Source organism: Oryza brachyantha, chromosome 10 (genome assembly GCF_000231095.2).
Source record: "Oryza brachyantha chromosome 10, ObraRS2, whole genome shotgun sequence".
In the NCBI taxonomy this organism is placed as follows: Eukaryota; Viridiplantae; Streptophyta; class Magnoliopsida; order Poales; family Poaceae; genus Oryza; species Oryza brachyantha.
This window is the reverse complement of record NC_023172.2, coordinates 5,736,065-5,808,153: the sequence shown is the minus strand read 5'-3', so window position 1 is coordinate 5,808,153 and position 72,089 is coordinate 5,736,065. Positions and strand designations below refer to the sequence as shown.

The window sequence follows — 72,089 nt, the reverse complement described above, 5'->3', positions numbered from 1 at the left end:
AAGAATCAATTTGAGGGAACTTCTGAACAACTTGATGTCCAGATTCATCCCTACAAGCTTTTTTTTTTGAACAGAGGAAGTCTGGTTTAGGTTTATGTTGGTGGTTTTATCTTAACATTCCAAGAATAAATTAGCATCATTAATCCCCGTATTTGAAGATATATTCTTGTAAAGATGAACAGTAATAAGCATATCATGACATGCATAATACTTACCGCTTTCTGCCTGGCTTCACGGAGAGCCGCTTCCTTCTCTTTTTGTAGTTGAGCATCAACCTCATCAAATAGCTTTTTGATACCTTCCTCAACTCGCCGTTTTATTTCATATTTTCCATCCTCAGAGTTCAGATGGTCCTCAACATTTTTTCTTATAGCTTCTTCAACTCTTCGAGCAAGCTCCTCTTCCAGTAGCTTCAGTTCAGCTTCCTTTTGGCGCCTGCTGAGAAAAACACAATGTTATGGGGATTGGTACACCCTAGCAAAACTGATATCCCATGTGAGAATGAACAGATAGAATTAATGAATTAAGGACCCATATATCAACAGAAAAGTACATACCACATAATCAATCTAGACTAGCGCAATTATGTAATAGGATTTCTGGTTGAATAGGTGAATTCAAGTAAAAATTGATATGCAATGTCTCAATAAACACAAGCATAATTATAACAGTGGAATTGAGCAGAAAAGCCTAAAGGAAAACTCAGCATAACAACACCCAATTTGGAAAAGATAGAAATGCCTATTTTTCATGTGAAAGAGAGAAAACTCAGCATAGTTATGTCATAGGATTTATGTCAAGAGACTGCAGTACACAACCATAACATGGCTTTGCAGTTTTGAATCATCTAAATTTTGACCTTTTTGTATGAGTCTGCTCACAATAAACACAAAAGTTCCTTCAACCTGGAAAGGGAGCATTATGGGCTTATGTTAGTATTTACTTGAAAGTATTATTCATATTAAAGTCATTGATTAATGTATAAAGCAGGTAAATTCTAAGTGTGAAAATTCCCAAAGGTAGATTGCAAATGTTCTATAAAAATATAGATATCTATCAATTAATATATGACAACAAAAAAAATGGCATACTCCACTTTCAGAACATGCAGGTACCTAGTTTTTACACTTTCTGTTCATGTTCTAGTAATATGAGGAATTGGCATTGACTATGTTGTTGAAAAATCATTTAGAAGCATAACAAAAGGTGGCCTGAGTGTATGCATTCCTACCACTATATTTAAGGAACCAATTGCAATTTTCCAATAAAAACTTAACGTATGCACATGTCAGCCGTTTGCATTTGACCTCAAGTTGGATTTCCTTTGTATCTTTGCTTATGGTGGGACTAGTGAAATTCAACTGCCCATCGATCAAATCCGACACAGCCACAGAGGTTGTTGGAAGATGAGTCTATTTCCCATTAAACACCACTAACATTTATCTTGTTTTATATTACTATCAATCAGCACAGTGAACAAATGGAAATCAATGAAACACTTGAGCAATAGATTTTTCAGTATTGCAATGAACATGCACCAATTATTTGGTTTTTGAAATGCACGAAATTAGTCCAGCTATCATTCACCTCTTTATTCAACTTTCTCAGTCATATGCACCAACCTGTAACTAAATTTCTGAAGATAGCCTGATCCAGCAAACAACTATGTACATAGAATTGTAAAATTCAGACTGTTTATAGTTGTGCTACATTTTTTTAGATTTGAATGTCTCACCTATCATTTGTTAGTTCAATTTGCTACTCTTCTCTAATTTTAATTTGACATGTTCTGAAGTACTATTCCAGACTCATTGCCAGCTATCTTATGCATATTCAGCGGTTACTATAGTTCTGCTACATTTTCTCTATTTATTTTGTATTACTTCTTATGTTCACATTCTGCTATGTATAGTTTTGGATCAAACAATGACTTCATTTGTTTCTATTGCTAGTCTTGTCATGAAAAAGAAAGATAAAAAGCCCCAAATATAATAATTCCGTGTAGGCACAGTGCAAGAATCTAACTCCAATGAGGTCCGATTCTATGTTGAATTTTCGTTTAGTCATTTAGCTGCTGATCAGCCATCCCATGTAATAATTCGGTGTATTCCACCAGCATGTTTACAAAGATGTAAGGTATTATCCATCTAGCATTTAATTAATACATTATGAATAAAATGCTTTGAAATATATTTCACCACACCTCAATCTGCATGCGTTACAAAGATGTCAGGTTTGATGCATTTAGTAGTTAACCTCTGGACAATGTGTGTGTGACCAAAGATCATCTCATTCAACAATAATAACCAAATAAAGTCACAAACGGGATGGAAATCTGTTTGCACGGAACGCCTGATCATTGGCTGCTGTGCTCAAAAGGTAATGGAAGCAACGAAGACAGTAATATATATAGCGTATGTAACAATGGTTGTTGAACTGCTAGCTTTAGGCCAGCTGAAAAATCAGGCTGCTGGTGCTTAATTTAGGGATTGAATGGTTTAATCAGGCATTAGCGTGGAAAACAACCAATTAAATCAGTTAGCTTGCCAATTTGGTTCATGAAAAAAATACAAGTTGGATGTGCAGATTCGTTTGAGTGGAGAGAGAAAAGTAAAATGGAACTAAAAATCTTTCCTGGAGAGGTGGATAAGATATTAGGTGGCAGTCCTTGTAGGTAAAACCCATACAGATTCACTTGATTACTGTGCTAAACTCCTCCAGTACGTATGCTCACCTGATTATGCGGCTATAGCAACTGACTTCTATACACTGGGCAAAATAGATGAGTATGTACTAATTTCACTATTTTTTCCCTGTAACTAGCTGGAACATATGCATGACAGACAGAACTGCTTCAGAAAAATTCAACATATTAAAATTTAGAATGAAACAACACATTTCCACTATACGAATTGAATAAAAAAATGTGTTTCTTAAACTATGGATAATAGATATAAGTACCAGTGTTTCTCTAGGTTATATAGATACCAGTGCTGAAACCATCGATATATAGATACAAGTACAGTGTTGCACTGAATGACAGGCTAGTCCCACCCGTCTAAGCTGCCAAGGCTGGCTAGACGGCTGCCTAGGTAGCAAAAGCACAAGATACAAGAAAATATGGCCTATATTGTGTGTTTCAACTGGTATGTTTATTGAATTGCGAAGTCCACTGATGTTTTGATGAGTTCAGAATTTCACAGGTTGTTGTTCGTTTTTGGTTCGTGAATAAATATGACCAAATCAAGTATAGACGTACACTCTACAAAAGAAAATTGAAATTGATGATACTGCTTGGAAAGCAATACGATATATTATGGAGCTGCATTCATACAAAATAGAAAATCTGCATATAAACCAAGAAAACATAAATTACCTTTTCTTTTCTTCTTCCTCTTTTTGCTTCTCAATTAAATTGTTCTGCTCTGACACATGACTTGGGCTGCAGGAGTCATTTACAATGGAACTTGTACTGCTTCGACTTCTCTGTCTTCTTTGCCGCCTTGGTGATGGAGGACTCCTACGTCTCCTAGGAGTTGGGGACTGGCTTTTCTCCCATCTTGGAGAAGGAGACCGGCTTTTTCTCCTAACGAAAGGGAAATTGAATTGGAAAGAATATACAAGAACACACAAAATAAGATGCTGGATATTTCTAGTGTTGAAATAATAACTACAATAGAATAATTGACATGATGGCATGCATGCATAAAAAAACTGATTCATATGGCCTGTTACTATATAGCATGGATGCAAAAACACTTTTACTGTGCAGCATGCCCATGTATAAACAGTTAAGTGAGATAGATAGCACTAAAGAATGTAAAGAATAAAACTTAAATGTAACAAAGATACAAAAATTAAATATTTGAATTATATAAAATGCCAATTGGATGTCATGTGGGGACTTCAGTATAATCGGCGCAGCAGGCAACAGGGACAGACCGACAAGCATGACATGGATATTTGGTTTAGTTAGAGTTTGTTAGGAAATCTGTTAGGATTCTATCTCTTAATCTATTAGGATTCTATCTCTTAGATTTGCTATAAATTGTAAGCCGGATCAGTTAGAATTAATCAATCAAGAATTCAGTTATTTTCTGTGTTTGTTCCTGCCTCATCCGTGCGGCTCCGAACACGGCTCCTCTGTGCCGGCGAGGTCCAGGTCCTCCAGGACCACGCCCAACAAACTGCGTTCAAGTATTACCTTTGCCGAAATCCTCCATCCAATCTCCCAGCCCGTGACACACTAACATATGAGTAATTCCAAACTGAATGTTTGCCAAACAAGATAGGATTTAATTGCCAACCAACTAAAGCGAATATCAAAAGATCAAGATTAGCTTATCGCAGATGACAGATGAAATGCTTTGCAAAAGAAGAAAGTCATTCAACAGTTAAAAATGATGTTAAGAGAACACTACCAACCATCAATAAGCACAAATCTTTGATCCCCCTACCTCCAGCAGTAATAACAACAAAGATCTTTTGATTACTAGCTGAATATGCATCAGTCCTATTCCACATTATCATAGTAGCTATGATCAATGTCTCCTTCAGTGTCATGGACATTTGATATGCCAGCAATCATAATATCTGCCTACATGTTTCTGCCAGTACAGACTGTACAAGTCCTAGTTAAGATCTGGATAGAGTCGCATGTTAAGTGCTCAAATTTATAAATAATCATTGTGAAAAAGAAATCAACCAGTACCAAATAACAAAATAAATTTCACTTGAAACATGTTAAATCCAAATTATAGATTGCATCTGTTGAAGTGTTCATGATATTTTCTCAAGTGAAACAGAACTACATTCTGGAATTCTGGATATTACGTGCCAGGTTCGAGCAACTATCAAGGAAGAAAATATAGCTGATTTCAGTCAAGGAGTGATTTAGCCCTAAATATAACAGATGTCAGCATATAGCTCTGCTAACTTAGTTACAAACATGAAGCACTCCACATTATACGGCAATTTTGTTCTTACCTTCTCAAAAGCATGACTCTTCAACGCCAAAAATAAAATCAAAAGATTAATCACAAAAAAGATATTGTGATCACAAAAATCAAACATATGTTTTACCTAAGTTAGAGTTTGGTTGAAACAGAAACACCATAGATTGACACTTGTGGAGCTGATACTAGTTATAGAGTTGAGCATACACTTGCAGTGCACAACATGTTCATCTACCATTTCTAGGACAGCATCCTGCTACAAGACGACTATTTAACTCCTTTACAACCAACTACTGAACAAATCTTATATAATATGAATACAGTGAAAGCTAAGCAGAATTTGACACACAAGCAACCTTCTATTGTTATGGGAATTGGACAAGCAAGCCTAGGCCCCACCAATCTGGCCCAAAGGGAGGCACACTGGAATAGATTTAGCCCATTATCGACTTCCTTTATTTAGATAAGGCTCTTAAGAGTCAAGTCACCTTATATATATAAGCATCAGGTTGCTTCTCTATTCAGGCAAGCAATGAATCAAAATTAGTCAAGTTCTCCTTCCCAATCTATAGTTTCTTCTCATACCTTCTAAGCCCACACCACCCCACCATCTTCCTGGCGGTGTTTATCCCCAATGAATCGTAGACCATAAGATCTAATTCACATGATATCTTTGCTTTAAACAATGTGGATTGCTATTCCATGGACAACTAAAACAGATCTGCTAGTCATGCTAACAAGAAAGAAAAGATCCGGTAGTCATTCTAGTACATAGACTGCAAAAAGAGTTTCTTCCACAAGCCTCATAGTCAAGATTGTGAGTGAGGAATCCTAATTTCCAATATGTTTTCTCATATAGCAATCTCCCTACAAGCAGCAGCATAATTTCAGTCGGTTAATTAATGTTCATTTCTCTCTTCCTCTGTCAGAAGTGTGCATTTCCCCTTTTTACCAGTCTTCCATCCGTGCACATTTTTGTTTGCCATTACTCCGTAGTCAAAGTCAGTTGACCACTAATTTTGATCCAGAAAGACCATCATGCCCTTGTAGATGTTCCAAAATATTGTAGCACTTGAATTTTAACAAATACCATAAAATTGCCAATAATAGATTCTCATAAAAACATAAATTGGGAATTATAATAATATTATTATTATTATTTATAAATGCACTGTTGTAATGATCTGGCTCTTAAGTTTACTGAAATAATTTATGCCACAGAATTATATGTAGTCAATTACTAAGTATTTGGTCTAATATTTATAGCTATGCTATATTTATATGTGCATCAAAAAAGATATTTATATGTGCATGAAAAAAGATTTTTTTTCTTTAAACATCACATTTTTAAGCTACATGTGGAAACATTCAATCTAAATGAAAATTATTCTACCATAAAGTTTTCATATCATCTTAAAACCTAAAAAGATAAATTGCAGTTTTTAGGTTTTCTAGTATCATAAGGATATAATGGTCATTCAGAGACCAATTTGTTGGTTAACCGAAGCTGGCCAATGATAAGTGGTAAAGAAAAATGAATGTGCAAATTTGATGCAAAAAGTAAGTTTCCCCTTTATATTAGCATGCATTCTTGGATTAATTTATTTATTCCATCCCCAAAATTGAAAAAAATATCGGCATCGACCCCAAAATGTGGTAGGCATCTCACGACGAATTTCAATCCCAAAATCGGATACCGTGCCAAAAGACCAGACAGAAACATGCGAAGACAACCACAAATTGGATCTGCAAGAACATAGCCAACGTTTTGGGTGCTGGGGGATTGATAGGGGGGGTTGGGGACGCGTACCGAGAGAAGGTGTATGGGGAGCGGCTCCGATCTCGTCGACTCCGCCGGCTCCCGTACCGCGGGGAAGGGGATCGACGTCGGCGGTGTGACGACGGCGACCGGGACAGGCGCGGCATCCAGCTTCGCGTGGCTGCCGGAGCCAGCAAAGACGACGGCCCCGCCGGTCTGACTTGGTCGCCTTGCTGGGGCTGGGACTGGGAGGAGTGGACACTGGGGAGGGGATTGATGGGCAGCGACGGTGAGTGGAGAGCCCGGAGAGGGGATGGATGGCGGCGGCGCTAGACGGGTGGCGTCTGGATAGATGCAGCACTGCAGCAGCAGCAGCAGCAGCATCATATGGTGGGAGAGAATATGTAAGTGTATGCATTTTTTGAGAAATATTATTATTTTTATGAAAAATCACAAAATTGTGGTCACCTATGAAAATTCGCAAAATTAGAGACCTATTGAACGGGGAATGGGGATGGTCGATAGGGACCTGTCGACAGGCTGCTATTCGGCAGAAGGGCCTATCGAACAGGGGAAGGACGTCTGGACTCACCACCTGCCACTGCATGCCCTGTCGACCAACGGCTGTTTGACAGCCCGCGCCCATGAGCCTGTCGATCTCTAGATGTTCGATAGGCTGTTGTAATTAGATAAGTTATTTGAAATATGACGAACCGAAGACCAAGGAAAGGAAGAAGAATGCACCAAAATGCAGGTGCTGCACCAAACGCTGGTGGCTGTTTCTTGTTGTAAGTGAATGCAACGAAAAGACCCGGAACCCGATGTCAGTCAGAAAAGTAGGCAATCGAAATTATGGTATTGTTAACGACAGATTTCGGCAAATAGTCGTTATGGATCAAAACACGGTTAAAGACCAAATCGGATAAGAAGGTGTGAATTGGCTGGAGGCAGGAATCTCGAAGCAGCAGAGTTGTAGCCGATAGAGTCTGGATCGGACAAGAGCTGGAGTCCGATTGGGGTCACAGGTTAGAGATAGATTCGGTTTTAATTGTGTGACCGTGTAGGTTAATTAGGTTTTATCTTAGATTTCGGTTGAGATTCTTATATCTAATTAGAGTCTGAACTCTGTAAGTTAGTTAGTAACGGATTATTATCCGGCTAGGTTAGTTAATACCCGGAGCTATAAATATAAGTGCCCGGGCTCCTTGTAGGATATCTTCAGGTCAATCTAATTTGGCGCATCGCCTCAAAACCCTCGACTTGCTTGAGCTCTTGGCGCGGGGTTTGTCAGCTTCGCAATGTAAGTTCCTGCTCGTCAATACCCATCGATCAACTAGAAAAGGACTATCTCGGTTAAGTTCGATCTCCTGCCTAGTTGATCGACGGGCTGAGTTCTATTATTGCTTTAATTTGTTTTAGCTTGAAGTAGCAGTTCTCGATCAAGTCCTTATGGGCTCTTCTGTTCGATCTGTTAGCATTGTTTCGGTTAACCTGATTCTGTCTCGATTTGGTCTGATCAATCTGGTTTGTCGGATTTGTGTTATCAGATTAGATCAGGGGCTCACGAGGGCTTATTGCTGGGGTTCTAGCCAACATTATCTTAAGTAATCTGTTGATTGGTTCATTGAGCTCATCGGTTTTCATATTTCTATGATTATATCATACTAGTTACGTATTATCCCGGTTAGGTCTGGTCTACGCATATTTGGTACGATATGCTGATAGAGATCTGTTTGATCGACCAAGTCCAATGAGTTGGTTGACAAATTACGCTGGATTGTTATCTTATTGATCGTGTGCTACAGTAATCAGTCGATGCTATGCATAATTGTATCTAGATTTGTATTTTTTCGATTAGGTTCGATCATCTAGGTCTGATATGAGAATGAATGTTGTCACATGTTATTGTTCTACGCTGATGAACTAGTATAGCATCTCGTTTATGTTTGATTCCATATGAAGCCTCGTATTGGCTGGCAATGTTATGGGCGATAAGTACTGAAGTGGTCCGATCGGCTAATTAATCTTAAGATTGTCCCGGTTGGATCCGATCTTTTAAGATTAATTGGCTAGTTGGCCTATTTAGTGTTTATCCTATCTCTGACTCAGCCGGTTGGGCATGTTTAAGTTTACTATCGTGAAATTCCTGTAAAGCCGATCACCTAGTCTATCGACTGAGGTCCTAGGACGGTATCGGCTATCCGGCCGATAGCAATTCCAGGGTTAACTATTTAACATGCTTTATCTTGTCAGCTACAGGATTGGCTGGCATGCCTAGTATTTCTGATAATTAGGTCCTGCACTGCAGTAGTCTAAGATTAATTCACAGGCCAACGTGTGTGTCCATTGATGGTCATTTTCAACATCAATAGGTATTCGATAGGGTACTGCCCTGTCGAACAATGGAAGGATGACAGGGACCTGTCGAACTGCCCTTGTTCGACAGGCCTTGTCGACGTCGCTTGGGTACCCAGTCAAACTCTAGCCATTCGATATGTGCCCTATCGACCTACAGCAGTTCGATAGACTGCTAATTTTGAGATTTCCCTAAGACCGTCTCCAATTTTGCGATTTTCCATAAAAATAATAATATTTCTGAAAAATTTCAATTTTACAGTATACCAAATTTTTAGTGTAAAATTTAGTACGTCTTGTGAACGACCGTAAAATTACTCATAACAAATAGTATAGTCTTTAGCATGACGTTGGTTTTTGCTAATTTACCGTTGGTTTGTTTATTGCACGGAGCTCGCCTGAATAATATTTCGGTGTGGTAATTTTGTATTTTTAGTGACGGATTTACGATACCGATTCAAACTAAATTCATAATTGCATCTTTTTATTTTTATTGTCATTAGGGGCTCAAAAACAAAATGGTAGGGGCTGAAATAAAAAACATCGTTGCACATTCAAATTCAAAACCACTTGGTACACCAACCCGTGTACTCATAATTTAATATCTCACGGAATAAATCTATGTACATCAATCGAATGGCCTACATCGACTCTACATGACTCACTGTCTTACATGGATAATTTTTTTCTATATATCAGAAGTTTCCTACAAAATATAAATATATACAATTTTTAAGTATATAGCTCCTATGGTTATGATATATATATATACGCAAGTGTCGAAGATATGAGCCTAGAGGTATCCCTTGTATGTGTGTGGTGCGTGGATCCGTGAGCCCATGTATCAAGTCCCTAAAGGGGGTCGGGCCCCAAGAGTTCGCGTGCCCCCAGAGGATCGGGCCCAAAAGGCTACCGGACGGCCGAGCGCCGGAGGGGTCGGGCCGCCCTAGACCCCTTGACATAGGGTCGCGTCTGCGGGGCCCACCATGCATGCAGCGCGGCATGCTCTAAACGCCCAACCACCGTATTTATGGCGATGGGACGGTGCCTGGTGCATGCCACGTCGCATTCAATACGGGTGCAGGCGCACATCTCGCTGCATTAAATGCGGTTGTAGGCACACCTCCATCTACGTCCCTCCACGAGAAAAAGTAAGGGGAGGCAGGCTATCCTTGACCGCGCAGTGACATCCCAGTCACCGCAGGGATGGCCTGTCTCCCTCGTGTCGCCGTCGCATTAAATGCGACGGACAACCACACGAGAGGAGAAGTGACTTCCCCTTCGAACTGCTAGGTCTAAGGGATGCCCTCTCCTCTATCGCTGGTCAATGGGACCCAATGGTGGCAGTACGAGGACATATGGACTAATAGAAGCCCCCGCAGCAGTCCCAAGGAGAATGAAAAATTGTACGTCGCAGGTGGGAAAATTCGTGGCATCCGTGGTGTCCCCTTAGAGTATAAAAGGAGTCTCTGGCTAATGGAAAGAAAACAACACCAGACAAGTGCAACATTCCCACCTAAGCTTGTAACATTTACTCTCGTACTTTACAAGCGACAGGAGTAAGGTATTATGTCTCATAGCAGCATGAACCTGTATAATTCTTCTGCGTCCTTCGAGGGGCCCAAGCCCCCTCGAATCTCTCTGTTTTACGCTCATTTTTGTTGACAAGGCTTTCAGGCCCTACCTCGCATCCCTGGGCCAAACTCAAAAGAGGTCCCACGGTCCCCCGCTCAACAAGTTTACGCTCCGACAGCTAGATTTATGAATAATTGTTTATCACCCTTATATACCCTACTGCACCAAGAAGTTAACAGGTTAATGAAACAACCCCTAGACCTCCGACCGTGACTAGGCGGAGGCGCGACTATCGCGAAAACAGTCGATGCCACCACAAATTTGAATTTAAAATTTTTGAATTCAAAATCCAAGGTTACCGTGACTTTTGAAGTGAAAACCACACAGTTTATAGTCAAAACCGCGCATTTTTAACCGAAAACCACGACAAAGCATGATCCAAAGGTAGAAAATTGAGAAAATCTAAAAAAACTAGAGAATTATACGAAAAATTAGAAAATAGTATATTGTTATAATTCTGACATTTAGGACATGGTTTTGGGGTAAAAAATGTCAGCGTGAACTTTACTAAATTTATGACATTGCAATAAATATATACATGACAACAGTCAGAAAAACCATAAATAAACTAGTGTTCATAAACCATAGGATAAATAGAGTGTCTATGATATAGTCCATAGTACCGGATAAAGCAATTGTTCAAATCTAGTAGTTTCCATTATACAATACCTAATATTATCCATAATAATATCACCAAATTTTGTACAGCATGTGCATAATATGATTGGCCTTGCAATGAACGGTGCAATTTTCTATTTTTGGTTGGCATTTTTCACTAATGATTTTTAAATAGTCGGGAAATACAATTTTTCATATATTTCTCACGCAAAAGTGCACTATAAATCAACCTCTACCACATATATGTTTTCACTAAATTTTCTAAAAATTTATGAATTTGCCCCAAATTTGTTGGACATACCGTGATTGTGTCGTTACCGTCCCCTAGCAGAGGTCATGGTTACCACGATGGAGTTATTTTCCGCCACAAGGAGATAGCACCGTCCCCCACTAGGTGGCAATTACTAACACGTTTGCCTCTTAGTCTCGCACACGTTTGCCTCTTAGTCTCGCTCAGCTTACAACTCAATGGTACGTGTTTAACAAATGTGCAACTAGCTCAGTACTTCTAATAAATGTGTGTTGTTTAGTATTATTAATAAATGTGCAACTACTTCATAATTTTAGTTGTCTTTCTTATTTGTGCAACAGGCGGAATTTGTTGAGCACGTTCAGGTGGAGTCCGGCATCATACTGCAAAGACTAGAGGCGAGACCTACAGTCGTCAGGCTTGACGATGTGCCGGGCGTTCTTCGCTACTTCCGTGCCCATGTTGCCGCACTGCTACGCCGTGTCTCATTTCAAAGCACGGGAGATGTGGTGCAGCCGTCGGCCCATAGGGCATCACCACCACTACCCGACGTAATAGCGTGGATCCCAGTGGTCCATCCACGTCACGTGGTGGGTACGAAGCGCCCCAGACATCTCACAGTCATCCTTCCCTTTAGCACACCCCAGCACCGGAGTACATCGGGGGGTCAGCTGGATCAGGGGTACCTACGTCGAGCACGACACATTCACATTCGTAGGTATTACAAACTCCGCCATCTGTTCACCCTACCCAGGGAGCATTTGGGTCGGCACACTTCCCTTACATGCCAACAGGAGACAACAAGGGCACACACAACATACATGTAAGTCATTTTAAACAATAACACACTTTAGGGTCTAATTATATGTACCATTACTAAGTACGCATTTTTTGTTTCTCCCTCTTATGCCAACAGACGATGAGTATGGTTCGGCGTCGATGCATCACGAAATGCCTGCTTACTCCCCTTGCACTGCATTCATTGAGGACTTCTTTTCCCCCGAGCCTCCTAAAGGGGAACCGGGGATGGATTACTGGCACGCAGGACCTCCGGTAATACAGCCGATGCAGGAGACGGAGGCCGTTCATTCACCCAAGACGACACCACAATAAGCAACAAGATATAGGCGCCCCCCTGATAATTTCACATATCCCACTGAGCAGATTAGGCAGAGGAAGAAGGGGACCTAGCAAGCGTGTGAAGTGCACTGATAGTCCTTGACTTATCTATTTCTATTCAATTTTGAGATATGTATGAAACACTTTATTATTAACTTAGTAAGTATCAGTACTATTTCATAATCTTTTCTTCTTTTATGCTCATTTCTGCATCCGTTGCAATGTCTTCTATTTCGTAAGCTTTTTCTTCTTTTATGCTCATTTCTGCATCTGTTGCAATGTCTTCGATCCTCTCCTCTTTCTTATATGTCCTTACCAAATAAATTGCGATAAAGCCATAAAAACCAAAATTATATACAAACAATGAAACTAAATAATTCAAATATACCAACAAATAAATAATACTACAATAATATTTTACATATTATTAAAAAAAGTAGGCGAGATGGCCAGTCGAACTGCTGGTGTTCGATAGGCGGCTGTGGAGGACCTGTCGAACACCTATCTAGGGCCTGTCAAACATGGGTAGTTTAACAGGGGTCCTGTCAAACGGGGCAGTTCGACAGGCCGTGTCAAACTCGTAGCCGTCTGATCTCCTTCCCAGTCGACTACTAACCGTTCGATATGGGGCCTATCGAACTACGGCTGTACGACAGAGAGCTAAATTTGTGATTTTCCACGGACGGCCTTTAATTTTGCGATTTTTATTAAAATGATATTATTTCTCAAAAAATTTCGATCACAAGGAGCGTGTGTACTATGCTAGAATGACTAACGACGTTTTAATAGCCCATTAATTCTTTCAAATGACATAGGGGAGATTATCAGTCTTTTTTGCAGCTGCGAGACTATAAAACTGTTGTCGCCAAAACAAAGATATCGGAGGAACTCGATGCGAACACTCGGATAGTACAGGAAACAAAGAATGCGAGAGAGATTTGTGCTGCGATCTGCACGCAGCGTTTTCTGTTTTTGCTCCTCTGATTATATCAATTAGCTAGGGTACACTAAAACATTGGCTATCAAACTTGCACGACTTGTGAGCCACAGCACGCACTAATAGCGTCATCACACAACCCACGAACTGTCGCCGGTTTGACAACACAAAACAAACATGGAACTCAGCCCTGGCACGAACGTAGCAACCGCAGGGCATAATATAAAGAATATAACATCCAGACAAGCAAAGACCATCGGAATTGAGAATGGCAGTGCAAAAAATTATTTAAGATAGCACATGAAACTTCACTTGGTAACATATTCAACTCAGGAAAAAACGAGAAACATATGAGTTCACAAAAACTCACTCAACCAAAGCACTGCTCCGATGGTAATGGACCCGGGAGCGACCCCTGCTCGAAGAACTGCAACCCGAAGACAACCACGATGGCGGCGGCGGCTAGGTAAGACACGCCCTCCGCTGCGCCGAGGAGTCCGAACTGACCAGCCGGGAGGCCCGAGCCGGTGCGCACCTTCGTTGTCAACGACCACCCGATCAGTGCCGCCACCACGAGGTAGCTCACACCTTCCGCCGCACCGAGCGCGCCGCTGGGGCCCGGTGGGAGGCCGCAACCCGTCGTCTTGAGCGTGAAGAGGGACCAGGCAACGATCGCGCCAGATCCCAGCCCGGCTGCACCGGCGGCGAGTTCGAGGGCGCTATTGCTATCGCTGTTCTGCTGGGCATTGCACGTGGTCGTGAGTTGTTTGCTTCGGCGTCGGAGAACGGCCACGCCGCTGTGGCCGGAGAGGTTGGGAGTTGAGATCGTGGAGGTGGCTGGGACAGTTGCTGGGAAGAGGTGGTGGAGAGTTACGGATGCCATGCCGCTGGAATGGTTGCGAGCAGATTTGGTGGATAGGGTTATCCTCTCTGGTTTTCTTTGGTTGGAAGACTGCTATATGAACTGGGCAGCATTCTTATCGTCTCAAATACTGCAGCACTACTTCTAGAATTTAAAATTATATTGTAACAATTATAATATTTTGTCACCTAACTTCAACCAATCACAACCATTACCTATTTAATTTTTTTAAATAAGTAAATCCTCGTGATGCTCTGTTGAAATGTTGAATTCCTAGACCGCTAATTAACAACAAAGACAACGGAATAGTCTGCACGCCAACATAGAACTGCCAAAAACACTACCGAATCAGTGCAAATTCAAGAAAACCTGTCATTGATTGGCAAAAAGGGCACCTACGCGATCAAGGTAGGTAACAACTGACACAAATATGTCCCTATTTATACCGTGTCTTATAAATAAGTATCACAAAAACATTCACAAACTATTTGTGCTCAGTTTTACACGATTCATCACAAATAATAACCTTAGTTGTGCCAGATTTTTAAAAAAGGTAAAAACCCGACATGTGAGCACATAAAGAGATCGGTAAAAAATGGCGGGTACTGCAGAAATTGGCACAAATAGTAATCTCATTTGTGCCCGTTATAGAAAAGTCTTTACTACTTACAAGGGAGTAAAGTCCGTCCATCCGTCTTCCCAAACCACGTCTTCCCTAGGGCTGGATAATGAGCCAGCTCGGTTCGGCTCGACTCGGTTCAGCTCGTTAAGATAACGAGCTGTCTTGGCTCGGCTCGTTATAAAGCTCGAGCTGGCTCATTAGGCTTGTCAGCCCTGCATAAAAAGTTAACCTAAATATTATACAAGAAAATTTTCATTTCAAACATGCAAATCATATGAAATTTTATTTAAATATTAAAGTTTGAATCAACAAATCACATGGTGAACCTATGAAGTAATGAACACATATATTCCAGGGTGAAATCAATGAACACCGGTGAATCTTGTGTCTTTGGTCTAGCTCGTTAGGCTCACAAGTAGCTCACGAGCCAGCTCGAGCTGGCTCGTTATCTCTAACGAGCTAAAATGCTAGCTCGACTCGTTAGAAAAATGGAATAAGCCGAGTCAAGCCGAGCCGAGTTGGTCATGAGTCGAGCGAGCTAACGAGCCATGAGCTTTCTGTCCACCCCTAGTCATCGCATATAAAACAAACACAGTCGTTGAAAAAAGAAACAGAAAAATATAACACATAGTAGAAAAAAAAGAACGCATGTACTCGCGAAAAAAAGTAACAGTATAAAATCTTTACTGCTTCCTCCATCCCAAAATAAGTTCATTTTTAGTTTTTGGTACGATCTTTGACTTTTCGTCTTATTTAAATTTTTTCGCGATTAACATTTTTATTTTTGTTAGATGATAAAACATAAATAACGCTTTACGTGTGGCTATTTTTTAGTTTATTTATAAATTTTTAAATAAGACTGATAGTCAAACGCTCAACACATAAACTAATAAATAAAGTCCTTTTGTTTTGGGAGGGAGGTAGTACCTTAAAACACGTTTTCGCATAAAAAATCAAACAGAGAAAAGATCGCAGTGTTGGAAAAAAAACAGAAAAAGAACACACATCCTGGAAACAAACGGAAAAAAGAAAGAAAAAAAATGCATACATGCAACCACCGAGGCCCAAGCCACCGCTGAGACGCTGACACCCTTGTCCACGCCGCCGCGCACCACCCATTAGGGGTGAAACCGGGTCGGGTACGGTCGGATAGCATCTTTCTCATATCCTAACCCATATTTTCTTTTCGAGATCGGGTCGAATACGGATATCGTCGAATACGAATACGAAGACGGATAATATCGGGCAGAAATACGGAACGGATACGTGCTAAGACGGATACGAGTGATCTCGGTTACGAATACTTATTCGAATATCAAATCAAAACAACAACTATATATATCTCATATATAATAGCTATTCAACTATTCCATAAATCTTAAATACAACTATATCATGGAAGTAACAATTAGCATTAGCAAAGCTTGTAAGAAAATATAATTGATTCATTAAATTATATCATTAGTATGTTAGTATATATGAACAAGAAGTATAAATAAAGTTAATGTATATGTATATAGAACACTTAGAATAATGTTTTCTTGTTACTGGGCTTTAATTGTATATAAATGCAACATAGGTTTTTGGTGGGCTATAACTATCCGGGTCATATCCGGATATTTATCCGGGTAATACCCGTTTTTTTGTCGGCTAACCCTTATCCGTCGGATACCACGTTCCCGAACCAATATTTGTATCCGAGAAAAAATACCCGAACCCAACCCGAAATCCGTATTATCTTTTGGATACCCGATTTGGTGACCCGAATTTATCCCGAATTAATTCGGGCGGGCAGTCGGATGGGTAATATCCGACCCGTTTTCACCCTACCACCCATGCCTCCCGCAAACGTTGCCTCCGGTTGCCGCGTGTTTCTCTGTTTGACCGTGAAAATTAGTTTATCTTAGCCTTTTTGTGTTTATATGTGTAATTATTTTAGAGGCTTGCTTTTGTTGGTTAGTTTAGTATGCTATGAATAAAGTTTGTTGCTTTAAAATAACTAATATATCATTTTTAATTGTAACTCTGTTGCAAAACACACATATATATATATAACTAGTATCGAAAAAATAGATAGCGAGTTATTTGTGTCGAGTATAGATATGAACGAGTAGAAATATTACCTGCTGTAGTGCTAGGTATAGATTTGTGACTGTTGTTTCTAATATTCGACACATATGTCATGGCCTACTTAGCTTCACTATGCTCTTGGGAAACAAGGGTGAGGCGCTAGTAATCACTGTACTCCACTGTTCCTCCCTCTCTTCGATGCGGCAATCTTGCACAGCATATGTTAAATCCTGGTATAGGACATGCCGGGGTACACATTATGATAATAATCCTCTTACAAAATACTTAACATATCGGTCAAACAAATGGAATAGAACTAAACAAAACTAATTCTCATGGCAACTATTGAGAAACATTCCTGAGTGAACAAACAACCTTATCCTTCTAAAGGGATTTCTCTAAATCCTAACCAACTTCTAGGTAAAATGGGAGAATTGACAAGTTTGACTAGAACGACTGCTCTCGACCGGTCACATAGACAAATGTAATATAAATGCATAGGAGTACAGTGGAATGACTCAGGGTTATATTGCATAAAAACATTTATTTACCAAGGCAAACATTGATAATTACTATTTAATATTAAACCAAACACTGACTAATGTTACACCACACTGCACCAAACCAAACCAATCACTAATATCTTACTAACCCACACAGTATTAACATCACCCATCTATACTAGCAAACTACTAACCATGTTCATTTATCATAAAAGAGTAAGACTAATCACGGTGGCACGGTTGTACAAACAATTTTACGCTAATCATAGGTGTATAAATTTATCCACAAGATAGCATAATATATATATTCGTATACTAGTATGCCACCACGCTATCCCAATGAGAGGCTATGACATAACCGTCTGCATAACCTACTTCTAACTATTCACACCACATTGAGATTGGACTTCCTTCATGGGTAGACCCATAGCAGGACACCTTGCACCATTGTATATCTACCAGCCAATCAACCCTTCCTTGGGCCAACCCAACTCCATGCCGCCTACCCTCGCCTTGGTGCCAAGAAAAGGAGAAAGCTATACTTCTTGTCCAGCTATATCCCACATTGGCTTGCGATAAGTGCAAATTTCATGCAAGGGTTTCCTCATGAACTGTTCCTTGACTACCATGGGCATGACTAACAAAATTATACACCCATAGCCACATTTTAGTTGATTTAGTAAAATACTATACCATCAACTTGTCACGCCCTGAGTTTTATCCCAAGCCTAAATTCGTAAAAGAAATCCGTAAATAATAATTAGCTTAATTAACTCAGGAAAAATCCCTCTAAAGGAATTAATTTAATTAAATCGAGGTTCGCAAATCGATTAACGGGATTTAAACTTCAATTGCAGACTATAAAATTCGGCCAAGCAAATTAATTTAAAACTTGGCAAAAGTGGGGCTGTTCCTTTTTTCCCTCCTTTTTCTTTCTTTTTCCTTTCCTTCCCAAATTGGGCCGAAGTCCAATTTGCCTCCCCTTCCTTTTTCTTTTTCCCCTCTTCCTTCCCGGGCCGGCCCAGCCGAGCCGGTCTTCTCCCCGCTCGGCCGGCCCAGCCAAGCCGGCCACTCCCCTCCGCGCGCGCGCCCTCCTCCCTCCTTCTTGGGCCGCCGCCTCGGCCCAGCGCGCCGCGCCGCGTCCGCGCCCGGGCCCCGCCTGTTAGCGACCGAGCCCGGGCGCCGGCCGAGTCCGCCTCCGCCCCGACTCCTTCGGACGCCGCGCCGCCACCGCAACGGCCGCCGCCGAGTCTGCCGCGTCGCCGACTCGGTCTCCAACTACCTCGCCGCCCTAGCCGTGCCACCCCCTATAAAATCCCCTCCTGGGCGCCGCGCTGCCGCTGTTTTCCCCTCCGCCACCGAGCCGCCGCCGTGCCCCACCGTTCGCCGCCGGCGTGCGATCTCGCCCTCTGCCGCCCGTCGTTGCCGTCCAGCCGCACCGTCGCCTCCGCCTCGACGTCGCCGGCCCTCCTCCGGCCTTCATCGCCGCTGGTGGGCACCCCGCGCCCTTCGTCGCCCCTCCGTCCCCTTCGCTGCCGCACCTGCCCGTCTCGGCGCCGCGTCCGTTTCCTCGCGTCATCGTCGTTCGCCACCGCGGAGCTGCGCCATCACACGTTCCCGGTCCTCGCCGACTCGCCACCACCGTCGCCGTCACCGGTGAGCATCCCCACCTCACTCTCCTCCTCTCCCTCGTCCACGCCATCACCGCCGGGCCACCGCACCGTCTCTAGGCATCGTGCGCCGCCTCCTCGCCGTCGCCACGTCTCCGCCCGTCGTCGCCGTCGCCATGCGGTCGCCGTGCCGCCGCTGTCGACGATCACCGTGCCGGCGCCCGCCTCCACCTCCCGTGCACCGTCGCCATCGCCCCGACACCATGCACCGCCGCCCATCGCCTTGCGCCGGCCGCCGCCATCGCCGTCATTGCCCTCCGGTCGCCGGCCGATGCCGTCGCCGTCATCGCCCTCACGCCGTCGGTCCTCTCCGTCGCCGCTCGCTCGCTGTCGGCGCTGTCTTCCCATCCCAGCCGAGGCCGCCTCCCCCTCCTCCTCTGCTTTGGGCCGTTGACGAGTGGGTCCCGCTCATCAGCCGTCGGCCGCCCCTCTCGCCCCTCTCTCCTCCCCGCGGGTCCCGCGCGTCAGCCAGTCCCCTCCCTCTCTCCTCCCGGGCCCAGCTGTCAGCCCCTCCTCTCCTCTCTCCCTCACCGACAGGTGGACCCCACCTGTCAGCCGTCAGCGCCTCCTCTCTCCTCCGCTGACGTCAGCAGCCCCATTAATTGCGTAATAATTGATTTAGGACTTTTCTGTTTAGTTTAAAAACACAAATAATCTTCTAAAATTCATAGCTAATTCATCTAGTCTCCGTTTAGGTCCATTCAAGTTTCATTAAATCAAGAAAAATGCCAAGAATCCATTAAAAATAGTTTCTTTCTCTGTTTCAGTAGTTTTATAGCATGTTTTGCTTGTTTTCCCTTGTTTGTCGTAGGTTTTGACCCCGTCGCAACGCCGTTCGTTCCCGAAGTTGTCGCCGAAGTTCCTCGTGGGTCTAAGCAAGGCAAGTGGCACCCTCCTTTGAACATATTGATCCCATGATTATAAAATCCCCGCTTTACATTCAAACATGCATTGTTTTATGCAAATCTATTTATTTTATTTATCTATTAGACAATTACCAATATATCCGTTGATTCCCACTCATTATTATTATAATCCCAGGGTTAATTTGACTAGAATTAGGATTAGGCAATGCTTAGCCATGCTTAGTTCAACGAGCTCACCAATTATTATTTAATTATTGATTAGACTTTGATAGACCTTTACTGGTTTTGATCATGGTTAATTTCCCGATGTGGATTAATTATAACTAAAATATTGCTTATGGTGGGCTATGGGTGCATGGTTTTGAGAGTCGCACCCATGACAATTAAGGAGCGGTTCTCAGGAAACCCTGAAAGTCTTACACGTACTAACCACAAGCCAGAATGGGCAACGGTGAGACTCGTAATCTAGCTTGTCCCTATTCGACGTACCAAGGCAAGGGTGAGCGTGATGGAGTATGGACGGGCAATCGTGGTGTAACGAAACCCTCTGCTATTTCTGGATTCACCAAGGCACAAGAGCGGACTGCCCGACTTGGTGTAAAGGAGTGGGTGAAAGCTGAAGTGCGGTGTGATTGTCTAGGGAGGGTTAGGTGAAAGGTCTTATCATGGTTTCTGTACTGAGGTATCGTGGTGATACGTTGGGGCATGGTAACATGCTTGGGAGCCATGTCTTGTGGGTAAAGTTGTACACCTCTGTAGAGTAAAACTATTCGAATAGCCGTGCCCGCGGTTATTGGACGAACTGACAGATTCACTGGGATTAGTTGAACCCCTTTAATAATTTTATCAATCTTGGAACTGGTTTGACCCTGCGCAACGTGGTGTAACGTTGGCAGTGGTTTGGGTCTGTCGCAACGTGGTTTAACGTTGGACAGATGGTTGACCCTGTTGTAGTGTGGTGTAACGCTGGATAGTGGTTTGGGCCTGTTGCAACGTGGTGTAACATTGGATAGTGGATGTTTATTTTTAAATGTTTACTTTACTTTTATTCGGTCTATTTTATTTACCGTTTTGCTAAATCTGCTGCTTTTCTGCAAAGTTAACCTTAGGCTATTCCTTGTATCCTATTGCATTCATTATTTCCCTCTCTTGGGTGATACTTGTTGAGTACGGTGGTTTGTACTCAGCCTTGCTTAATTTTTCCCCCACCAGAGCAAGTGCCAGAGCCTAAGTCAGAAGGTTGTTTCAGAGGTTGAAGTGAGGTTCAGTCCGCCCTCGAGAATGCTTGTGGTGTGGAGCCGTCATCGCCAGCTGAAGCTGAAGATTAGATGGTCTAGTCTTGTTTTTCTTTTCCGCTGCAATTTGATAGATAATTGTTTTTATTTGTTTTTAAGTCGTGGAACTGTGTATTGATTTGTCACAGTGTGTACTCGGGCTGATGCCTGGACCGAGATTTAATACATGCTATTGTTCAGGAATTTGGTGTAAATTTCTGGGCGTGACACAACTACTTTCATTTATGATCTCAAGGTTCCGTAAGTTATGAATGAGTAGAATATTGTTCCCACACAATTACATGACTCAAATTAAACTAAGAAAGGCTAAGTATATAATTATTTAGCATATAATTTTACTCAAAGTGATAACACAAAGGGAATACAACAGTATGGATCAACAGTGTAAGCGTAGGATTCATCTATAATGCATATAATTGCAAAGCAATGCATAAATATCTGATAAAGGCAAAAATAATTTAAAACATGGTACAACATGAACAATGAGGAAAGTATGATTTGCCTCGAGGCTCTGATGGATCATGCCCTTTATAACATTGTTCTAAAAAATATTTTTGTAACAAATGTGGTTAATTCTTCCATTAAATATTTCTTTCAAAAGAACATTAGTGTATAACACTAGTACCGATCCCCCCATCTATGATGGCATGTCACCCAACTGGGCTTTGCGGGCTATCACAATAGAGTAACCTCAATTGGGCCAAAATAAACACCATCGTACATCTACTCATACAGATTAAACAAGGTTGTATATATGAGTGCCCATCACCAATGGTACTCATCTGTGTTGGGTCTTCATCTAGGCCCGATTGAGGTTATGTCCATAACCTTTGTGATGATCCTTGTTCTCAGCCCGATTGAGATAACTATCATCTGTGACAACCAAATACTCGATTGAGATAACTTCTTGTTGGAAATATAGTCACATTTCGACATATTTTAATTCAAAATAATAAGACAACATGCATGAAATTCGTGGAAAATAATCTAATGAACAGTAATAGAGAAACAAGCAGCATGCTTAACATATAATAAGCATAAAACATCAGATGATCATCATGTAGCAATCATACCATTGCTAATAGGCATGTTGATTCTAAGAACAGAAAGAACAAGAGAGCGACGGTATACCCTAAAAATGATCCTCTGCTAGTGTTTGAGGCAGTACTACATCCGTCGATGTTGTTTTTGTTCCCGTTGCTTTTGTTGACCACACTGTCGCCGTGGTTGTGCTCGTCTTCACCGTCGCCGTGCGCACCACCATTGCCGCCGCCATCGGAAGACATGACGAGGATGTGCAGCGAGCAGTCGTGCGAGTACACTCCCCAAAAACCTTAGCACCTGCCTACCCCGCGCAGGTACTTTGGCGAGCGAGGTTCCGGAGGCCCTACTCGTCTGTCACGCCCAGAAATTTACACCAATTTCTGAACAATAGCATGCATTAATCTCGGTCCAGGAATCAGCCCGAGTACACACTATGACAAATTAATACACAGTTCCATGACTTAAAAACAAATAAAAACAATTAACTATCGAAATGAAGCAAAAAAAGAAAACAAACTAAATCATCTAATCTTCAGCTTCAGCTGGCGATGACGGCTCCACACCACAGACATTCTTGACGGCGGACTGAACCTCACTTCAAACTTGCGGACGACCTTCTGACTCAGGCTCTGGCACTTTCTCTGGTGGGGAAAAATTAAGCAAGGCTGAGTACAACCCACCGTACTCAACAAGTAACACCCAAGAGAGGAGAATAATGACTGCAATAGGGTAACAAGGATAGGCTAAGGTTAAATTGCACAAAACTGCATTTATTTAGCAAAGCAGTAAATAAAACAGAGTAATAGAGTAAAGTAAACATTTAAAATAAACATCAACTGTCCAACGTTACGCCACGTTGCAACATGCCCAGACTACTGTCGAACGTTACACCACGTAGCGACAGGGTCAACTCTCTGCCCAACGTTACACCACGTTGCGACAGACCCAAACCACTACCAACATTACACCACGTTGACAGGGTCAAACCAGTTCCAAGTTAATCAAGTTATTAAAAGGTTCACTAATCCCAGTGAGTCTGTAAGTTCGCCCCATAACCGCGGGCACGTCTATTCGAATAGTTTTACTCTGTAGAGGTGTACAACTTTACCCACAAGACACAGCTCCACTACACTTGAACGTGCGTCGGTGTATCACAACGATACCACGGAAAGGAAACTGTGATAGGACCCGTCACATAACCCTCCCTATTTAATCGCACCGCACTTCAGGTTTCACCCCTTCCTTTACACCAAGTCGGGCAGTCCCCTCTTGTGCCTTGGTAGATCCGGAAGCAGCAGAGGCTTTCGTTATACCACGATTGCCCGTCCATACTCCATCACGCCTACCCTTGCCTTGGTACATCAAATAGTTCGAAGTTATGCTCCAAATCCCATCTTACCCATTTCAGCCTGTGGTTAGTACAAGTAAGACTTCCAGGGTTTCCCGAGAACTGGTCCTTAATTGCCGTGAGCGCGACTCTCAAAACCATGCAACCACAGCCCACCATAAGCAATGTTTTAGTTGTATTTAATCCACAATGGGAGATTAATCATGATCATTAAAGATCTATCAAGTCTAACAGTAATTAATGATAATTGGTGAACTGGTTGAACTAAGCATGGTTAAGCATTGCCTAATCCTAATTCTAGTCAAATTAACCCTGGGATAACAATAACAATAAATGAGAAATCAACGGATAAAAAGGTAAGTGCCCAATAGATAAATAAAGTAAATACATTTATATACAATGCATGTTTGAATGTAAAGCATGGATTTTATAATCATGGGATCAATATGTTCAAAGAAGGGTGCCACTTGCCTTGCTCTGGCCCTTGGGGTACTTCGGTGATGACTTCGATAACGAACGGCTCTTCGGCAAGCGAAAAACCTATGACAAACAGAGCAAAACGAGCAAAACATGCTATAAAACTACTGAAACAGGGAAATAAGCTCTTTTTGATGGATTCTTGGCATTTTTCTAGATTTAATGAAACTTGAATGCACTAAAACGGAGACTAGATGAATTAGTTATGAAGTTTAGAAGTTTATCTGTGTTTTTAACTAAATAGAAAAGTCCTAAATCAATTATTGTGCAATTAATTAGAGGCGATGATGTCAGCACAGAGGAGAGAGGAGGAGGCTGACATCCAGGGCCCACATGGCAGTGAGACAAGGGAAAAAGAGGGGGCTAACACGTGGGGTCCAGTGCTTGGGTAAGAGAAGAGAGGAGGAGGCTGACAACCTAGCCCCACGGGTCTGACGGGACAAGCCCACAAGGCGGTGAGAGAGGGATAGAGTTTTAGCAGGGCCCACATGGAAGAGAGGAGAGGGGGTATGGCTTGTGTGGTCCACCCGTCAGAGGAGAGAGAGGGGAGGGGAGGACTGACGGGCTGGGCCCACTTGACAGAGGGAGAGAGCAGAGGATGGAGGGGACAGCGCAGGCGCTCGGCCGAACGGCGCAGCAGGCGGCGGGGCGGTGGCACGAGCGACGGCCAGCGACGGGTGCGCGGTGGCAGCGGACGGCGGCGACGACCGACGGTGACCGGTGAGGGGCGACACTAAGGAGAGGCGTGGAGGCGATGCAGCAGGCAATGGGAGGCGGTGGGTGGCGACGCACGACGGCGACGGTGAACGGCGCGTGCACAGAGGGAAGGCGGTGCAGGCGAGGGCGTCGGCGCGACGGCTCGGGCGTGTGGAAGAAAGGCGGCGACGGCGCGTGGGTGAGGGGAATTTATAGGGAGAGGTGGCGCCGACTAGGATGGACAGCGGGTGGAGACCAGGTCGGCCACGGCGATGGATCCGGTGGTGGCCATTGCGGACGCGGCGTTTGCAGCGGCGGGTGGTGTCCGGCTAGTTCCGGCGTGGGGAGGAGAGGCGGACTTCAGAGCGGCGCGTGCGGGGAGATGGTCTGGGATGGGCAGCTGCGGCCCAGGCGGGAGGGAGAGGGGAGTGCGCGGGGAGAGGCCGGCTCGGCTAGGCCAACCGAGAGGAAGAAGGAGGCTGGGCTGGCCTGGGAGGAGGGGGAAGGAAAAAGAAAAGGAAGAAGGGAAAGAAAAGAGAAACGAGGGAGGAAAATGAGACTTCGGCCCGATTTGAGAAGGAAGGGAAAAATAAAGAAAAAGGAGGAAAAAAGGAAAGCCCAACTTTTCCCAAGTTTTAAATTAAATTTTTGGGCAAAATTTTATACTCTTCAATGTAAGTTTAAATCCAGTTAATAATTTGCGAACCTCGGTTTAATTAAATTAGTTTCTTTAGAGGGATTTTTCGTGAGTTATTAAGCCATTTATTGTTTAAAAATTTATTTTACGAAATTAGGCTTAGGATAAAACTCCGGGTGTGACATCGTCGCGAACACTTTGCGCGCAAGTGAACGAGACCGGGGAAATACGAAGACCAGCGCAAGAACTCGTGAACCACGGAGGAGCAAAAGAATGGAGTTGTGTTCTCTGGTGGCCTTGGGAGGAAGAAGAAGAGAATATGGAAACTGATCTCGCGTCCCCTTGATTCCATTACGTGATTGCCATGCAATCAGATCGCAATCAAATCACGTAATTATTGCCGCAGACATAGTCATTGCAAAAGGAAAGCGACGGGCGTAGCAGCCGGCCGAGCCAATGCCGATGCCGCGCCGCGCCACGATCCAACCCGTCCCGGACCAGCCGGCCGACCGACTCAGCTCGGTGCGCGCGCGCGTGTGACGGTCTTCCTACCATTTCAAGCAGTCAACAAAGAGTCTCCACTAACTCTCTATTTAAGTTGAGATTCTCCACATCAATTCTCCAAGGCAGTATTATTGTCTCTACCATTCATTGTGGGCTAATGGGATTTTAATTAAACCTAATTTGGGCCTAGCCCATTTAATCAACAATCCCCACCAAATTTCATAGCCCACAAGAAATGTTCTCAAGACCTTTATTGTTGGTTATACCAGTGTTTCGGTGAAGACTGTTAAGTTAAACTTTCACCTAGGTAAAGAGCTACACCAGACCACAACTAAACAATGGATTATGCCTTGGATTGTCAGTCTTGTGTGATCAGGTTTCACTCAAAACCTTTACTGATACTAGGCTGTCGTCTGCATCCCCTTTTGTTTGGAGCATATAGGTCCAACTCCAGGCCCTTTCATGAGTATCTAGAGGTTTCCCAAGTCTCATAGACTGTGGCTACCAGTCAAACTCATATAGGTGTGTTCCTTCTAAGATGTTCTGTAGGTCAACATCTCCACTTATGAGAAAAGCCACTCGGATCACATTAAGACATAAGTCATCCTACCATACAGAGTAGAAGAGCAGTGCATCATGGAAATGAGCCCATTTAAGGGTCTCTTCTCTCAGTTATACAACAGCTTGTCTTACCATCCAAATTCATGGGATCTCCGATCACAATGGATAGGTTTCCACTATTGTGCAACTTTAGGTGGGTCTCAAGCCCATTTCCCTCGATGCATTGTCTATCACATTACATGATAGTCCCTTGGTAAACTGTTCTGCTAGATTTTTAGCTGTCTGGACGTAGTCAAGTGCTATCACTCGAGAGTTTTTCTGTTTCCTAACAAATTTAAGTCTTCTCTTTACATACCTAGATGACTTCATGTTGTCCTTTGAACTATTGACCTTAATAATCACTGTTTGATTTTCACAGTTCATTAGAATTGCTGGTACATGTTTTTCAACCACCGGCAAATCCATCAGGAGCTTATGAAGCCACTCGGCCTCAACTGTCGCAGTATCTAGTGCTGTGAGTTCTACTTCCATTGTTGACCTCGTTAAAATGATCTGCTTGCAAGACTTGCAGGAAACAGCACCATCTCCAAGTGTGAACACATATCCAGTTGTGGCCTTTATCTCATCAGCATCAGATATCCAGTTAGAATCAATATATCCTTCTAGTACCTTTGGGTACCCAGTATAGTGAATTCCAAAACTCATTGTCCCCTTTAGATAGCGCATGACTCTTTCTAGAGCCCGCCAGTGATCATCTCCCGGATTTGAAACAAGCCGGCTCAGTTTGCCAACAACAAATGAGATATCAGGCCTCGTTGCACTAGCTAAGAACATCAATGAGCTAATAATTTGGGAGTATCTCAATTGATCCCTTGCTATCCTTCGATTTTTCCTTAATAGCACGCTAGGATCATAAGGAGTAGGAGCTGGCTTGTAGTCACTATATCCAAAGCGACTCAAGACCTTATCCACATAGTGAGATTGCACAAGTGTAATCCCACCCTCAACTCCTCTCAGTAGCTTGATGTTAAGAATAACATCGGTCACTCCCAAGTCCTTCATTTCAAAGCTTTTGGACAGAAAGTCCTTAACCTTCTCAATCACATTGAAGCTGGTTCCAAAGATCAATTTGTCATCGATATATAGACACAAGATTACCCCCTCCCCCACCATAGCGATAGTACACACATTTGCCAGCTTCGTTCACAACAAAGCCAGCAGATGTAAGTGTCGTGTCAAACTTCTCATGCCATTGCTTAGGTGCTTGCTTAAGGCCATACAAGGATTTCAACAACTTACACACCATTCCATCCTGACCTTCTGGTGCATATCCATCTGGTTGATCCATATAGATCTTCTCCTCTAGCTCTTCATTTAGGAAAGCTGTCTTAACATCCATCTGATGGATGAGAAGACCATGAGAGGCTGCCAGAGCAAACAATACCCTAATCATGGTCAAGCTAGCAACTGGTGAGTAAGTGTGAAAGAAGTTCTCGCCTTCCTTCTGGGTATAACCCTTCGCCACAAGCCTTGCCTTGTACTTTTCAATTGTACCATCAGGCCTAAGCTTTTTCTTGAAAATCCATTTGCATCCAACAGGCTTGCACCCATATGGACGCTCAACGAATTCCCAAGTACCATTAGACATAATAGAGTCCATCTCACTGCGTACCGCTTCATTCCAATAGTCAGCGTCAGGAGATGAATATGCCTCTTCTGTGGTTCTTGGAGTATCATCTATGAGATATACAATGCAGTCATCTCCAAAAGATTTTGCAATCCTTTGTCTCTTACTCTTTTGAGTATCTACAGTGTTACTCTACTCAGGATTTCCCTCAACAGTTTGATCATCATGTTCTATCGATTCAAAGTGCTCATGGGATGTAAAATGTTCTTGACTAGAAGTGCTAGGTGTACTCTTCATGGGAAATTCATTCTCAAAAAATGTGGCGTCTCTAGACTCGAGGATTGAACCTTCTCGCATGTCAGGTACACTAGAGTTTACTATTAAGAATCTATAACCCACACTGTGGATAGCATAACCAAGGAACACACAATCAACGGTTTTTGGACAAAGTTTTTGCTTTTTGACTATAGGTACATTCACCTTTGCCAAATAGCCACATGTGCATAGGTAAGAGATATTTAACTTCTTACTTTCCCATTCCTCGAATGGTGTTACTTCCTTATGCTTCACGGGAATTTTATTCAGGACATGATAAGCAGTCAAAATTGCCTCACCCCACCATTCTTTAGATAGTCCCATGGTATCTAACATGGAATTCACCATCTTAGTTAGAGTGTGATTCTTTCTTTTGGCTACCTCGTTTGACTGGGGTGAATAGGGAGGCGTCCTCTCATGAATAATTCCAAGCTCTTCGAAAAAGAATGCAAACTCATTAGAAAAATACTTTCCACCCCTCTCAGACCTCAACCGTTTAATTTTTCTTTCAAGTTGGTTTTCTACCTCAGCCTTATAAATCTTAAAGTAGTGCAATGCTTCATCTTTTTATTTTAACAAATGCACATAGCAAAAAATAGTGCAATCATCTATTAGTGTCATGAAGTATTTCTTTCCACCTTTAGTCAATACATTGTTCATCTCACACAAATCTGAATGAACAAGTTCTAGAGGTACCAAATTCCTCGCCTTTGCTGCCTTGTGAGGCTTGCGAGGTTGTTTCGACTGAACACAAGTATGACACTTAGAACCTTTGGCTAAAGTGAATTTTGGAATTAAACTCATGTTGGCAAAGCACATTACAAAACCAAAATTCACATGACAGAGTCATGAATGCCATACAATAGACTCATAATTCTCACAAATATGTTTCACAACTTTATTGTTACACATATCATCCAAAGAGAAGCGGAACAAGCCTCTGCTGTCATAGCCTTTACCAATAAAAGTTCCATACCTTGAAACAACACATTTATTGGACTCAAACACAAGTCTAAAACCATCTCTACACAGTAGAGAGCCACTAACTAGATTCTTCTTTATTGAAGGGACATGCTGGATGTTCTTGAATTGCACGGTCTTTCCCGAAGTAAACTTCAGATCGATCGTACCAACACCATGAAAAGCCGCAAGTGACCCATTTCCCATTAACAAGGAGAAACCTCTCCCGACCTGTTAAGAAGAAAATAGAGAAATGTCATCACACACATTTATATTAGCACCAGTATCAATCCACCAATCAGGCGAATGAAAAACAGAGAAAATAGTAGGTAAAAGATTACCATACCCCGATGTTCCTCTGCCCTCGCTAATGACCATATTGGGAGCCTTCTTGTCCTTGCGATCAGGACAATTCTTGGCCCAATGCCCAGGTTTACCGCATACAAAGCAGTCACACTTGGCCTTTTCCTTTCATTTCTTCTTAAAGGCAGTAGTAGGATTTGGTTTAACTTTAGGCTTGACTTTCTTCTTGTTGTTGTTGAATGCATGAGAGTTCTTCTTTTACACCAAATTGGCGCTAGAACCTATCAAACCTGGAGTTTTATCCTAAGCATAATTCGTAAAAAGAAATTCGTAAATAATAATTGACTTATTTAACTCAGGAAAAATCCCTCTAAAGGAATTAATTTAATTAAATCGAAGCTCGCAAATCATTAACAGGAGTTAAACTCAAATTGAAGAGTATAAAATTTTGTCCAAAAATTTAATTTAAATTCGGCAAAAGTGGGCTTTCCTTTTCCTCCTCCTTTTTCATTCTTTTTCCCTTCCTTCTCAAATTGGGCCGAAGTCCAATTTCCCTCCCTTTCTTTTTCTTCTTTCCTTCTTTTCTCCTCCTTCCTCTCCCTCCCCTCCTCCCGGGCCGGCCCAGCCGAGCCAGCCTAGCCTCCTTCCTCCTCTCGGCCGGCCCAGCTAAGCCGGCCTCTCTCCGCGCGTCCTCCGCTTCCTGCCTAGGCCGCCGGCCCAGCTCGTCCACCTCGCCCCGGCCCAGCTTCACCCGTGCCGTGCCTGTGAAGTCCGGCCTGCCTCGCCCGCACCGGCCGAGGCCGAGTCCGAGCCGGACACCGCCCGCTGCCGCAACCGCCGTGCCCGCAACAGTCGCCGCCGGATCCGTCACCGGGGCCGACTCGGTCCCTAACCAGCGTCCGCCCTTGCCGGCGCTACCTCCCCCTATAAGTTCCCCTATCCCGCGCGCAGCCGCTGCCTTTCTACCACACACCCAAGCCTCCACCACGACCAAGCCACGCCGCCGCAATCGATCTCACCGCCGGTCGCCGGTCGTCGCCGCCTAGCCGCATCACCACCTCCGCCTTGACCTTGCCGGCCCTCCGCCAGCTTCGCCGCTGCCGGTGGGCACCCCCAGCGCCCTCGCCTCCTCTTCCTCCCCTTCGCCACCGCACCCACCCTCGCCGCCCGTACGTCGCCGTCCGTACTCTGGTCATCGTCGTCACCCCTCCGCTCACCGTCACCCGTCCCGCCTCCTCGCCGACTCGCCACCACCTCTACCACCGCCGGTGAGTGCTCCCCACCCCTCTCCGTCCTCCTTATTCTTCTTCAGCTGCCGCCGGCCCGTGTGCGGACGCTGGGCGCCATGGGCCGCCGGTCGTCGCCGGTGGACCGCCGCCTGATGTCGTCGCCGCCACGCCGACGTGGTGACGTGCCCGCCTCCCCGCGCGATCGCCTCCTGTTCCCGTGCGCCGTCGCTGGCATCCCCGTCACGCCGCCATTGTGTGCCGCGTTCGCCGCCGTCCCGGTCGTGCGCCATGCACCGTCGCCATCGCTGGTCGCCGGTCGTCGTCGTCGTGCCGTGCGCCGTCGTCGTGTGCTACCGCTGCCTCCAGCCGTCGTCGCCCGCCGCCGGCCGAGCGCCTCCCTCCCTGCTCCCCTGTTCTCTCTCTCTGACCGACAGGACCCACCCGTCGGCCTCCCTCTCTCCCTCGTCTCCCCATGGCCCCACCTGGCAGCCGCCCACCGGCCACCTTCCCTCTCCTCTCTCCCCGGGCCCCATCTGTCATCCACCCACCTCCCCTCTCTCCCACCGACAGGTGGCCCCCACCTGTCGGTGCCACCCCTCCTCTCTCCTCGCTGAAGTCATCGCCTCAGTTAATTACGCAATAAGTAATTTAGGACTTTTCTGTTTAGTTAAAAAACCCGGAAAACTTCTAAAATTCATAACTAATTCATCGGGTCTCCGTTTAAGTCCATTAAAATTTCATTAAATTCATAAAATTGTCAAGAAACCATTAAAAATACTTTCTTTTACTGTTTCAGTAGAGTTTGTGCTTGTTTTATTTATTTTTGTGCTGTGTCGCTTAGATTCGGACCCCGCCGAAGTTCCCTAAGGACCAGAGCAAGGCAAGTGGCACTCATCTTTGATCATATTGAACCGATTATTGCAAATTCCTCGCTTTATTTATTCAAATATGCATTGTTTTAATCAAAGTATCTATTGTATTTATTTTACGGGTGACCTACTATTGCTATGCCGTTGTTTATCCAACTTTATTCATGCTATACCAGGGGTAACTTGATTAGAGTTAGGCCTAGGTTAATGCTTAGCCATGCTTAGAACAAGTAGATCATGTTTAGTACTGTATAGCTGTTAATAATGATTCATTACCCGGTTCGGGTTGATGCCAACTAAAATATTGCTAATGGTGGGCTGTGAGTGCAAGGTTTTGAGAGTCACATCCATGGCAATTAAGGACCGGTTCCCCTGGAAGTAATCTAGTGCTAACCACATGCCGAAATGGGTAAGGTGGGATTTGAAGCATGGCTTCGAACTATTTGACATACCAAGGCAAGGGTAGGTGTGATGGAGTATGGACGGGTAATCGTGGTGTAACAAAAGCCTCTGCTTCTTCTGGATCTACCAAGGCACAAGAGGGGACTGCCTGACTTGGTGTAAAGGAGGGGTGAAACCTGAAGTGCTGCGCGATTAAATAGGGAGTGTTATGTGATGGGTCCTATCACGGTCTCCTTTTCGGTATACCATGGTGGTGTGTCAGCGCACGTTCAAGTGCAGTGGAGTCGTGTCTTGTGGGTATAGTACTACACCTCTGATCAGAGTATAGTCTATTTGAATAGCCGTGCCCACGGTTACGGGTGGACTCCCAGCTTCACGGTGATTATTGAACCTTTAATGACTTGGGTAAACGGGCTTTCACTTGGGACTACTGCAAGGTGGTGAAGCGTTGAGTAGTGGTTGGGTCTGTCGCAACGTGGTGTAACGTTGGACAGTGTTGTGGTATTTTACAACTGTTATTTATTTATTTACTCTTTTACTTAATTACCTTTATTCAGTTTAATGTCTGTTATTTTCTTAAATGCTGCTTTATTGCAACTAACCCTAGCCTATCCTTGTTGATCCTTATGCACCATTTATTACCCCCAATTTTCCATGCTACTTGTTGAGTACGGTGGTTTGTACTCAGCCTTGCTCAATTTTCCCCTTCAGAGTTAGAAGTTGAGTCCGATGGAGGTGACTCTCAGGAGTAAGCTGTTCCGTCATCAAAGCATTGCGTGTGGACTAGAGTTGTACCCGCTGGAGCTGGTCTACGTTATCTTTCCGTTGTATTTCTTGTTAGAATAAGTGTTATTTTCAGTTGTTTCTAAGAACGATGGTTATGTAATCAACATTGTATTTTTGTGTACCCTGGCTGGTCCTTGACAGGTATTTTAATACACAATTAAGTTCAGAAATTCGTGTGAGAAATTTCTGGGTGTGACAGAACCTCCCTCTACCTTTTTGTCTATGCTGTCCTTTGCCCTTGCCTTCTCCTCAACGCCCAAAGAGCCAATGCGATCACTAACACTAGACTCCTGTCTCTTGTGTTTTAGAGAAGTAGCAAAATCCGACCAAGAAGGTGGTACTTTGGCAATAATGCCATCAGCCACAAACTTGTCAGGCAACTCACAACGGTTGTTCTCAAGTTCCTTTGCTAGTATCTGAATCTGATGAGCTTGTTCTACTACAGAACGGTCATAGACCATTTTGTAATCATAGAAATGCTCCATGATATACAGCTCGCCGCTAGCATTGGAAACCATGAACTTGGCCTCATGTGCATCCCACATCTCCTTCCCTGAAGGCATGTGCGTATACACGTCCACTATGTTGTTAGCCAACACACTAATCAGTGGCCCACAAAACAGGCAATCCACCGACTCAAATTTGGCCTGCTCCTCAGGTGTGAGAGGCCTTTCGGTCAGTTTTCCCCGTGAGACAAAGAAGCATTGCATGACTGTCAACCACAACAGTGCACATGCCTTCCATCTCTTATAGTTTGAACCATCAAAAGCATGCGGTTTTAATGCAGCAGCAAAACCAACTACAAAAAGGACCTATAAGGTTTTTGGATTGTTGGAAATATGGTCACATTTCGGCATATTTTAATCCAAAATAATAAGACAACATCCATGACATCCGTGGGAAATAATCTAATGAACAGTAATAGAGAAACTAGCAGCGTGCTTAACATATAATAAGCATAAACCATCAGATGATCATCATGTAGCAATGACACCATTGCTAATAGGCATGTTGATTCTAAGAATACAAAGAACAAGAGAGCGACAGTATACCCTGAAAATGGTCCTCCACTGGTGTTTGAGGCAGTACTGCTTGCGTCAATGTTGTTTCCGTTCCTGTTGCTGTTGTTGTCCGCACCGTCACCGTGGTTGTGCGCGCCGTCGTCATCGTCCTCGCTGTGCGCGCCACCATTGCCGTCGCCGTAGGAAGACATGACGAGGATGTGCAGCGACTAGCTGTGCGAGTGCACTCCTCAAAGTCCTTAGCACCTGCCTACCCCATGTAGGTACTCTAGCGAGCGATGTTCTGAAGGTCTTGCTCGTCCCGAACACTCGTGCGCGCAAGTGAACAGGACCAGGAAAAATACAAAGAACAGCGCAAGAACTTGTGAACTATGGAGGAGCAAAAGAATGGAGTTGTGTTCTCTAGTGGCCTTGGGAGGAAGAAGAAGAGAATATGGAAACCGATCCCGCGTCCCCTTGATTCCGTTACGTGATTCCCGCGCAATCAGATCGTGTAATTATTGCTGCGGACATTACGGGAGACAATCACATGATTCGAATATCCTTTCCTTAAATCCTAGCTGTTGCAAAAGGAAGGCGGCGGGCACTATGGCTGGCCGAGCCGACGGACCGGACTAGACCGGCAGGCTCAGCTCGGCGGCGCGCGTGTGACGGTCTTCCTACCATTTCAACCAGTCAACAAAGACTCTCCACTAACTCTCTATTTAAGTTGAGATTCTCCACATCAATTCTCCAAGGTGGTATTATCGTCTCTACCATTCATTGTGGGTTAATGATATTTTAATTAAACTTAATTTAGGCCTAGCCCATTTAATCAACACTTGTCACATATGTGACCTCTGTGTACTGACGAGGGCCCTTCCCGACACTGATGTGGCTGTCTGCCCGATATAGATGACCTATCCCATGCTAGTGTGTGTCATAATCTTACTTTATGGCATAACATGTTTGCTAAGATTGTACACGTGAGCCCAACTAATGATGAGGGTATTTTTAGATGGAATCTTTATAAAAATGGTCAATTTTATGTATGTTCAATAATGGTCGCATAGAGTGTAACAAGTTGATTTGGAAATTGAAGCCCCTCAAAATTAAAATGTTTTTTGGTACTTATTTGAAGAGTTCTTTAACTAAAGATAATTTAGCAAATATGAATTGGAATGGGAGTTTAAAGTATTGTTTTTGTATGCACGAGAATATATCCAACTTTTCTTTGATTGTCTTTTTTCTAATTTCGTTTGGATAATTTTTCATATCTCTTTTAAATTAATTTGCAAACGTGTCATTATAATTTTGCAAAATTAGAGATATGCCATTCGTATTTCAATGACATATGGGGCCCGCATGAGTCAATGACATGTGGGTCAGGATGGCATATTTTCAATTTTGCAAAATTATAATGGCATCCTTGCAATTTTCCCTTTAAATTAAGGCCATTTCTTAAGTATTTCGAATATGTTTGGGAATTGGTTGTGTGGGGATTATTTGGAATCAAAATAATTATGTTAGTGGGAATATCTGCTTTATTTTAGATTCTTTGTGAAACACAACAAATGATATAGTTTTTGATAAAGCCAGAAGTAATCATATTTTTAGCTAATCTTCATATGAACCCATTGGTTTTGGGTCATGCTAGAACGACATGATGACAACAAGAATTCAAGAAACATATTCTCTTGGTGCATGCAGATGTTCAAATACTTTAGCCATGCAAATTTTCATCAGATTTGAGATGAAATTTTATTAATAGGTTGTCCTATCAATAATGTACCTCATATCGAAATGCTGTTTGTTTGGTTAATTTGTGTTGACGCTGAAAATGACAATCAACAGTCACACACGTAGGCCTGGGAATCAATCTTAAACCATTCCAGTGCAGGACCTAATTCTTAGAAATACTGGGCGTGCCAGTCAGTTTGATCCTGTAACTGACAAGATAATCATGGAAAACAATTAACCCCGAAATTGCTATCAGCTGGATAGCCAATACCTTCCTAGGACCCTAGCCGATATACTAGACGATCGGATTTACAGGAATTTTATGATATTAATTATGAATATGCCTAATCGGCTAAGTCACAAGCAGGATAAATAGAAGATAAGTCAACCAGCGAGCTAATCTTAAAAGATAGGACTCAACCGAGACAGTCTTAAGATTAATCGGCCGACCGGACTACTCCAACATTTATCATCCGCTAAATTGTTAGCCGATGTAAGACTAAACATGGAATTTATATAGTAAACTGGAATGCTACACTAATTACTCGCATAAAATAATATCAACCAATGACATGTATGCCCATACCAGATCTAGAAGATCGAACCTAATCGAGACAGTACAAATCTAAGTATAACCACGCATGACGTCAGATAAATATTATAACACATGAATAATAAGATAACAAAGCAGCGTAATTCACCAACTAATCTATTAAACTCAACCGATCGGATAAATCTCCATAGACAGATTGCACCAAATACATAGATTAGACCTAACCGAGACAGTATGCTACCCGGCATGATATAACCACAGAAACATGAAGACCAGCAAGATTAATAAACCGATCAAGGAACTACTCAAGATAACGTTGGCTAGAACTCCAGCAGTAGGCCCTCGCAAACCCTCAATCCAATCTGATAACATGAACCAAGCAAACCTAATTGATCGGATCGAACCGAAACAGAATTAGATCAGTAAGGCTCACGCGAGCAGATTAGACAGAAGAACTTACGAGAACTTGATCGAGAACTACCATTACCTCAAACCAAAACAGATTAAAGTAATTATAGAACTCAGCCCACCGATCAACTAGACAGAAGATCTGATAAATCCGAGACAGTTCTTTCTTAATTGATCGACGGGTTTTGACAAAGTCAAAATTACATTGCGAAGCTGACAAAGCCCGCGCTGAAAGCTCAAGCAAGTTGAAGGTTTGAGGTGATGCGGCAAGTTGAATTGATCGAGCGATATCTTACAAAAACCCTGTGCACTTCTATTTATAGTCCCGGGAAATAACTAACCGGACAAGAATCCGCTATTACCTAACTTTACATCATTTGGACTATAATGAAACAACAGAATCCTAAACAAACTCCGGAATAAAACCTAATTAAACTACACGGACTCATGGTTAAACACCGAATCTATCTCCAAGTCTTGGGCCCAACCAGACTCTTACTCTTGTCCGATTCGAACTCTATCGGCTGCAACCTCTTTGCATCCAGCTTCCTGTTTCCAGCCGATCCAAGCTTCCCTATCCGATTCGGTCCTTAACCATGTTTCAATCAATAACGTTGTTTTGCCAAAATCTAGCGTTAACAATTTGTTATTCTTTCCATCGTTATGAACTCAGGTTGCTACTTTTTGTAGGTTGTCCTATTAATAATCATGACCTTTGGTTGTGTTGACGCTGAAAATAACAATCAACGGTCACACACGTAGGCCTGGGAATCAATCTTAGGCCACTCCAGTGCAGGACCTAATTCTTAGAAATACTGGGCGTGCCAGTCAGTTTGATCCTGTAACTGACAAGATATAACATGGAAAATAGTTAACCCCGAAACCGCTATCGGCCAGATAGCCGATATCGCTCCACGACCCTAGCCGATAGACTAGACGATCGACTTTACAGGAATTTTATGATAACAATTAGAAAACATGCCCAATCAGCTGAATCAGAAGCAGGATAAACACTAAATAGGCCAAGCAGCCGATTAATCTTAAAAGATCGGACCTAACCAAGACAGTGTTAAGATTAATTCGCCGATCGAACACGTGAATTCACCAGCCGATACAGAACTAAATGTGAAAATATACGTATACTGCAACGCTATACTAATCATCAACATAAAACAATAACAACCAATGACACGCATGCTTATACTAGATCTAGAAGATCGAACCCAATCGAGACAGTATAGATCTAAGCATAACCACGCATAGCATCAGGTGAATATTGTAGCATGCGAGTAACGAGATAGCAAAACAGCGTAATCCATCGACCGATCCATTAAACCCAGCCGATCGGACATATTTCTATGGACAGATCACACCAGACATCCATAGATCAGACCTAACCGAGACAGTATGCAGTCTAACACGATATAACCATAGGACTATGAAGATCAATAAGGCTAACAAACCACTCAATAGACTACTTGACATAATGCCGGCTAGAACTCTGGCAATAAGCTCTCGCAAACCCCCAATCGAACCCAATAACATCAACCGGGCAAACCCAATTGATCGGACCGAACCAAGACAGAATCGGGTCAGCAAGACTCATGTGAGCAGATCAGACAGAAGAACTCGCGAGGACCAGATCGAGAACTACCACTACCTTAAGCTAAAACAGATTAAAGTAATAGTAAAACTCAGCCCGCTGATCAACCGAGCAGAAGATCGGACTTAACCGAGACAGTTCTGTCTTAGTTGATCGACGGGTTTTGACGAACTGGAACTTACATTGCGAAGCTGACAAACCCCGCGCTGAAAGCTCAAGCAAGTCAAAGATTTGAGGTGGTACGCCAAGTTAGATTGATCTAGAGATAATTTACAAGGACCCCGAGAACCTATATTTATAGCCCCGGGAAATAACTAATCACATAAGAATCCACTACTACCTAACTTTACATTATTCGGACTCTAATTACATAACAGAATCCTAAACAAACTTCAAGATAAATCCTAATTAATTTACACAGACTCATAGTTAAGCACCGGATCTTCCTCCAAACTTTGGGCCCAATCTGACTCCCATCCTTGTCCAATTCGAACTCTAATGGCTGCAATCTCTTTGCATCCAGCTTCCTGTCTCCAGCCAATCCAATCGTTCTTATCCGATTTGGCTTTTAACCATGTTTCAATCAATAACGGTGATTTGCCAAAATCTGGCGTTAACAGGTTGCAACTTCTTATATCATCTTTAAAGTCATGGCCGGATGTTATTCATCCATTATTTAAATTTTTTTTAGGAATTTCAACGAGATCGTCTGACGTAGACAAACTAGCTAGCTCCCTATCCAATGATTTATACTGCTTGCTGCATGCATGTATACGATGGTGACCAACTTGTGACTTACTTAGCTCAATCGGGATTCAATTCTTTCACTATTTTATACTCCCTCCGTCCCTAAATGTTTATGGCTATTGATTTTTTAATACACGTTTGACTATTCATCTTATTCAAAAAATTTATATAATTATTAATTATTTTTATATCATTTTATTTATTATTAGATATACTTTTATGTGTATATATAGCTTTACATATTTAAAAAAAATTAAATAAAATGAACGGTCAAACATGTGTAAAAAAATTAACAGCGTCAAACATTTAGGGACGGAGGTAGTATGTCTTAGCTTCAAACGATCAACCTTTCTACACCTACAGCTAGCTAGCGCAGAGCCTGTAAACTTTGTATTGTCTTACAAATGATCATACCGTAGCTACTTCTAGAATTAAAGTTTAGAAGTTGACCTCCTCTATTTTGTCCTCGTATCATATCCCATTGACATGAGTTGTGCATACAAGATCTCATTCCATGTGTCGGGCACGCCCGGCAGACACCAATGGCTGCAGTCCTCCGGCGCGTCCAACGGCGTACCAGGTTCCCGGTGCCGGGATGGGTGGCCATCCCTCCTCAGTTCGGTCATGTATGTTATGTTCAAGAACTGGGCTCTCATTCCTCGCTGCCTTCTCATGCCATCGACGGCATTCGAAATCATGGCGTTGATCCACGGGTACTCCTCGTTGAATTGGTCGATGATGGTCACTGGATCTCGCTGGTCAGCACACGAGCCATTTGTGTTCCACGTGCCATTGCTGCTATTTTTAACCTTAATTACTTTTAGTACTAATGTAAAGTGACCTCTGTACAGAATCTATAAACATGCAATTGCACGACGATTAATTAATAGGAACGTACTTCATCGATCACTAATATTATTGATGATGGAAACATTATATAGTATAAAATCGAGAAAGTAATAAATGCTGACTCCATCCGTCCTAAAATACAAGAGTAAATTTTACAAAACTGCACCTACTTTAACCAAATTATCTTAAAACTACAGGTTTCATATTTTTTTATAACAAAACTATAGATTTAGTTAAGACTAAATTTCTCAAAGAAATTACACACTTAAGGTTTAGTGCTGAAGCTATCCATGAAAGGTTTTAGAGTTTAACCATTCTTAGAGAGTCAGGTTTAACATTATGAGTTCGTTGCGATATAATAGCTTAGTTAGTTAGACAGTGAAGTTTATAAAGAGGGCATACCTCAATATGACAAGGGGTGTATCATTATAAGCTAGATCAATATTAATTGAAGAGCATCTCAATGAAAATATCGGTACTTTACTCCCCAAAACTCTACAATGGGTCCATCCAAAAAGGATATTGTGCATAAAGTTTACACCCTCCAAAAGAAACCCAAAAGTAAATATGCTATTTTGGGAACACATATGTTTGCACCAAATCTGGATATGATAAAGCTGATTTTAGGCATATATACATATTGTAAATAGACTTGCAAATTGTTGTACATATGTTTTCTAGCCTAATTCCCATAATTTATTTTAGGGATCAATTTTAGATATCTCTTTGATATGCTCTAATCCCCTTCCTATATGCTATTTCTCCCTAATCTAAATTCCCATGTTCCGTACGATGTGACTCTATCTAGCTATCCTTACAGAGGTGGCTAACTTGCGATAGTCTTAAGTCATTACAACGGTATCAAAGCTCTATGTGGCCGTGCCAACAGGCAACGGGAATTGAGAACTGAGAACGGTATTAGCAAGAAGATAGCGGCCATCCCAACCAACTTGGGAAAGCTAGATCTTTTGGAGGCGAAACTAGAGAACATGATTCACCCACTTGTGATTGGGTGTCAGGAGGCTGGTTCAACATTGTTTGTCAATGGTCTAGCTAGAACAACACCAAGTGGTGACAATTTCTATGATAGTGGAGGATACCCATAGAGGATAAACATATCGAGGAGGCAGCGGTAGGCATGGGGATGACGATGCCTGCCATTACGTCATCACTCAATGGCCTACAAGTGGCCTTCCCATGGAGAGGTATGAACCACAAACCACATTTGACGACACCGATTGTGCACCATGGTCCATCTCCCCTACTATAGAAGATAGGGAAGCCTCCTATCCAGCCAGTAGCTACCATGCTAATAATGCCACTCCAGTCCGTGGTAGTGAGACCATATATGGGGAGACATAGGTACAATAAGGGTGGCATTCTCCTTCCTTAGGGCATGTATAAAGGTGCCTATTAGCTGACTCTCTCAATCGCCACGTAAGTAAATTTGGTGACATGGAGGAAAGAGAGAGAAGGGGAGAGAAAAGACGTTATCATGTATGACAATGACTTAGAGTCAACTCTTAGCCTTTATTAAAGGAAACTTTCTTGCATGAGAATGTATAAAAAGGAACTAGCTTAATAAAAACTATTTTATTGCATTAATAAAGAGACCATACCTGACTCTACCTTTATATGTATCATTTTAAAATAGACTCTTGTTACTGACGTGGCTTGAGATAGTGCCCACAATGGGCTCTACTGTTTGTTTTGAGAGAATGGGCTCTACTGTTGAATATGCCCTTATGCTCCCGATATGTCTCTATAAATCAGTTGAGTGGTTATGGAAAGGATGACGGCTACATATGTAATGATCAATACATTATCATGTTGATTCAATCCGACTGATATGGTATGAGCCCCCGATCCACCACTTGTGCGCCCTTGTGCGTGCACCCTCTATGTCGCCCATCAATCACCACCATGACGATCCGCCTACTCCCCACCACCGCCCTTGCTACTTCTCTGCACCCATGCAAGCTCCCATTGACGCCTCACACAATAATCCGTCGGCTCCCTCCTAGAGCCCACCTTGGACTACCTCCAGCCAGGCGACTTGCCCTCGGCTGGGCCGACATCAACACCCCTCGCTATGCTCGAGCAGTCGTCACTCGCTGGACCGCTCTCCCTGGCTGCCTCCACTAGGCCGGCCTCGCTTTTGCCATGGATGGCCTCTCCTATGCCAAGAGCCCCAATTGGGCCGCCCACCCCAACCTGTTCGGCTAGACCGACCTTTCCGCATGTGCCTCCCAGCACCATGTCTTCCCAATTGGCTCGTCTAGACCGGCCTCCCTACGACCGCACCCCCATGCCATTGGCCCGATGACAATTGTCCCTTGGCATCCCTGCTCGCCATATTCCCAGCATCATGGTGCCACCTTCACACCTTGGTGTCTCCCCTGTTATTGACTCGTCGTGCCCTGAGCATGTTAAAGCCGGTTCTAACTTGTATCCTACCTCAAAAAGTCCTTGTATGGGCTCAAAGCTAGCATCTCGTGCATGGTAAAGTTAGTACGCCACCTTCATGTTATTCGTTAGCTTCACCGAGCCCAAGTCTGACACATCCTAGTTCATCCTTCGCCTTTACTTGCTCCTCTATGTGGACGACATTGTTATCATGGTCTCCTTAGCCAAGCTACTCCAATGGACCATCTCCACTCTGCAGTCGAGTTCTCCATGGAGGACCTTGGGGCCCTACACCACTTCCTCAGCATGTTAGTGTCAGTAGGCAGAAGTCCCATACTAGTCTACCAGCGACAACAATTCATTGATATCCTCGAGCATGCCAGCATGTAGGGGTGGACCACCCATTGGGTAGGGTGGGTTGTGCCAAAAAAGATCGCCGTTGTTGTCATTCGTGTGCTCCATGTGCCCACGTCTTCCTAGCATGCCAACAATGACACCTAAGCAAGATGATGCGAGAAGAGTTCATGGAGATTTCTGTTATGATAAGAAGAATCCAACATGAGGTTGCTTCTAGGATCCATGGAAAGCGGCTCAATCGCGGGGAGCGGCAATTGCGGTTGTTTGTTCTTACGACAACCAGGGCCGGCCCTAGGAGGGTCGGGCAATGCGGCCATTCTGAGCACCCAAATCATAGGACCCTGCCTAATTTTTTAGGTAAATTATACAATGTTTTTATATAAATATTATTTCTAAATATAATGTAAATATTTATAAATAATTCATATATATATGTATATCTTTATTAAATATTATTTCTCTATATTTATTTTTGCACCGGCCCCTCAAGAGTGAGGACCCACCTTGCCGACAACAGCAGCGGTGAATTCGCATGCTGAATTTGCTCGCTCCGCATAGAGCGAAGCGGCGGAAGGGATGCGGTTTCTGGTGGCAACCCGGCCAACGCTAGGAAATCCGGAGAATAGGCAGGTACGTAGTCCATCTTGTCTAGACTTCAGCTTGCTGGTCTGGTGGATCATGCCTCTGTGGGCTGTCTGTTAGGGAAATAGGGGCGTGGATCATGCTTCTGGATAATGGGCTAGCTGGATGGGCCTAAAATGGCAGCACAACAGTGTCACGCCCGGAGTTTCGTCCTAAGCCTAAACCGTAAAAAGAAATCCGTAAATAACAATTGGCTTAATTAACTCAGGAAGAATCCCTCTAAAAGGAATTAATTCAATTAAATCGGGGTTCCAAATCAATTAACCGGATTTAAATTCAAATTGCAGAAGTATAAAATTTGGCCAAACAAATTAATTTAAAACTCGGCAAAAGTGGGGTTTTCCTTTTTCCCTCCTTTTTCCTTTCCTTTTCCCTTCCTTCTCAAATTGGGCCGAAGTCCAATTTGCCTCCCTCTTTTTTTTCTTTTTTTCTTTTCTTTTCTTCCTTCCCGGGCCGGCCCGGCCGAGCCGGCCCACTTCCTCTCGGCCAGCCCAGCCGACCGGCTCCGGCCTCCTCCGCCCGCGCGCGCCCCGCCTGGGCCGCTGCTCCGGCCCAACTCGCCGCGCCCGCGCCCGCGAGTCCGCGCCGCCTCCCTCCTCCCCTCACGCCACTGACAGGTGGGGCCCACCTGTCAGCGACCAGGTTTCGCCAGCGCCCGCGCCCGCGCAGCGCCGCGCCAGCCGAGTCCGCCCCACCCCGACTTCTCCGCGCCGCTGCCCCGCCGCAACCCCCGCCGCCGCAACTCCCGCCGCCGAGTTCGCCGCGTCGTCGACTCGGTCTCCACCGGCCGCTCCGCCCTAGCCGGCACCGCCACCTATAAAATCCCCGCGCCGCCGCCCCGCCGCCACTTCTCCCCTTTCCGCCCGAAGCTTCCCTCCGTCGCCGCCAGCCGCCGATCTCCTCGTCGGCCGTCGGACGTCGCCGCCCACCCGCGTCACCACCGCCGCCCCTACCTCTCTGATCTCCCGCCGGCCTCTGTCGCTGCCGGTGTGCACCTGAGCGTCGTCGCCGCCCCTTCGTCCCTCCCGCCGCCGTGCCCATCGTCTCGACGCCGTCGGTCGATCTCGCCACCAAACGTCGCAAGTCGCCGCTCGTCCGCGTCTCCACCTCCGCCTCTTCCTCGCCGACGTGCTGTCGCCTTCCGTCGCCGCTGGTGAGCTCTCCTCTCCTCTCGCCCTCTTTCTTCCCTCTTCGCCGCCGCTGCAGACCTCCCCGTGCCGTCGGCAAGCGCCAGGAGCCACGCACCGCCGCCGCCGGGTCGCCGCCCAACATCGTCGCCGTCACGCCGTTGTTTTGCCGCCCCCGCTTTCCCGCACCGCCGCCCTGCTACATCCCCCCTGCTCTTCCTCCGTGCGCGCGCCGCCCCGCCGACGCCGCTGTCGCCGCGATGCGCCGTCACCGCCTCCCCGCCCTACACGCGGTAGCCGCCACCTCTAAATTCCCCTCTCCCTCGCGCCGCCGACGCTGCTCCGCCGCCGAGTCTGCCGCGCCACCGTCGCCCAGCGCCGATCGATCTCGTCGCATCGGCCATCGTCGCCGCGCCACCCCGGTGAGCCCGCTCTCCTCCCTTCCTCTGTTTCTTCGTGCCACCGCGAGTGCGCCCCGCAGCTCGTCGTCGGCCAACGTCCTCCGCCGCCACCGGATCCCACCGACTCGTCGTCGCCGTTCTCGTCGCCTGTGAGCCACCGCCATCCTTTTCCCCTCTTTCTGCCCCTGCGGGCACCACTGCCAAGCTGACGCAGCCGCCACGCGCGTGCGCGCTCTTGTTGTTGTCGCAGTCCCTTCGCCGTCACTACCCTCTCCGTCACCACCGTCCATCCCGGTGTCGTCTCCCTCGCCTCACCATCGCCGACGCGACCCCGCCGTTGCCAGGGTGCACTCGCGTTCGCCGTCTCGTCGATGTCTCCGCCCCGCGCCGTCGGCGGATGTCCTCCCCTCCGCGCCGCCCATCAGTCGTCGCCCTCCGTGCGCCGCCGCCCGCTGGTCGCCGCCCACCGTGCGCCACCGTCGCCGTCTAGTCGCTGCCACCGGGGCCCGTTGCCGCCAACGCCGGCTGCCGCCCACCACCGCCCACTCCCCGCGCCGTCGGCCGAGCTCTCCACCCCTCTCCTCTGCTCTACCTCCCCTCTGGCTGGCAGGGCCCACTAACCAGCCACCACCTCTCTCCGCCAGGTGGGGCCCGCTCCATCAGCTCCCTCCATCTCCCTCTTTCTCTCTCCCCCTGGGCCCCCTTGTCAGCCCCTCTCCTCCTCTTGTCTCACTGTCCAGTGGGACCCGGATGTCAGCACTCCCTTCCTCTCTCCTCGCTGACGTCAGCAGCCCCATTAATTGCGCAATAATTGATTTAGGACTTTTCTGTTTAGCTAAAAACCCAGAAAACTTCTAAAATTCATAAGTAATTCATCTAGTCTCCGTTTAGGTCCATTCAAATTTCATTAAATCCAGAAAAATGCCAAGAATCTATTAAAAATAGTTTCTTTCTCTGTTTCAGTAGTTTTATAGTCTGTTTTGCTTGTTTTGTCTTGTTTGTCGTAGGTTTTGACCCCGTCGCAGCGCCGTTTGTTCTCAAAGTCGTCGCCGAAGTTCCTCGTGGGTCTAAGCAAGGCAAGTGGCACCCTTCTTTGATCATATTGAACCTATGTTTATAAAATTCCTCGCTTTACATTCAAACATGCATTGTATTCAAATGTATTTACTTTATTTATCTATTGGGCATTTACCAATATATCCGTTGATTCCCATTCATTATTATTGTCTTCCCAGGGTTAATTTGACTAGAATTAGGGTTAGTCAATGCTTAGCCATGCTTAGTTCAACTAGCTCACCAATTCTTATTTGAGTATCGATTAAACTTTGATAGACCTTTAATGGTTGTAATCATTATTAATTTTCCCGTTGAGGATTAATGACAACTAAAATACTGCTTATGGTGGGCTGTGGGTGCATGGTTTTGAGAGTCGTGCCCATGGCAGTTAAGGACCGGTTCTCAGAAAACCCTGAAGGTCTTACACGTACTAACCACAAGCCAGAATGGGCAACGGTGAGACTCGTAATCTAGCTTGTCCCTATTCGACGTACCCAGGCAAGGGTAGGCGTGATGGAGTATGGACGGGCAATCGTGGTGTAACGAAAGCCTCTGCTGCTTCCGGATCTACCAAGGCACAAGAGGGGACTGCCCGACTTGGTGTAAAGGAGGGGGTGAAACCTGAAGTGTGGTACGATTGTCTAGGGAGGGTTAGGTGAAAGGTCTTATCATGATTTCCGTACTGAGGTATCGTGGTGATACGTTGGGGCATGGTAACATGCTTGGGAGCCATGTCTTGTGGGTAAAGTTGTACACCTCTGCAGAGTAAAACTATTCGAATAGCCGTGCCCGCGGTTATTGGGCGAACTGACAGACTCACTGGGATTAGTTGAACCTCTTTAATAATTTTATTAATCTTGGAACTGGTTTGACCCTGCGCAATGTGGTGTAACGTTGGCAGTGGTTTGGGTCTGTCGCAACGTGGTTTAACGTTGGGCAGAGGGTTGACCCTGTCGCTACGTGGTGTAACGTTCGACAGTGGTTTGGGTCTGTTGCAACGTGGTGTAACGTTGGACAGTGGATGATTATTTTAAATGTTACTTTACTTTTATTTCAGTCTATTTTATTTACTGTTTTGCTAAATTACTGCAGCTTTGTGTAATTTAACCTTAGCCTATCTTTGATACCCTATTGCATTCATTATTCTCATCTCTTGGGTGTTACTTGTTGAGTACGGTGGTTTGTACTCAGCCTTGCTTAATTTTTCCCACACCAGAGCAAGTGCCAGAGTTCCAGTCAGAAGGTTGTTCCCAAGGTTGAAGTGAGGTTCAGTCTGCCGTTGAGAATGCCTGTGGTGTGGAGCCGTCATCGCCAGCTGAAGCTGAAGATTAGATGGTCTAGTCTTGTTTTCCTTTTCCGCTGTATTTCGATAGATAATTGTTTTTATTTGTTTATAAGTCGTGGAACTGTGTATTAATTTGTCATAGTGTGTACTCGGGCTGATTCCTGGACCGAAATTTAATACATGCTATTGTTCAGAAATTTGGTGTAAATTTCTGGGCGTGACAAACAGTCCTTCCATTTGCCTTTGCACGACGTGGAATTGTTTCGGCTTACGGGCCAGATTGCCTGTCAGGCATAAAGTATGGTGCACACGTGTTCTTTCTCTCCAAGCTTTTTAGATGGGTTCCACAATATTTCAGAAGACTGCGTGGCTACACAAAATAATCTTAGATCTATTTTTGTTGAAAATAATAATACAGAATGTCGGGATGTAAAACGTTTAAGCGGTATGTTATATTTTGTTTATAGGAAGTTATCTCTGTCTCAAATCCATGTTGCACCTAAAGGACAAATTACTTACAAGGAGCGGTGTAGTGCCATTAGAATTTGGGCATCTAGCCCCAAGTGCATCTCAGTAGCAGTCAAGAAAATGTCTCGCCGTCGGTTGGTTATGCTGTATAGCTTAGATGATTGGAGAGTCAGGTTTAGATAGAGTCCTTTATATCTCTATGTAACAACAGATGTATCGTCATTCGAAATTAAGCAATGAATCAATATTAGTGTATTCCCCTTCCCCATGTGTTCTTTCTCCCCGATCTAAATTGCACTCTTGCCTAGCATCCGACTTTGTCCGGCTAACCTATCGGCGGTGGTTGTCCTATTAACCATGACAAGTATTGTCTTTTTAGGTTACCAAACTGTAATTAAATCCTTAGAAATTAATGTTAAAGATATAGTTTCTTAGATGCAATGCTTTAAATTGGTAGTGCTATAAAAATTTTGATGTTAAATCTGTAGTTTTGTGATAGGCACCCTTAAACTTCTAGTTTTATGATAGTTTGATCTAATGATGTTTGTAATTTTGTAATGTATACTCAAAATATAATAACATAATATAGGATTAGACACTATCTAACTGTACTAGTTTGAACAAGGGGTCTATCTAGATTTGTTGTACCAAATGATGTCTAATTGCGTATTTAGCGTGGTAATGGGTTATGATCGATGGGTCCTTTTAACACTTTATTCAACCTTTATATATTTTTAACTTAAAAATCAATTAAATTTTAGTCCATCCATTTTTAAACCGAACCCTTGTGTTTTGTAGGTTAATACGAAGGGCCCATTACGAACCCTATGTCTACTAGGTTGTCATGTTTTGTATGGAGTATCAATTACATTGGTGATATAGCTTCCATCATTTACGAACGTAGTCTATGTTATTTTAGCTATATTATTTTTCAGTTTTTATGCGCACGTTTTTAGAAATCTTAAACGGTGTATTCTTTTTCCAAAAATGTTTCTACAGATCATCTCATCCTTGTAGAGTAGTTTCTTAATTTTATATTAGTTAATTTCATCATTTATATTATTGAATAACTTTAAAAAAATCAAATATTTTTTATGTTTCATCAGAGAAGAAGAGAACCAAAATTCTCATTTTAGAATACGAACTTGTGTGCGTGCGAACTAAGGCATCACACGACTCATGCCTCGTTATGCATGCAAACTAACGGCAAATTACAAGAGAAATGTTTATTTGCAAATAACCCATTTATTTAGTTGCATGTAGCCTTCTAATCGACATCCAAACTAGCAAGATGAGCTACGAATTGCAATTTTACCTAAGTTTTGTAGGCATGTTTATTGGGACGAATGATTTTCGAGTTTATACTACGTTGCACCTACTTCACAAATAAAATTGTATGACGTAGTGTAATTTACTCTAAGAAACTGAACAGTGTATATTCACAAATAATTCTTACCTGTAATGAGAAGGAGAATAACTCCTGAAGAAAAGATAGCTGTTAGGAAGCCGTGCATTAGTTGTCCCCCAATCTGTCACTGTCCCAAGCGCCAATCGGAATGCTTCCTTGATATCCATGGTCATGTTCAGCCGAGTGCCAGTCATGAAATAATTTCCCCTGCAAGCTTGCATTTCACAGTAGTTTCAGATTAATCTTAGATCAGTCATAACAAATCAATTAAACAACATAATCACAGCCTTAGCTTACGATTTGGTAGTCTTGTGCTCGTTCCACCAATGCCCCGTGTTGAACACGAGCACGTCAGCGCCGGCCCAGCGGTCGGCGTGCCGGGGCAGCACGTCCAGCCGGACCGCCCCCTTGATGGCTCCGCTGCCCGCCGGGAGGCGGTCGATCATGACAAGCATAGGGGCACGGTAGTATTCGACGGAGAGGTTGTAGTCTGCGAAGACCATGGAGAGGTAACCCTTGTGCTTGCTAAGGGGTTTCCCGGACTTCTCATATATTCTCGACTTCCCGGCCGGCACGGCGGCGGCGAGCATGCACACCATGGACTCCCACTGATTCCGGCCGATCGAGTCGCCGGCGTACACGATTCTCCCGTTCCGGCTCCTCTCCAGCATCTCAGTTGCATTGAACCTAATTAACTCAAATATCATTTGGAGCTGAAGACTGAGAAGAATGTAATGTGCACCGTCGTCGAAACAGACAATTAAATAAATCACTATAATTTGAAATATATACCATTATAGTTCACCTTATTGGATTCATGCCACACTTTGTACATCTTCACACGTATTGAATCCCTTTTTGCTACCCTTTTTTCGTATGAATCTAAATGCCCCTGCTTTATTTGTTATAGGCTATAGAAACCAAATCAGCGTAGGTACACCAATTCTTATTCCTCTCTCCCCTTGCATGCCCTTACAGTACCCACAGCAGCATCGGTGAACGCAGGTGGCGGTGAAGGCAGATGAACAATTAGGAGGGGTGGCGCTGGTGGTGGAGCAAGCACAGGGCCTAGTTAAGATTCACCGTATATCGATTCACTTGCCTGAAGATGTGAATTTGTGGATAGTGCATCCAGACAGTCGATCCAATTAAAATTGCTTTTAATCAAGGATTTTTTTAGTGTACCTTAAAGTGTATGTTAGCCGTCCAATGCAGTTTATCTAACGGTATAGATGAGTTTATACTGTGGTTGTTAGATCATGTAGCAGTGTACTAGAAGGTTATTACTGAAAAATTTCTTATTCCTCTCTCCCCCTTGCATGCCCTTACCGTACCGACAGCAGTATCGACGAATGCAGGTGGCGGTTAAGGCAGATGAACAATTAGCAGGGGTGGCGCTGGCGGCGGAGCAAGCACAGGGCCTAGTTAAGTAAGATTCACTTTCTATCCATTCACTTGCCTGAAGATGTGAAATTTTGGATGATGCATCCAGACAGGGCCAGGGCGAAACTAAAAACGGAGCTCTAAATATATCATATAAGTAATAATATTAACATACCGATTAATATTTAAAGTGTATCAAAAATTACTATTTATTTAAGAAAACTAGCAGTCTTGGTAGAGCGTTTGATTTTTTTAATATTTCTAAATGCAAAAAGATTGACAACGAGCAATATCAATCACATCTAAATTTTTTTTCCGCTCATAAAGAATTATCTAGTTTTTCTTGATGACATGATAGGAAGAATGGGCTTATAATTTAAAAGATATTATACTGATGTTGAACTCATATATATAAATATATACGTTATAAAAAACAGAATTAATTAAATAAACATGTGAATAAGTAATAGCGATCGTCATGCAGCCAACTGTCGCTAATCCTAGGTGGGGGCCCGAAAATTTGGGGGGCCGGGTGCAGCCACCCCTCTGTCCCACCCTCTGGACCGGCCCTGCATCTAGACAGTCAATCCAATTAAAATTGCTTTTAATCAAACAAGGAAACTAGAAAACGAATTTTGCTGCTAGTTAGGGCCTAGGAGTAATAGTTCTTGTTTTGATTCTTCTAATAGTAGCCGCTCTTCTGATATGACATGGCCACACCTAGGATTAGCGATGCTACAGTAACCGAGCAAGCAGCGGCTGTGACGCCGACGGCAGAGGAAGCAGCAGCACTTGCAGATAGGGCAGGGCTTGGCCGAAACTTCTAGGGACAGTGGTGACGAGGCGGGGGACAGTGGCTCTAGCAGCAGTAACGTGCCGCCTGGAGGTGGAAGCATGTTCCGTGCGGCCAGAGGCCCAGAGCAGATCTAGCGACGGCGGCGAGCTCGGTGCGGCCCGAGCAGATCCAACAGTGGCCCTGTAGTCGCTGACCTCTGAAACGACGAGGCGAGGGAGGGACCGGGATGGTCGATCGGCGGCTGCCAGTGGGTGGCCGTCTCAGGGGTGATTGTGAACACAACACTCATTTTTACACGTTCCCCTATTCTCCTATGTGTAGATTGTTTTTCCTACATTTCATTTCTAGATTTAAAATTTTGATTGAATTTGTAATAAAGCATGCATATTTAAAATGTTGATTGGATCCGAACATGAGGAAATGTGGTTTTGTATTAGACGGTGCTTGAGTTACAGTAAACACGGTTATTTTGATCCATACAAAAATACAATAGTAAAAAAATAATAGAAACCATATCTCAAGTGTACAAAGTGGCATGAATCCAATTTCTGGTGTGTATGCGGTGGCATGTATGCAATTAGCTAAATTGCTATTTTATATTTCAAAAGGGTGAATATGGTATGGATCTAATTAGTACATCTATTATCAAACATGTCATTGGCGATGGTTACCTACCTAGGGAGTTGGCAGCGATCAGGTTGCCATCGCCAGTAGCGAAAAGAAGAGTTGCTCCGGCCGTTGGTGATGCACTGAAAGCCAGGGTCAACAAATGGACAGTCCTCTCGGTAAGCTGTCATGGCGGCGGCATCTCTCACCCATCTACCATTGGAGTAAACACAATCACCGGCACCGGTGAGATCAATACCCGTGTTTTTAATCAAGTGTGGTGGTCGAGATGCGAAGAACGATTGTGGCAATGGCATGTGCGCCACAAGGGTGACGATGGAGAGAGCAAGGAGGACGAGTAAGATGGAGAGAAGCACATGTCCAGCATGCATGGGTGTGAATGTCCCAGAGTAGCAGCGACCATTGGTTGGTCGCAAAGGAAGGTTGACATGAGCCCTGTTGCAAAGGGAGGTAGTATACCAAGAGCATATGAGGGATATGTGGACATGCGGGTAAATTGGCAATGTCAACTAAATTTGGCAGATCTTGAATGGATGACATGTGTAACGCTGTTGAGGCGTGAGAGAACTTCTGATTCACAAACGCTGACTGCGACATGAAGGAAGCAAACAGTTTGTCGCTGGCTGTCTGGACCAGCAGGGAAAAAGAAAGCAGTCAACCAAAGCTTTGGAGTTCAATTTAATCTTTGTAAAAAATATCAACTCAAAATTATAATTAGAATTCCTACTCAGCAAATCGAACTAGAGCACAATAAGATCTGATGGTTCTGCCAAATTATATCAAAGAGTGCGAGGAAAGGGGATAGGTTAAGAGCACGGGAATGGATGGCCGGGGATGGGGACGAGAGCAGCCAGCGGTGCTTGATGAACACTAGATTGCTGATCTTATCGCCAAATCTCAAGTGTCACATGAGGGTGGGGATAATAACATGAGATATTTGAAAATAAGGGTATATCCCATAGCAGGAGAGTAATTCTTTTAAACATTACTTGTAATTCCATATATGGTTTTGTGTGATTTTATATGAAACAACTTTTGGCTAATTCTCCACTGCTGTGTAAAAATGTCAATCAAGTCAAGTTGAATATGTGTATGAGTTGTGCCCTTTTTTGTCGATGAGCTCCATGAATATAGGAATTGGTGGGATTGGAGTTTGTTTAAAGAGACTAACCTAGATTCCACTTGGCGATCGTACAATTCTACTGTGCCCAATTGTAGCGACACAGGCGAACTAATCTGAACTGATAACAAACCCATCCCACCCCCAAGCACCTCACTTTTTCCCTAGTCATGCTTGTCAATCTGCCACCGACCACCACACTTCGCAGATTATGACAATTCTACCGTGCCCAATTGTAGTGACGCAGGCGAACTAATCTGAACTAATAACAAACCCATCCCACCCCCAAGCACCACACTTTTTCCCTAGTCATGCTTGTCAATCTGCCACCGACCACCACACTTCGCAGATTATAACAAGCGCTGAAGCATCTTGGCCTATTGGTAATTAATGACAAACACTGGACTAACTACTTTATTTGAGAGACAAAACTGAGTTAGGTCCAGGCAGTGTGCATGCCAAGGACAAATACCAATGATCAAAATTGATGGTGCGAAGCTAATGTAATAAATCTACTTTTGTTACTCTCGATCATGGCGTTGAGAGATCATTGTTCATAGATTTATTTTCTACCTTTGTCATAATATTTAAGAGGGGTGGTTGGCAATGATACTATCTATAGGCCATATCTGCATTTGCATAGGGGTGCACAGTAAAACCTTAGGTATCATAACAACCCTAAGATGCCACTAAACAACCAATGTTCATTGCCAAAACAAATAAGTTTTAGCATGCTCTATTTTAAGACAAAAAAAGGAAGTATTCACATAGATAGAAAGTGATAAATCATATATAATTGCGAAAGTGTCACATGTCAACAACAAAGGACACGTTGACAAGTAAATAACCATAATAAATGACAAGATAAAATAGATGTTTAAACATTTAATTAACATCAGTAACAAGTAATAGTTTCATAATTCATTATGTGATGAGGATATGGTGTAGCTACAACCCTTCCCACGTGCTTACTGACACATCAAGACAAACCTAGGCTGAGAGAAACGAGGGGTCAGATTGAATAATCTCAGCAAGTAAATTCTTCAACAAACTATTGTTACATAGTAAATTCCTCATGAAAATTATTATAAATAGATCAACACTTCCATAGTTCACTCACAAATACTATAGGGAATAGTTCATCAGAAGTCAGAATCGATTTCTTATGAATGCAAATAAATGCACATGTCATGTAGTGCTCTTCCTCATCGTACCCCTTCTCGGGAACATACAGTGTTGTACCAGTAAGGTCACAACGCTATGTGAAATAACTTCCATTGCATGATATGAAAAAATGGTCTATGTATGATAATTGCTTGACTTACACAATCAACATTCTTGTTCCCTTATTCATTGTGATGATTAAATACCACAATAGGAGTATAAAAGATAAATAGCCATAACATAAACACCGGGTATATGACATACTAAAGAATTTAAGTTATCGTAACAGTCTGCAATTATAACTTACGTGGACGCAACCAATAACAAGTTAAAGAGGTAGCAAAATCACTACATCCACTTACGTCCACTGACGAAAATCATGGCCTCTAGTTGTGACCGAAGTGGAACCACCTATGGTCTTCCAGAAAAACCCACAAGGAGACTATAGGGAAACACCGATCTAACCCATCTTCCTACTCCTTATCTCCTTGTTCTGTTTTTTTACTTTGCTTTTCGATCCAAGTTCTTACGACGGAGATCTATGTCAGAGAGCAAACAAAAAACACCGTACATGAGAGGGGGAGAGGGAAGCAGTGGCGGCATGAGGGGAAGGGTGAGTTGGTCTCCTCCCCTCTAGGTTAATTTTAGGTGGGGTGGGTTTATTAGCCTTTTATATATCCAAGATAGCTCAGCCCACTTGTAGAGACATTTTTTAATTTATTTCTTAGCACTATCTTCTTTATATCTACAAAACAGTTATTTATATCAACAACCCAACATCAGGAACCAAAAATTATTTATTTATTTTTTAGGGTATTACATGCACTTAGATTTTTGGCTCATAGTCTTCCGTGTTTGTGCTCTTTGTTGGTGACCAATCAGACCGGAACTATCCAGAACAAAAGTTTGTCGGCGATCTTAGCCTGGTCTGACCAGGGCTAGTGGATGGTCAAACTGGGAGCCTAGATAACAGTTCTTTGCAAGTTTGCCAGGGGCGATATGACTAGGGACTTATGGTCGGTCAAACCGAGAGTTCACAAAAGCTTCTCATCTGGGACGACCTGACCAGGCCCAACTTGGTAGTCTTATTAGTTGGCACATTAAATGTGCGCAATAGATGAGTTATAGCCCAATTTTTGTAAGGATCAATCTGACCGAACAATAGATGTCGATCGGACCAGAAATGGGTAAAGTTGGTGTATTTCATGCCAAACGACAACATGTTGTTGTGGGGGTATAAATACTCCCCCACCAGCTGCAAGCAATCACTCTTGGCACTCCATTCATTTAAGTTAAGCCCTAGACTCTCACTCATGCTCCATTTGAGCTTCAATCTATATTAGTGGGAGTTTGATGATAATTTAGCCAAGGCAAGTGCATTGCATTCTTGATACAGCTAGTGTGGCATTTGATTATCTCAAGATCTTGGTTGCTACTTGTTACTCTTGGAGGTTGTCTCATCCTAAACTATATGGAGGAGTTGGCCGGCTACCTCTCCAAGAAGATTGTGGAGGAGGCTCGACATATTTGTGAGTGGGTTGGAATTCACCACCTTCAGAGAGGTTGAAGAGCTATCAATAGTGATTGAGGCTCTCCTACACTACTCATCCCTTGATGAAAGGGGTTGGAAGCATTGCAGTTCGAGAGGGGCAGTTGGGCTCGCCTCAATGGGGAGTAGGAAGCCGACAATTTTTCTAACCTCGGTGAATACTTGTCAATTTTACTTATTTCATTTTATGCGCCCTTGTGACCCTATGATTGCAAATCTTATCTAGTTCAATAGTCAATTCTTGTTCAGTAGTCACCCCCTCCACTTGATATCTTGATCCTACAACCACTGACCCATGTCAGTAACTATTGAAGACCTAGCTAACACCGTCTGAATCAGGCATTCTCCACATCACCAAACCCAACAACTGCCAGTGCTCTTCGTCCCCACGAAGGCAGCATACTACACTGATATTTACTAGTGCTACCTTTGGTCCTCAATTGGGACTCATGTTGATTACATGCACTACCCTTCCAGAAGTTATGTAGGCCTCTAGTGCCCATAGTTGGTGGAGCTCACTAATGTGCAGTGGTCTTGACGTAATGCCAATACAAACAACTATATCTAACGATGCGGATCCTCTAGAAGCAACATAGCCTACAATGTCAACGGTGTGGATCCGTTGACTCCCACCAAATAGAATCCCCTAATCCCGATCAATCTTGCACAAGTTTTACTCACCCACATCAGGATTTTTGAAACATTGGTCATCCCAATGTTAACCAATTGTGGTTGCATGGTAGGGCATCCTTTTATTAAAAAAAAAAACACCCCTGCCTTGATTTTGGTTTGCTAGGTAGCTTAACTTCATTGCTTCGACTTCACTTCTCGACAACAGCTCATCCATCTACTTTGCACCACCTTAGGTTTGCCAGTTTCATGCCTGAGTGGATCACCACGCCATATGTGCCCTTATTTGGTTCTATTCGTTCACAATACTTTCCAACACTGACACACTTCATTTACTTATTTTACACAAGGGATCATATGCAATCAATGGGAGATGGGTCAAAATTACTTTAGTGGAGTATGAATCCAAATTGTATGCAAAATTCAAGGAGGTATGATGCATGTGGTGGACTGGGAATAGGACAAAAATTCTCTGTGGTTTCACCACAAAAGCTGAAACGAATATATTGTGGTGCTGAGAGGTTTCCATATTGTGCTGTATTTGATTCCTAGTTGGCTATATTTGCCTTTGCAAACAACCAAGAGGAGGGGCAATGTTTAATCCAAAGAAAAGTGGCAGAAAATTTGCTCTTGTTCTAGTCCTAGGTGTTGTGTCGTCACTGCCAAACTAGACAGATGGGTTGGGAGTTCTGCCAAAGATTGTTCTACCTTTTCCTTCAAGGGAATTGAGGGGAAATAGATCCACTTTTGCGTGGTTGATTGAATGATCAACCATCAAAGCATGTGGTTTTGCGAATTCATGGTGAATGTGTGTTGCACGTGCATTGTATTGTTCATCTAGTTTGTGAGGTGTCACAATGTATTTGGATCCTACATCGAGAAGATCAGGCTTCCCCCGTATCAAGGTACAATGGCAATTCAATTTGTAGCAGTGCATATCTTTATTGTTTTATCCTATATTTTTTTAAATAAATGAAATTTGGCATGAAAAACGTTGGCTGCCCTGGAATCAAAGAACTTCAAAATCTGAACTTCATAGTGTATTGGACAATTATTGCTTAGTGGCATTCGTTTTCATCGTCTGAGCCTGAACATGTTTTTTTATAATATATAAGAGAGAACCCATTGTGTTAGTCTCCGATCTACAATATCACGTTCTATAATTTGATATCATCTTTTGCTTAGCTTCTACAATATACCATCACTGTTAGTTAGTCTCCTCCGTTAGCACCATACAATTTTATCCCAATATATGTTTTATAATATGTCCAAAGACTACTTTATAACTACCCACTCACAATGTAGGGTTTAGTAGTCCCTAAGCAATCCAATACACATGTTCAGAACCATGATAATGTCAGTGCTGGTTGTTATTCCCTCAAATCCTTTTCCAACGTTCTACTCCCTTCGTTCCATATTATAAGCCCTTCTAGGTTTACGTAGTCCATTTATCAATATATATGTTTTATATAGGTCTACATTCATTAGAACGTATATGAATCTGGGCAAGGTGTAATGATCTGAATATTTCCGAGTTGGTAACCTTAATCTTTGCCGAATTGGTTCTAGAACCACAGCCTTAAAACTAGAATCCTCTCTCTCGATCTCTCCTTTTTCTCTTTCTCTCTATATCTCCTCTTCCCCGGCGCCATCGCATCGCCTGCCATGCCCCATGCCCTGCTGCCTAATAACCTAAACCTATTCCGCAACGTTGAGCCCTATCACTCCCGGGAGACCAAGCCATGTGAGTGGTGGTCTTTGCCCACGCTGTCCCCTCGACCCCACCAATTCCCCTCACTCTGACATCACCTCCTACCACCACCAACTCCTGTCGGGACCGCTGAATGCCAGCGTCACCCTGACGTCGCCTGCTACCACTTACTCCCCCTATGCTGTATTGTTGTGTCGCCCCTGCCCACTCCGCCGCGTCAGCCAATGTGGTGGCCTGCCGCTTCCCCCTTTCCTATTGCGTCTTCGACTCCCCGCCTACTTGTACACCTCAACAAACCCCCATCCCCTCCACTTGTCATGCTTGCGCCTCATGTCCTCAACATCGGCCCAAGCATCGCATCACCCCTGCTTGACACCACGCTGTACCATACCTTAGACCCCCACTTCCCTCTCCACTTTGGCCAGGAGAACCTCTCGCCTCTACTTGCTCATGTCGCCTTAGAAACTAGGTCGAGCACATAGCCACATGTCACATGTTCACCTCCATGTTCAAGCCACACCACGCCAACCGTACCAGCCCTGCCACCAATCGGAGCATCACCTCCTCCTCTCAATCGTGGTAGCTAGCCTTTCCTTCCTCCCACTTCCATCTTCGCTAGCACCACCTGCTTTCGTCTTCACCGCTGATAGATAGCCTTTCCTCCCTCCCACTTCCACCTCCTTCATTCCTTTCCTTCCCTCCTCCCAACGGTTAATTCGCACCCAGACCGACTCACCAAGGAGGTGGCTCGGACCTCGGGGTACCAAGGCCCTGTGTCATTGGGTCCCGAGGGGAGTCTAGGTAGCTACATTCCCCGATGGTCAGGCCTACTTGATCGGGTTCCTAGGTCGGGTACCCGGGTGCCCCCTAAGATACCAGGTCCCCATGAGGTCGGATCCCTGGGGCCAGGTCCCGAGGCAGGATACCTAGGTGGTTGGTTGGGTCCCCATGCTAGGTATTCGAATGGGCACTTGGGACCTCACGTAGCCCGGTCCTAAGGAAAACCGCTGAATCGAGGGAGCCCTACGCTAGCTCTGAACTAGGTCTTGGGTGTAGGCCATGCCCAAGGGAGTTTGTAGTAGGCCGGGGTCGCTCCTGGCCAGGCTATTCCATGCCTTCACAGTCCCTCCTTCATCGCACCATGCTTGGGGCCACAAGCAGGAGGCTTTGCGGACCCGGTTGGTTCTGGTTCTGTTATTTTACCCTAACATCCTAACCTCCCCTCCAATCGGTCCTTCATGCTTTTGTTAGATCCGAGTGTCGTGGACAACTCGCGTGAGGACCCGAATTCGTAGGAATTATAGAAAGGCATGTTATCACATCCTTTGTACATTTTGATCCAAATTTCAAACTCATTTTGATTGCAAATAAAATAAGGTTATTGAAAAGCTTTGCCATGATTCTCTCATGTGCTGGGACAAGGCTCATGTGTTGGGCAGTCATGGAACACGGGTAAGGTGAGAACTACTGTAGTGTGTGTAAATCAAACTATACAAATAGGGATGCTCATGATTATGAGCACCGAGACATGACATACACTTAGCTAGACTCACAAAATTAAACTGATGGAATTGGGATGATGCATGATTTTATTTTGAGACTCTGTGACTTTTTCCTTGAGAGGCAAGGGGATGGTGCATCTAGAAAAGCATTATGAAGCCATGGAGGGAAGCCATCCTTGGCAGAACATGGATGGTGGATAGAACCTTCACGATAAATACTTATGAACTATGGATTAAAATTGCTAGTGAAAGAGGGAATAGTTTTGTTAATGCCAGATATTGGGGAAATAGCCATTATGGATTGATGCATGATTAGAGACCGAATTGGACAGGAGAAGGGGAATCGGCAGGGAGAATAAGCTAAAGACGATACGAATTCAGCCGATTGAGTCTGAATCGGACAAGGATAGGAGTCCAATTAGGCCCAGAAGCTTAGAGATAGATTCAGAACTAATCAGAGTCCGTGTAACTTAGTTTTATTTCATCTTAGCGTTTGTTTAGGACTTTATATCTAACTAGAATATGTGTGTAATAGGTTAGTTAGATTCCAGGATATAAATAGGCTATCCCGTGGCTTTGTAAAAAGATAATTAGTTCATCCAATTCAACTTTGGCTCATCGCCAACCTTTTTGACAGAGCGAGCTCTCGTCACGAGGTTTGTCAACTTCTCATTGTAAGTTCGTGTTCATCAACCCGTCGATCAACTAGAACGGGACTGTCTCGATTTAGTTCGTTCTCCTGCCTAGCTGATTGATGGCGTACCTGAGACTTGTTATTGCTTTGATCTATTCGTGGTTTTGTCACGCCCGGAGTTTCATCCCAAGCCTAAAATTGTAAAAGAAATTCGTAAATAACAATTGGCTTAATTAACTCAGGAAAAATCCCTCTAAAAGGAAGTAATTTAACTAAATCGGGGTTCCAAATCAACTAACTGGATTTAAATTCAAATTGCAGAAGTATAAAATTTGGCCAAACAAATTAATTTAAAATTCGACAAAAATGGGGTTTTCCTTTTTTTTTCCTCCTTTTTCCTTTCTTTTTCCCGTCCTTCTCAAATTGGGCCGAAGTCCAATTTTCCTCCCTCTTCTTTTTTTCTTTTTTCTTTTTCCTCTCCTCCTTCCCGGGCCGGCCCAGCCGAGCCGGCCCACCACCACTCCCCCTCGGCCAGCCCAGTCGCGCCGGCCGCACCCCTCCGCCCGCGCGCGCCCCCGCCTGGGCCGCTGCTCCGGCCCAGCTCCCGCGTTGCGCCCGCGCCGCGAGTCCGCGCTGCCTCCCTCTTTTCTCGCGCCACTGACAGGTGGGGCCCACCTGTCAGTGACCGTTTCGCCGCCCCGCGCCGCGTCGCGCCGGCCGAGTCCGCCTCCGCCCCGACCCCTCCGGACGCCGCGCCGCCGCTGCAACCACCGCCGCAACCGCCGCCGCCGAGTTCGCCGCGTCGTCGACTCGGTCTCCACCGGCCGCTCCGCCCTAGCCGGCGCCGCCACCCTATAAAATCCCCGCGCCGCCGCCCCGCCGCCACTTTTCCCCTCTCCGCCCGAAGCTTCCCTCCGTCGCCGCCAGCCGCCGATCTCCTCGTCGGCCGTCGGACGTCGCCGCCCACCCGCGCCACCACTGCCGCCCCTACCTCGCCTATCTCCCGCCGGCCTCCGTCGCTGCCGGTGTGCACCCGAGCGTCGTCGCCGCCCCTTCGTCCCTCCCGCCGCCGTGCCCGTCGTCTCGACGCCATCGGCCGATCTCGTCACCACGCGTCGCCAGCCGCCGCGCGTCTGCGTCATCACCTCCGCCTCGCCCTCGCCGACACGCCGCCTTCTCTGTCGCCGCTGGTGAGCGTTTCCCCTCTCCCTCTCCCGTTCCCTCCATCATCGCCGCCGAGCTCTCCCCGCGCCGTCGTCGTCGGACTCCGCTGGTCGCCGGCAGCCCATGCCAGACCGTCGCCCAGCTCCGCCGTCGTCACGCTGTCCTCGCGCCACCCGCGCCTTCCCGCATGGCCGCTCCCCGCGCCCGCCCGCCGTCGCCGTGCCGCCGTGCCGTCGTCGCCGTGCGCTGCGCTCGGTCGCGCGCCACGCGCTGTCACCGGACGCTGGTCGTCGTCGTCGCCGTCGCACCTCCGTCCTTCGTCACCATCGTCGCACGGTCGCCAAGCCCCGCTGCCGGCGGCCGTCACCGTCTTTCCCTCCCGCCGCTCGTCGCCGCTCCGAGCCGCGCCACCCCGTCGCTGTCTCCGCCTCCTCCGCGCCGACTCGTCGTCGCCGTTCTCGTCACCACCTTCACCATCGCCACCTTCTCAGTCGCCGCCACCCTCCGCTCACCGTGTCCCCTGCCTCGCCGTGCGCCGCCGCACGTCGCCTCGCGCCAGTACTCGCCGACGCCGTCGTCGCCCTTCGGTCGCCGGTCGTTGTCGCCGGTCGATGTCGCCGACGTCGACGCCCTCGCGTCGCCGGTCATCGCCGTCGCCACCTCCCCCTTCTCCTCGGCCCTCGCCGTCTCCGCCGCTCCCGCCGCCGCTAGCTCCCGCCGCCGGCCACGCTCTCCGCTCCCCTCCTCTCTGTTCCAGTCTCGCTGACGAGCGGGCCCCACCCGTCAGTCGCTACCACGCCCTCCCTTCCTCTCTCTCCTCCCCGGGCCCGCGTGTCAGCTGCCCACTTCCCCTCTCTCCCACTGACAGGTGGTCCCCACCTGTCAGCCGTCAGCCTCCTCTCTCCTCGCTGACGTCAGCAGCCCCATTAATTGCGCAATAATTGATTTAGTACTTTTCTGTTTAGCTACAAAACCCAGAAAACTTCTAAAATTCATAAGTAATTCATCTAGTCTCCGTTTAGGTCCATTCAAGTTTCATTAAATCCAGAAAAATGCCAAGAATCCATTAAAAATAGTTTCTTTCTCTGTTTCAGTAGTTTTATAGCCTGTTTTGCTTGTTTTGCCTTGTTTGTCGTAGGTTTTGACCCCGTCGTAGCGCCGTTTGTTCTCGAAGTCGTCGCCGAAGTTCCTCGTGGGTCCAAGCAAGGCAAGTGGTACCCTTCTTTGATCATATTGAACCTATGTTTATAAAATTCCTCGCTTTACATTCAAACATGCATTGTATTCAAATGTATTTACTTTATTTATCTATTGGGCATTTACCAATATATCCGTTGATTCCCATTTATTATTGTCATCCCAGGGTTAATTTGACTAGAAATAGGCTTCGGCAAAGCTTAGCCATGCTTAGTTCAACTAGCTCACCAATTATTATTTAATTACTGTTACACTTTGATAGACCTTTAATGGTTGTAATCATTAATATCCCGTTGAGGATTAATACCACTAAAATATTGCTTATGGTGGGCTGTGGGTGCATGGTTTTGAGAGTCGCACCCATGGCAATTAAGGACCGGTTCTCAGGAAACCCTGAAGGTCTTACACGTACTAACCATAAGCCAGAATGGGCAACGGTGAGACTCGTAATCTAGCTTGTCCCTATTCGACGTACCCAGGCAAGGGTAGGCGTGATGAAGTATGGACGGGCAATCGTGGTGTAACGAAAGCCTCTGCTGCTTCCGGATCTACCAAGGCACAAGAGGGGACTGCCCGACTTGGTGTAAAGGAGGGGGTGAAACCTGAAGTGTGGTGCGATTGTCTAGGGAGGGTTAGGTGAAAGGTCTTATCATGGTTTCCGTACTGAGGTATCGTGGTGATACGTTGGGGCATGGTAACATGCTTGGGAGCCATGTCTTGTGGGTAAAGTTGTACACCTCTGCAGAGTAAAACTATTCGAATAGCCGTGCCCGCGGTTATTGGGCGAACCGACAGACTCACTGGGATTAGTTGAACCTCTTTAATAATTTTATTAATCTTGGAACTGGTTTGACCCTGCGCAATGTGGTGTAACGTTGGCAGTGGTTTGGGTCTGTCGCAACGTGGTTTAACGTTGGGCAGAGGGTTGACCCTGTCGCTACGTGGTGTAACGTTGGACAGTGGATGTTTATTTTAAATGCTTACTTTACTTTTATTTCAGTCTATTTTATCTACTGTTTTGCTAAATTACTGCAGCTTTGTGCAATTTAGCCTTAGCCTATCCTTGTTACCCTATTGCATTCATTATTCTCCCTCTCCTGGGTGTTACTTGTTGAGTACGGTGGTTTGTACTCAGCCTTGCTTATTTTTCCCCCACCAGAGCAAGTGCCAGAGCCTGTGTCAGAGGGTTGTTCCCAAGGTTGAAGTAAGGTTCAGTCCGCCGTCAAGAATGCCTGTGGTGTGGAGCCGTCATCGCCAGCTGAAGCTGAAGATTAGATGGTCTAGTCTTGTTTTTCTTTTTCCACTGCATTTCGATAGATAATTGTTTTTATTTGTTTTTAAGTCGTGGAACTGTGTATTCATTTGTCATAGTGTGTACTCGGGCTGATTCCTGGACCGAGATTTAATACATGCTATTGTTCAGAAATTTGGTGTAAATTTCTAGGCGTGACAGGTTTGAAGTAGTGATAGGTTATCGATCAAGTCCTTGCGAGTTCTTTATTCAGTTCATCGATCTGAATCTGTTCAACTTGATTTTGTCTCAGTTTAGTCCGATCAATCTAGTTGGTCGGGTTTATATTGTCAGATTGGATCAAATACTCGTGGGGGCTTATCGCTAGAGTTCTAGCAAGCATTATCTGAAATGATCCATCGGATTATTTATTAAACTTGTCGATCGTCTTGTTTTCTATGGTTATATCGCACTTAACTGCATATTGTCTTGGTCAGGTCCGATCTATGTGCGTTTGGTTCGATCTGGCTATAGGAACTTGTCCGATCGGCTAAGATTAGTACATAGATATCCGATTACTCATACATTGCAATATTTTACTGATTTCATGTATGATTACGTTTAGATCTGAACTGTCTTGGTTAGGTCCAATCTTCTAGGTCTAGCACGATCATGTATGTGTTTAGTCATTATTGTTTTGTATTAATAATTCTATAGCAATCCAATTTTTTTAAAATTCTATGTTCAGTTTCCTATCGATTGCTAACTGTGTGTGTAATAAGCTCCAGATTGGTCCGATCCGTTGATTAATCTTAAAACTTCTCGGCTAAGTCCGATCTTTAAGATTAATTGGTTGATCGAGCTATTTGGTAATTATCATATCCCTGATTCAACCGATTGGGCATATTTTCATCTATCGTTATGATATTCCTGTAAGCCGATCATCTAGCTTATCGGCTAGGGTCCTAAAGCGGTATCGGCCATCTGGCTGATAGCGGTTTAGGTTTGACTATTTTCCATTTTATATCTTGTCAGTTACAGGATCAAACTAGTCGATAGCCGTCTGGCTAGCAATATAAGAATTTAGGTCATGCACTGGAACGTTCTTAGAAGTGATTCCCAAGCCTTCGTGTGTGTTAATCATTTTCAGCGTCAACACATTCTTGGCACGCCCGGTGTGAACCGTGCTAAGAAGACTCAACTCAAACCAGTAAACCAATGAACACGCAGGACAGGATGATGGTGGCTAAGGAAGTTAGTGCAGAAAACATCATCCCTGTCACACTCGACAAGTTAACTGATGAACAGAGAACCCTCATACAACAACATATGGAGAATTATTAGAAGTTGTGCCTCAAGCCTTTCAGAATGACTAGGGGCGGTCCGGTCTAGAAGTCTTGACTCCTAACGCCAACCTCAAAGCTGGGACAGTGCAGTTACCCACCTCTAGAAAACCTGGTGACTTTGTAGGACATCGTTGACTCAGCTGTACACCATGCACTAATAAACCAATTAGCGGTGCTAGTCAATATGCTATCTAGGCTGATCAGCCAATTGGCCGATGGTACTGCCGAACAGGAATCTAAGAAGGGGCCAACGTACTTCCCGTGAGGGGAGATGCCAAAGTATCGGTTGCATAGGAACATAAGAAACCCACCAAGGGAGGATGGCCTATACCACAAGTCCATCCGTTCAATCTTGAGCAGTGCCTAGAGAGAACAAGGCAACCATATCAGGAACGGACGCCACCAAGATACGCGAGTCTTAGGCTGAACTGTATCACAACATTGACGCCCCATATCAGCCAACACCAATGTTGCCGCGTAGGGAGGAGCCGATGTACAACAACGCACCTCGGCAACCAAACCTAGTTCCCGGGGGTAAGTTCAAAGATTAAGACTGGACTGACCGTATAGCCAAAGTAATGTGGGAACAATTCGACTTAAGGCCCAAGGAACAAATAGTGATCTATCAGCGCCCATACCCGTAGTGGTTCGAGAGGGTGTCGTTACCACACCGGTACAGGGTGCCGAACTTCTTCAAATTCTCGCGACAGGACTGGATATCTGCTATAGAACATGTCAGACGATTCTTGGCCCAATGCGGCGAAGAATCGACTGAATTTGCTTTCAAAGTGCGGTTTTTCCAGCTGTCACTGCCCAGATCGACTTTTACATGGTTCTCTTCACTGCCTCCGAGCTCAGCGAGAAGCTAGGCCGATATAGAGAAGCGGTTTCCCAAGTACTTCTTTGTAGGAGTACAAGAGATGAGTCTGACCGACCTCACCATAGTCTGACAGAAGATGGACAAGTCAGTCCATGACTACATTCAGAGATTCAGGGATATCAGGAGCCGATGCTACAACCTGAACCTAAGTGACCAACAATTGGCCGAACTAGCATTCTAGGGACTACTCGGCCAGATAAGATATAAATTCTCGGCATAGGAGTTCGAGAGTTTGGCACACCTAGTACAAAAGGTATCAGCCCATGAGATCCAGTACTAGGAAGCGAGGAAAGAAAAATTCCAATGAAGAGTGGCCTACCTTGCTGGAGACTCATCGGATTCAGATCCCGATGAGGCAGACATCGGCTTTGTAGAATGGACCCGGAACAAGAAGCCGGTCATGTGTCCATGGGTGAAAGGAGGAAAGATGGAAGAAAAGTTCAACTTTGACATTAGTAAAGTTGATGAAATATTTGACCTCTTGCTGCAAGAAAATCACATACAACTACACGCGGGACACATCATCCCATCGGCTGAGGAGTTGAAGAAGAAAAGATACTGCAAGTGGCACAAGTCTGTCTCGCATCACACAAACGACTGCCACATATTCAGGCAGTAGGTCCAGTCGACTGTAGAGCAAGGCCGGATCGGCTATGAGCCAAGCAGTCAATGAAGATCGATGGGCACCTGTTCCTGCTGAACATGGTGCATGCCAACATCGGCTATGAGCCAAGCCAACAAAGGAGGCGTGAAGGTATGTTGCACATCACTGCCACCTCCATGATTAACAAGTAAAACGGTAATCAGGAAAGGAGTCAAGGGCACGAAGAATGGAGCAGCTACGATGAACACTAGGACTACCCATTCTTCCAATATTGTTGGGAAAAAAGAATTCGACTGTCGTGTATAGAAGATTGCCCTGAATGCAACCCTGAGGAGAGGGGGGAAGCCAGCCGATGGTCAAGCTACAGGAAATCGATGGCACCAGCAAGAGAAGCTAGACGTTGTCACACCCTGAGTTCAGGAGAAACTCAGTGTAATAAATTAATTTAATTAATTGGAAGCTTTTCGGAATGTTCTAAAATATCCCGAAAGCATTTTAAATTATTAACTGGACTTATATTTGAATTTCAGAGAATAAAATTTACTCAAATAAACTTAATAAAAATCGGCAAAATTGGAGGCAATTTCCTTTTTTCCCCTCCTTCCTTTTTCTTCTTTTTCCCTTTTCTTTTCCCCTTTTCCTTTTTTTTTCCTCCTTGGCCGAACTCCCCTCTGCCCCTTTCCCCTTTGCACGATCTCCCTTCCCCTCCTGGTTGGTCCGTGCATCCCTCCCTCTCCACCTAAAACTAATTCCAATCTATCTTTTATCCCTTTGAAACCTTATCTATGCCTTTTTAATAGGAGATGGGTTACAAGATCTATCTCTAGCTTTCCCCAATAAATACCCCCCTACAGCCTGGCCTCTTTCCCTCGTCTCCCTCTCCCGTGCATCTCCAGTCACCTCTTGCGCCTCCGCTACAGCTGTGCCGCCCCCTATCCAGCAGCTGCGCAGCAAGCCGCTAGCAGCCCTGCTACATCCTTGTTCGCAGCATGTCGCCGGCTAGTTTTCTAGCTGAACAGCGAGGAACAGCAGCAATCCATCGCTGATCTCTCCACCAAATCTCAGGTTCGCATATGTTTTACTCATGCGAATCAATCTATTATTGATCTATCGTGTAATTGCTTAGATTTTCTAATCTAATTAGCTAACGCGAGATTGATCTATAGTATGAAATTCAATTTCGTACACGTAGATTGGTTTAACGTTAAAGTCGTCTAATTCTAGTTTAGCGAGTCATTAAATCTCAATTTAACGAACTTCCGTTGTTCCGCTAACAGTTCACGGTTTCACGTATCGGATCTAATTTGTCGTACGAATCTCTAATTCGTGCATGATTTGGTTCTGTCGTGTGAATGCATGTACTGTCTGCAATTTCCCGAGTCGTGTCCCAACCGGCGCTCAAAGTCCGCATCACCTCCCTCGGCCCATCTCCTCCTTTCCTTCCCTCCCCGCCGGCCTACCAGCCCATCTCCCTCTCTCACTCTCCCTTCAGCCTCCTCCTCCTCTCCCGCTGGGCCGGCCCATTTCAGCCCGCTCGATCTCCCCCTCTTTTCTCCCTCTCCCGCTGGGCCAGCCCACGGCCGCCCGCACCCGAGGTCCGGATCACCTCCCCCTTTCCCTAGGGTCACTGACAGGTGGACCCCACCTGTCAGCCCCGTCGTCTCCCTCAAGCCGGCCACACCAAGCCGCTGTCGCCGCCGTGCTCTCGCGCGCTCCGGCCGTTGTCGTTGCCCCTCGGCCGGCCGTCAACCCCCGCCTTGCCGTAGCCGACGTGACCCCGCCATCTTCGGAGGCGTCTTCATCCTCTGGCACCCGCCTCTCCCTCATGTCGAGACGCCGAGCCGAGCCACTAGCCGCTGCCTCGCCGTGGCTGCCGTCGGCCGCTGCCTCGCCACGTCGCCCTCGCGCTTGCGCCGCCACGCTGCGTCCGTCCAGCGTCCTCTGCCTGCCACCTCGCTGGCACCATCGCGCTACACCGCTGCCATGCCTCGCCGCGCCCCACCGCCTCTTCGTCCTCTTGGCCGTGCGTGCGCCGCTGCCTGCCCATCGTGCTCCTCCGGCCACGCTCGCGCCGCCGCCGTGCACCTCCTCGCTGAGGCATGCCGCATGTGCGCCGCCGCTGAGCCGCTCGCCACGCACGGTCGCGCCTCGCCCGCGCTAGCACTGTCGCGCCCTCGCCTCGCTGTCGTGATGCTCCGTTGTCGCGCCGGCCACCCTTGGGTCGCCGCGTTGTGCCGCGCCGCCTCGCCTCACCGCATCGTGTTCGTGCCACAGAACTGTTGCGTGCACCGGCCACCGCTTTTCCCGCGCCACTAACCACCGCGCGCCACCGCCGGCCGCCACCCGAACAACCTCCCCGCCTCCTCCGCGCACGCGCCGGCCATCACAACCACCTCTTCGCCCTTCCCGCGAGCGCCACCTCCTCCCGCTCCTACCTAATACCCCTAGCCGCCGCTGGCTTCCCTTTTCCTCTTCCTCGCGCTCGACCTCACCGCCGCGCTTTGCCGCCGTCGGAACCACGTCGCCGATCTATCTCGCGTGCCGCCGCCACTCTAGCTCACCGCTGGCCGTCACCGGGTGTGCCAGCGCCTCACCGACGTGCCCCTGCCTTAGCCGTTGCTGGTGGGAAACTCCTCTCCTCTCTCCCTCTTTCTTTCCTCTTCGCCGTCACGCCGTCATTTTGCCGCCCCCGCTTTCCCGCATCGCCGCCCCGATGCATCCTCCTCCTCTTCCTCCGTGCATGTGTCGCTAGGCCGTCACCACCGTCGCCGCGATGCACCGTCGCCGCCTCCCTGGCCAAACGCCGCATCCCATCTCCCCTCTCCTCTCCCCCTCGCCTTCCCGCGCCACCGCGCCGCCCTCGGGTGGACGCCGCTCTGCGTCGTCGTCACCATCTTCGTTGTCTGCCCAATGAACTCCTCACCCCTTCCTCTCTCCCTCGGCCGCCGTCGCGTCGCGCCGCCAACACTGCTGCCCCTCCCATATAAATCTCGCTTCCCTGCGTGCAGCCGCCTTCCTTGCCTTGTTGTCGCCGATGCGACCCTGCCACCGTCGGAGCGCCGCCGCGCTCATCGTGTCACCGCCGTCGCTCTCCCCGAGCCGCCACCGTCCTCCTTTGGCATCACCGCTCTCAGCGCCGCCGCCGGGTCACCACCGCCAGTCGTCGCCCGCTTGCCCGCGCCGCCGTCCGCCGGTCACCGCCCTCTGCCACCCATCGTCACCCCCTTGCCCGCGCTGCCGTCCGCCGGTCGCCGCCCTCTGCCGCCCGCCCGGCCGGCGCTGCCTCTCCCCTCTGTTTGGCCGAGGCCGCCCCGTCCTTCTCTGTTCGGGGCCACTGATGAGCGGGCCCCACTCGTCAGCCGGCCAGCCTCCCACTTCCCTCTCTCTCCCCTTTGACGGGTGGAGCCACCCGTCATACTCCCTCTCCTCACTACCTTGTGGACCCCGCCCGCAAGCTCACTCTGTCCCTTCTCTCTCCCACGCGGGCACCGCATGTCAGCCTCCCCTCTCCCTCTCTCTCTCACCGCCACGTGGGTCCTAGCTGTCAGCTTTCCTCTCTCCTCGGTGCTGACGTTATCGCCTCCGATTAATTGCGCAATAAATCATTAAGGTTTCCTGTTTAGTTTAAAGACACAGTTAATGTTCTAAAATTCATAGCTAATTCATCTAGTCTTCCTTTAGGTCCATTCAAGTTTCATTAAATCTAGAAAATGCCAAGAATCCATTAAAAATAGTTTCTTTGTCTGTTTCAGTAGTTTTATAGTCTGTTTTTGCTTGTTTTGCCTAGTTGGTCGTAGGTTTTGACCCCGTCGCAGCGCTGTTCGTTCTCGAAGTCGTCACCGAAGTTCCTCGTGGGTCTAAGCAAGGCAAGTGGCACCCTTCTTTGATCATATTGAATCTATGTTTATAAAATTCCCCGCTTTACATTCAAACATGCATTGTTTTATGCAAATCTATTTATTTTATTTATCTATTGGGCATTTACCTTTACATACCCGTTGATCCCCATTTATTATTATTGTCATCCCAGGGTTAATTTGACTAGACTTAGGGTTAGGCAATGCTTAGCCATGCTTAGTTCAACTAGCTCACCAATTATCATTTAATTACTGTTACATTTTGATAGACCTTTAATGGTTGTAATCATTATTAATATCCCGTTGTGAATTAATACAACTAAAATATTGCTTATGGTGGGCTATGGGTGCATGGTTTTGAGAGTCGCACCCATGGCAGTTAAGGACCGGTTCTCAGGAAACCTTGAAAGTCTTACACGTACTAACCACAAGTCAGAATGGGCAACGGTGAGACTCCTAATCTAGCTTGTCCCTATTCGACGTACCAAGCCTCTGCTGCTTCCGGATTCACCAAGGCACAAGAGGGGACTGCCCGACTTGGTGTAAAGGAAGGGGTGAAACCTAAAGTGCGGTGCGATTGTCTAGGGAGGGTTAGGTGAAAGGTCCTATCATGGTTTCTGTACTGAGGTATCGTGGTGATACGTTGGGGCATTGTAACATGCTTGGGAGCCATGTCTTGTGGGTAAAGTTGTACACCTCTGCAGAGTAAAACTATTCGAATAGTCATGTCCGCGGTTATTGGACGAACTGACAGATTCACTGGGATTAGTTGAACCATTAATAACCTGATCAATCTTGGAACTGGTTTGACCCTGCGCAATGTGGTGTAACGTTGGCAGTGGTTTGGGTCTGTCGCAACGTGGTTTAACGTTGGACAGAGGGTTGACCCTGTTGTGGTGTGCTATAACGCTGGACAGTGGTTTGGGCCTGTTGCAACGTGGTGTAACGTTGGACAGTGGATGATTATTTTAAATGTTACTTTACTTTTATTTCAATCTATTTTATTTACTGTTTTGCTAAATTACTGCAGCTTTGTGCAATTTAACCTTAGCCTATCCTTGTTATCCTATTGCATTCCTTATTCTCCCCTCTTGTGGGCGTTACTTGTTGAGTACGGTGGTTTGTACTCAGCCTTGCTTAATTTTTCCCCCACCAGAGCAAGTGCCAGAGCTTGAGTCAGAAGTCAGAAGTTGTTCCCAAGGTTGAAGTGAAGTTCAGTCCACCGTTGAGAATGCCTGTGGTGTGGAGCCGTCATCGCCAGCTGAAGCTGAAGATTAGATGGTCTAGCCTTGTTTTTCTTTTTCCGCTGCATTTCGATAGATAATTATTTTTATTTGTTTTTAAGTCCTGGAACTGTGTATTGGTTTGT

General features: G+C 45.3%; 3 protein-coding genes across 8 annotated transcripts in view; all 3 read right to left on the bottom strand.

Annotated features, from left to right (window-relative positions):
* Positions 1–7,048, bottom strand: part of LOC102713399 (uncharacterized protein At1g10890-like) — a 7,696-nt gene extending 648 nt beyond the window's left edge. Inside the window, exons 1-3 of the mRNA XM_006661621.3 lie at positions 6,766–7,048; positions 3,377–3,586; positions 216–435 (exon numbers count right to left, since the gene is read on the bottom strand). Coding sequence (XP_006661684.1) covers positions 216–435; positions 3,377–3,586; positions 6,766–6,881 — 546 coding nt within the window. The 5' untranslated portion in view covers positions 6,882–7,048. The remainder of the gene's footprint in view (positions 1–215; positions 436–3,376; positions 3,587–6,765) is intronic.
* Positions 7,049–13,903: 6,855 nt separating this feature from the next.
* Positions 13,904–14,600, bottom strand: LOC102713121. Its single transcript, XM_006661620.3, has one exon. It carries the CDS (start codon positions 14,509–14,511, stop codon positions 13,999–14,001), a length of 513 nt encoding a protein of 170 aa, XP_006661683.1. The 5' UTR covers positions 14,512–14,600; the 3' UTR covers positions 13,904–13,998.
* A 15,066-nt stretch (positions 14,601–29,666) lies between these two features.
* LOC102719706 (protein trichome birefringence-like 8) lies at positions 29,667–52,554 on the bottom strand. Of its 6 annotated transcripts, none has more exons than XM_015841729.1 (4): positions 52,180–52,554; positions 49,623–50,012; positions 49,374–49,532; positions 29,667–29,916 (listed from the first exon to the last, which is right to left on the bottom strand). In XM_015841729.1, the coding sequence occupies exons 1-4, from the start codon at positions 52,500–52,502 to the stop codon at positions 29,892–29,894; spliced, it is 897 nt and encodes a 298-aa protein (XP_015697215.1). In that variant the 5' UTR covers positions 52,503–52,554; the 3' UTR covers positions 29,667–29,891. The 6 variants fall into 6 exon arrangements, with proteins under 6 accessions (XP_015697215.1, XP_015697214.1, XP_015697213.1 ...); XM_015841728.1 differs by lacking the exon at positions 29,667–29,916 and adding an exon at positions 39,597–40,180; XM_015841727.1 differs by lacking the exon at positions 29,667–29,916 and adding an exon at positions 39,597–40,135.
* Between the last annotated feature and the right edge of the window lie 19,535 nt (positions 52,555–72,089).

Excerpts from the sequence above, each read along its gene's own strand:
- LOC102713121 (XM_006661620.3), bottom strand. The coding sequence starts at position 14,511 with ATGGCATCCGTAACTCTCCACCACCTCTTCCCAGCAACTGTCCCAGCC.
- LOC102719706 (XM_015841725.1), bottom strand. The coding sequence starts at position 52,502 with ATGCATGCTGGACATGTGCTTCTCTCCATCTTACTCGTCCTCCTTGCT. Across the intron at positions 49,533-49,622 it reads GAGCACAAGACTACCAAATC|GGGAAATTATTTCATGACTG; the intron begins GTAAGCTAAGGC and ends GCAAGCTTGCAG. Across the intron at positions 40,125-49,373 it reads TATTCTCCTTCTCATTACAG|CAGCAATGGCACGTGGAACA; the intron begins GTAAGAATTATT and ends GGTTAAAAATAG.